Source organism: Scleropages formosus, chromosome 25 (genome assembly GCF_900964775.1).
Source record: "Scleropages formosus chromosome 25, fSclFor1.1, whole genome shotgun sequence".
Classification (NCBI taxonomy): domain Eukaryota; kingdom Metazoa; phylum Chordata; class Actinopteri; order Osteoglossiformes; family Osteoglossidae; genus Scleropages; species Scleropages formosus.
Window position 1 is genome coordinate 1,444,454 of NC_041830.1, and position 72,089 is coordinate 1,516,542.

The 72,089-nt window shown below is 44.4% G+C and overlaps 1 protein-coding gene across 2 annotated transcripts; it reads right to left on the reverse strand.

Moving 5' to 3' along the window:
* Positions 1-13,266: 13,266 nt before the first annotated feature.
* Positions 13,267-44,675, reverse strand: cttnbp2nlb (CTTNBP2 N-terminal like b). 2 transcript variants are annotated; one of them, XM_018742156.2, is made up of 5 exons: positions 44,604-44,675; positions 39,450-39,557; positions 20,627-20,875; positions 17,114-17,221; positions 13,267-15,540 (listed from the first exon to the last, which is right to left on the reverse strand). In XM_018742156.2, exons 2-5 carry the CDS (start codon positions 39,546-39,548, stop codon positions 14,440-14,442), a joined length of 1,557 nt encoding a protein of 518 aa, XP_018597672.2. In that variant the 5' UTR covers positions 39,549-39,557; positions 44,604-44,675; the 3' UTR covers positions 13,267-14,439. The 2 variants fall into 2 exon arrangements, with proteins under 2 accessions (XP_018597672.2, XP_029105214.1); XM_029249381.1 differs by lacking the exon at positions 44,604-44,675 and adding an exon at positions 44,355-44,400.
* Positions 44,676-72,089: the final 27,414 nt, after the last annotated feature.

Below are 72,089 nucleotides of genomic sequence, written 5' to 3' on the forward strand. Positions count from 1 at the left end.
CCTCTCAGGTTTATCACACAGCCTCCTCTAGTGTCTCTGCAGCCTCATTGCACAGCAAACTGAGTCTTTCCTCAACTCTTTATACTGTTTTACTGCTGGTTAGAGTAACATCACTTTATGTGCACTGAACACACTGGAATCATGTTTCACTGATTCCACACGAACTGCATTCACTGAGCACATCTCTCAGAAGTCATGTTCCAAGCTCAAAGTCGCACCTAAGAAATGCTCTGTGTGTCTGCAGCCCACTTTGCACCTGTTTACACACTCCTGTCCAAACGGTGCGATTCACATTTATTTATTCAACTGATACTTTTCTCCAAATTAACTGACAGTATTTCACTATTTACCCATTTATACTCTGGGTAACTTTACTGGAGCAAGACTGAGTCATTACCGTGTTCAAGGCTACTACAGCCAGACAGGGGAATTGAACCTGCGACCTTTCAGCAGCACTAACCAACTGCACTGACAGTTGTGTAACCTAAACCCTTCAAACAGAATGTAACACAAAACTAAATTAGACATCAATTTACCACATACCTACAGTAATACCTCATTGAAATGTGTGTAAAATGTAAAGAAAGCAAAGGACGGAAGTGGTGCTGCTTCCCAGTGTAGAGGAACTCGTCTCCAGAGTTTCTCTTCTCAGCCTCATCACTGTCTACAAAATGGGGAATCGTTGCAGTTGTGTTCCATGTAAACAAGGAGGCAGGCAGGGACAGAGGGGTGGTGGACAGAGCAAGAGACACCAGGGCAGGGAGAGGGACATGAACAGGCAGAGGGACGGGGAGAGGTACAGAGATGGGGATAGGCTTGGATACAAAAAACTCGAAAATTGGCCTAAATATATTTCCAGAAATTCCCGAAAAAATTTCTAAATATCTTGAAAAAAATTCTCTAAATATCCCGTAAACTTTTATAAACATCCTCAAAAATTCCTAACTATCTATATACAAATGCACATTATTTGAAAGATAATGTGTTGTCTGTGAAAGAATGTGACTGACAAATAAATGCGTGAAAACAGTTTTTTTACGTATTTGAAACGACTTGAATCTCAGAACTTTCATGCCTGATTCAGATTCCAGTGTTCTAGTGGGTTGGTAGAAAAGTTATTAAAGTGTGTTGATTCCAAAACAACAAAGAACATGTTTACAGAAGCTGGCTATTGTTGGATTTATACACTAAGGATCAGCATTGGACCAATCATTATTGATAGCCCAATAATCATTACAACAGCAGTCAATGTAAATGCTTAGTGGACAACTAAATTGAGTCCGGTTCTAATGACTGTTAACTTGTAGCATCAATGCCACCTCAGAGTAATCTTCTGAAGTCTCATGCTGTTGATCGCCAAACAAGGTGGCCAGTAATGAGAAGACCCTCTCAAAAACCCTGGAGCTTTGAGACAATCTAAAAGGGACACCACTTCGTTTTCCCTCACTGCTGTACGAGTATTGGAAGTTTGAGCTTTGGGGGTTTGACTGTCATCACGATCTGTATCCTCCATGTTGGATTGCACCAGGCATTATGGGTACATTATGAAATAGTAAAGCTGCTGGATGATTACCTTACCGTCTCAGTAAAACTGACAGAAATGCAGAGAAACCCTCAAAGTAGACTTAGAACTATGCTTCATTTTTCTAAATATCCCAGGATATCAGTTTTTTTCTAAATGTCTTGAAAAATTCTAAATATCTCAGAAACTTCTAAATATCTCCAAAAATATCCGGATATTTGTATCTAAGCCTAGATGGGGATAGGGATGGGGATGAACAAGGCAGGAGCTGTAGTCACTGAAGACGGAAGAACTACTGCTGTTATGCTGCAACTGGTCATGTTGTACACAATACCTGTAAAGTACATTAATGTTACTGTTCTGGAATTCAGAATTCTTTGGATTTTATGCTGAATGAACTTTGATGGAACAAGTTACACAGCGGTATGTGTGTGTGTGTGTGTGTGTGTGTGTGTGTGTGTGTGTGTGTGCAATCCTGTTCTGTAATGCAACATTTGTGGAAAAAAAGGCTACACACACATAGAACAATAAAAAATGCGCACGCACACACACTGACTGAAACTGCTTGTCCCAAGCAGGGTCGCAGCCAGTCAGAGCTTAACCCAGCAACACAGGCCACAAGGCTGGAGGGGGAGGGGACACATCCAGGACAGGACACCAGTCCATCACAAGGTACCCAAAGCGGGACTGAAACACCGAGACCTAGCAGAGAGCAGGACCTGGCCAAACCCCGCTGTGCCACCGCAATGAAGAGGAAGCGGAGAGCACACAACTATTTGCTACAAGGGAACTATTTTACGCCTCATGTCAAACAAAGCATGCAGGTGCTGAAACGTTTACCGTGTTTCAGTCCCTTGTGCTCCGAAAGACCTTTTTCTTGCAAGAAAGAAACAGTGCTGGTGTTTTGGTGATTTTATTTATTTTTTTATTCTGAGACAAGTTTGCAGCTTTTTGAGATCTTTAGCAAAGAAAGAAAAACAATGAGAAAAACCCAACTTACCCCCCCAAAATCTTTCAGCCACTGTGTGATTTACAGGTACCAGGTGGAGACCTTCTACTACTGCCCATCATCTACAGCAGCACCACCAAAAGTAAAACAAGGAATTATAAGCAGAAAGTTAGACCCCCAATTGAGTTAAAAATGCACAATAATGTTAAAAACAAAAAGAGAAAGGGAAAGAAAATGAATTGCTGTGCACTGTCCAAATGCGAAATCTTCCTCTATTTGATTAAACAAAACTTCTGTATAAAATGAAGACAAATTGTTACATTTTTTTAATGTCTGAAGGTTTTCCAATAGATTGACAAATCAATTTTCTCACAGCTGTGACCGTATTTATTACAATAAGTGAAACATATGAAGTTCAGCATAAACACATTTTGCACATTCTACATGATGTTACACATATTTTTTCTGTATTCTCAGCAAAATCTTCAGTATTCTTAACATATTTTTGCTAGATTATGGAATATTAAAATGGATGTTCAGATATTTGTATTCTTAAACAATGTGATATTATCTTTTTCTTCCATCTTGATGTTAACCAATTTTGTAATTTCTCACTCACATTAATAAATAGTATTGTAATGACCCATGTTACTGTTTTAGGAGGGAAACTTTCAAATGTAAATAGTTGCATCGTGGGGAATAATGTGAAATGTGGGTGTGCAACCACTGGGGGCACTTCTGGAGAAAATGATGGGAGTGACTGTGTCTACTAGTATGTTAGAGAGAGCCTGGGATAGTGGGCTGTAGGTGCAAGTCCTAGGCTAGAGAGCATTATTTCTCTGGTTCAAATAAATTTTTTGTGATGAGCACTGTTTCTGTGTTCTTTTTTTTGTCCTATTTAAGCCCACAGCACTGCGTGCCACATTAATGTCAGAAGGGGGATGGAGCAGGATGATAAGACGCTGGATCAGAAAGCAGCTGAGTATCAAAAAAGGGGAAATCGGTGTGGTGCCAGAAAAATGGTGTCTGGTGGAAATCGAGGCAGAGGAGCTGTGGTGGAGCACGGATGTCCGGGGGGGACCCTGGGGAAGCGCATGCTGTGATGAGGAAGGCGGAGAAGGGTTGCAAGGTGCTGCTGAAGATGGGCGAGCAGGTCGAGTGGGGTCTCCCTGCGCCCATGGTGTTCAAATAAATCATTTGTGATAAACGCTGCTTCTGCGTCCTTCTTCATCCCATCCAATCCCACGGCGCTGAGCGCCACAGTATTGTAATGACCCTCATAACCATAAGTTTGAGCAGGAAATGGGTCTATTGCAAATAGTTGCATTATGGGAAACGTGAATAAAGTGTTCAACCACCGGGGGACTTACAGGCAAGATAAAGAGGTGACCCTGTTTAAGAGCAAGAAGTTCAAAAAAAAAAAAGTCTTATGGTGTTGAGCAGCATGTGAAGGTTGTCTTCAGACTGACAACATTATTTCTCTGAATGCTGGTATTACAATGAAAACATTCACTGTAAAAACTTTGTATGATGTGTGTTGGAGTATTATATTCTTGTCTTGTTTGTTTTTCAATTTTATTTTTAAAAATGCAGCCCATTCAAGAAGGGTCCCATTTCGCCCAAGATCTCTCCAGCTCATGTATGGTGTAAATGTATTCATTTAGTTCATGGATCGTAACTTCATGAGCATCCCCAGATAAGCGTTTATTCAGCCGCTACTCCGGCATTGTAGGTGACTGTTTGTGTATCTTATATTATTTAAAAAAAAATGGTAGGAGGATTCATCTGTCCTGCATTTTATGCACCTACTCAAGCGATGAACATTGGTGGAAGTTAACAAACTAGGTTTTCTTAAAGAGTCACATGTCTGCAGTTACTGCATGTCTCTTTCTCTTAATGTGATGCACAAACTGTATTTTTGCTGAGATGTACTTCGCTTTGGACAAAAACATCTGCTAAATGAATACATGTAAATGCACTTGATAAAGATAAACACATGTTACTGGTTTATGTATTTATTATACTGTAACGGCGCTGAGGGAAGTTATACTAGCTTAGTGTAAATAGTTGATGTTAATGTTCATGTGTGTACATAGTTGTGTGTGTCTTGTGCTGATTGGTTGTCATTCGATTTATGTTCACTGTTTGAGAGGGGAATTCTGGGGAGTTCCAGGGGTAGCCCCTTAACTGTGGCGCACAGTAGGGGAGTTGGGAGTGACCCAGGGGGATTCTCCAGCATTCTATATTCTTGTACTGTCCTTGTTAAGACTGCTAGTAAAAGACATATATGTATCTAATAAAGAGCATGTTCTTTTTTATCATAACTCCTGAGCCATTTCTAGCAGCTCCATGCTACAGTGATGTCAGAAGTGGGATAGCAGCTTGTAGTTCTGCATGAATTATCAGTGCCTAAATGCAGTGACCAAGCAGGACTCTTACTCCCTGCTATGCATTGACAATCTGCTGGACTGCATTGTGGGGTTGCAGTGGTTCAGCTCTCTAGACCTGCAGAGCAACTACTGGCAGATCGCTTTGGTGCTGGAGGCCCGCGACAAAATAGCGTACACCCTGGGGCAGGGCCTCTGGCACTTTACGGTCATGCCTTTTGGTCTTTGTAACACGGTGTTTGTTGCTGTCCGTGCCTCCGGGCTGAAGCTGCACCCTGCGAAGTGCAACCTCCTCCAGCAGCAGGTGAAATTCCTAGGCCGTGTCGTGGACGCGGACGGAGTATCTACGGACCCTGACAAGGTGTGGTGGGTGCGAGACTGGCTCACTCCAGAGGACGTGTCAGAATTGCAGAGCTTCCTGGGGCTGGCGTCATACTATCGCCGCTTCGTATGCAGCTTCACCAACATCGCAGCACCATTGTATCACCTCACCGCTAAAGGGACCACATTCGAGTGGACCTCTGAGTGTGCGGCCGCTTATCATCGCCTGAGGGAGGCTCTGGCGTCTGCCCCCATCCTGGCTCTCCCGATGCGGGGAGGGCTTTCATTGTGGACACAGACACCAGTGACTGGGGCATTGGAGCTGTGCTGTCGCAGGCAGGAAATGGGGCGAGAGAGCGGTCGCATTCTACAGCCACCGGCTGAGTCGCCCGGAGAGGAACTACTGCGTCACATGGTGAGAGCTTCTAGTCGTAGTGGCAGGGATTAAACATTTCCGCCCCTGCCTTTAAGGGACCAGGTTCCTGCTGTGGACCAACCACGTCTCACTCAGATGGCTCCTAAATTTCAAGGAGCCGGAGGGGCAGTTAGCGCAGTGGCTGGAACTGCTGCAGGGGTATGACTTAGAGGTACAGCACCGACCAGGACGCCTACACGCTAACGCCGACGCACTTTCTTGACGCCCCTGCAGCACAGACTTGTGCAGACATTGCGATCGGCTGGAGGAGCAGAGGGGGACCGCAGACGAGACCTGTGCTACGCTGGCGGCGGACGTGGCGAGTGATGGGGGGTCCGCTGACAACACGGAGCTGTTCCGCCAGGGCCAGGAAGTCGATCCAGAGCTGGCAGTGGTGCGGGACTTCCTACAGTCGGGGCAACGCCCGCCCTGGATTGCGCTAACCCTGCATGGACTCACCGTCAAGTCGTACTGCTCACAGTGGGACAGCCTCACCTTGAGGGGGGGTCGTTGTATCGGCGTTGGGAGGGGCCAGTGCGCGGCCAAGTCCTGTGGCAGCTCCTTGTCCCCTGTAGCCTCAGGGAAGACATGAAAACGCTGCACCGGCTGCGCCACCGGTTTCACTGGGCAGGGTGCCACCAAGACGTAGAGCTGTTTGTGCACTGCTGCGATACCTGCACGGCGAGTAAGGGCCCCAGCGACCAGTCGCATGTCCCCCTGCAACGGCTTTAGTCGGGCACCCCAATGGAGCACGTGGGCATGGACATGCTGGGACCCTTTCCCCGCACTGATCGGGGGAACCGCTATGTGCTTGTGGACTATTTTATCAAGTGGCCCGAGATGTACGCGGTACCGGACCAGAGTTTTGCGACCATGGCAGAGCGGTTGGTAGAGGAGATGTTCTGCCATTTCGGTGCACCAGAGAAGCTGCACAGTGACTAAGGCAGGAACTTCGAGTCACAGGTCATGAAAGAGGTGTGTTACCGGCTGGGGGTTGCAGAAGATGCGCACCACACCCCTTCACCCGCAGAGCGACAGGCTGGTGGAGCGTTTCAACCGGACGCTCACCACACAGCTCTCTGTGCTCACCTCCCAACATCAGCGCGACTTGGACAGACACCTGCCCCTGGTCCTGTGGGCATGCCACTCTGCTGTCCAGGAGTCCACCAACTGCACCCCCACCCTGCTCATGTTCGGACGCGAGCTGAGGACTCCGGTGGACTTAGCTTTCGGTAGCCTGCTGGAGCCCAAGGTGAGTGGGGAACCGGGTCTGGAGTACCTGCAGCAACGCTTGGAGTCCACGCACGCTTTTGTGAGGCACCATCTGACGGAGGCGGGGGGTTGACAGAAGCATGTGTACAACACGCAATGTCGTGGGCGTCCTCTGGACCCAGGGGATTGAGTGTGGGTCTACAGCCTGCAAAGGAAACGCGGGCTCTGCCCCAAGCTCTCAGACAGCTGGGTGGGTCCCTGCGTCATCCTGGACCGGCTGTCCGACGTGGTGTACAGGGTGCGGTGGGACTCGGACATTGCCCAGTGGTGCTACACCACAACAGGCTCGCCCCTTACGTCCCAAGGACCCCGCACAGGAGCCCCCTGTCGCAAGCCTGCCAGGTCCAGCAGATTCACCGCTGATGACCAGACCCAAGAGGGAGCGCAGGTTGCCTCCGCAACTGCGGGACATTGTGTTGGCGGGTTCGACAGTTGCCGGGATGGACAACTGCTGAAGGGGAGGCAATGTAACGGCGCTGAGGGAAGTTATACCAGCTTAGTGTAAATACCTGATGTTAGTGTTTTTGTGTTACATAGTTGTGTGTGTCTTGTGCTGATTGGTTGTAATTCGATTTATGTTCACTGTTTGAGAGGGGAATTCTGGGGAGTTCTGGGGGTAGCCCCTTAACCGTGGGGCGCAGTGGGGGGGGGGTTGGAAGTGACCTGGGGGGGATTTGCCAGTGTTTTGTATGTCTTGTACTATCTGAAGTGTTTTTCTTGGGGGACAGTCCTTTTTGCAGGTATGTTGGTGTGGGGAAGACATGGGTCAGTTATATTTTTTGAAGCCAGAAAGGGGACTGTTATGGGAAACACTTTGTTTTGACAATGTATTTTATGTAATGGTTGTTTAGTAATTTTGTTGATCCACTGTAGGAAAATGGTGTTGGGTTTGTTTGATTGTGGATTTTTAATGTATTGTTTTGGTTGTGTGTATTATTGATAACTTTATTAAATAAAGTTTGATTTAAAAAAAAAAAAAAAGACTGTTAAGGAATGACATGTACACATCTAGTAAAGTGTGCCTTCCTTTTACCCTGATTTCTGAGCTGGTTTTTAGTAGCTTTATAGAGGAAGGTTGTAATACTACTGTACTTTTTATACTTAGAAAAAAGTTTACTGTAAAACAGTATGCTGTTACACCAGCAGCAGTCAAAAATCTTCTTTACCGTGTCTCTTGCATTAAGGCTATACCGTAGTGCGTCCACTGTAAGTACACTCTATGATGTTCGCGCAATGATACATTTCTCAGAACGTATCCCCGTTGTTAAGCGACGCATGTCTGTATCCTTCCCACTTTGCACCATAATACAAAACAGTGCTATTCCTATCCATGTAAAAGATACTTTGAAAGGGAACTGCTTTGTTCACAGTCTCACTCTGTGTGAGCAGCAGTTGCAGCTCAAGTGAAAACTGCACGTCATACCAACGTCTGACCACAGTGTCGCTATAAACAATGAATACAATGCATTGCACCTTTTATTTTATATTATATTATGTTTATTTGTTTAGCAGACGCTTTTATCCAAAGCGACTTCCACTGAACTCTATGTATCAGCCCACACACCTTATTCACTGCGGTGACTTACAGTGATAGTACACTACTTATAAGGGGTCACTCATCCATACATCAGTAAAACACACTCTGTGTCACTCACATGCTATGGGGGAACCTGAACAGCATGTCTTTGGACTGTGAGAGGAAACCCACGCAGACACGAGGAGAACATGCAAACTCCACACAGACTGAACAGGGATCAAACCCATGTCCTCTCACACCACCCAGGTGCTGTGAGACAGCAGCGCTACTTGCTGTGCCGCTGTGCCACTGTGCCACCCCAGAACAACACTTTCATAGTGATATTTGTCTAGGTAGTTCTGCTGTACAAAATGTGTGAAAAGTGCAAAGTTGCACTTTCTCTTGTACGAAAACAACAGCAGCTGAAAGTCTCCCTGCAAGAACCACCAGAGACGTATAGAAAACCACAAGGACAGATCCTGGCGCTGTGCTACCAGAGGATGTCCTCTGTTTGCTTGGCCCGTATTAAAACGAGGGCCACAAGACAACAGGCAACAGACAACCGAAAAAAAAAAACCACCAAGTAAAAAATCTACGTACATCTGATTTGCTCCAATCACACCTCATTAACGGCAAGAACATCCTCTAGCGGAAACCACCTTTCCTCTGACGAATATAATCTAGCGCCATGACTGCAGTTATTTATTCTAACTGACACTTTTTGCAAATGAATTCAGTTTTACTCACTCTACACTGATTGCATTTGCTGAAGCACTTTCTGTTCCTGTTTCATATGTTCAGAATTATGTCTGTCTGTTTATTCATTCTTTTTTAAATTTTTATTTGCAACAGCAATAAATCTGGTTACAGCAACATAATGTCAAGAATGGAAAATGAAATAAATATCTTATCAACACCTTCCGTATCATGTTTATACAGAAGGGACAGCATTCCCTTTAAAGGATTCCTACCTGTGCATGTAACATCTCATTACGGGTTAGTGCACTCAATGGGCAACCCCTGGGGACCGGTGTTGTGGAGTCCTGTATGGAGTGGCTAACCCTCCAGGTGGGGGTATGTCACACAAAACGTCTCCCCTTTTTCTTACATTTACATTCACATTTATTCATTTAGCAGATGCTTTTGTCCAAAGCGACGTACATCTCAGCAAAAGTACAGTCTATGCATTACATTAAGATAAAGAGACATAGCTGCAGACATGTGACTCTCATGTGACTAGTTTGTTACCTACCACTAGCTGTACCGAAGTTCATTGTTCAAGTAGGTGCATAAAACACAGGATAGACAAATCCTGATACCCTCCTACCATTTTTTTTTTTTTTTTTTTTTTTTTAATATTATGAGATACACAAACAAGCAAATTCAATGTTGGAGTAGTGACTGAATAAAGGCTGTATCTGGGGGTGCTCATGAAGTTACGGTGCATGAACATTTACACCATACACAAGCTGGAGAGATCTTGGGCAAAATGGGTCCGGATAAGATGAGTTTTCGGACCCTTCTTGAATGTAGACAGAGTTTCCACAGTCCTGAGTGACAGGGGAAGGTCATTCCACCACAACGGAGCCAGAACCGAGAACCTCAGTGCTTTACCTTTCGGTGTTATGGAGCCCACAGTATATGTCATCCTGTTTGTCACTCCCTTCTAGGGTAACCTCTATTGAAATCCCCAAGGCAGCACTACCCCTAGAGGTGCCTGAGGTTTATCAGGACCCCATAGAAGTCTTTAATAAGACCAGGGCATCCGCTATCCCCCTCACCACTTCTGTGACAGTGCAATCGATCTAGTGCCAGGAGCTAGGCCACCGCATGGCAGAATCTACCACTTGTCCCTACCTGAACATAAGGCCATGGAGGACTATGTGACCAAAGAACTGGCCTCCGGCCTCATCAGGCTGTCAGCCTTGCCCACTTTGGCAAGGTTTTTTTTTTCTAATGGAGAAGAAGGATGGGGGGTTGGGTCCCTGCATTAATTATCGCGCTTTTAACGAGGTCACCATAAAATACCCACACCCTTGACTCTCATCTCGGCCGCATTAGAACGGGTTCATGGAGCTGAGATTTTCACCAAATTAGATCTCAATAGCGCCTATAATCTGATTCGCATCCAAGAGGGAGATGAGTGGAAGACCGCGTTTAGCACCACCCTCCAACACTATGAGTATTTGGTAATGCCTTTTGACCTGACAAACATCCCTTCTGTCTTCCAGGTGTTTGTAAACCGTTTTTTTTTTTTTTTTGGAGATCTGGTCAATTAGTGTGTCCTAGTGTACCTAGATGGTGATTGCAAGGTCATTGTCCGAACATGTAGAGCATGTACGTTGGGTACTAAATCGGCTTCTGGAAAACAACCTCTTTGTTAAGGGGGGAAGTACCTTTTACATCAGGAGCAAATATGTTTTCTGCGGTTCATCCTTGGCCCTGATGGGATAGCAATGGCAATGGATCCCTCGAAGGTCCAGGCAGTTTTAAATTGGCCATGTCCGACTTTGATTAAGACCCTGTCCCCAACCACGAGTACCTGTCTGATTCTTCTGTTCCGGAAAAAATCCTGCACTTAGTTCCAGCACCTTCACTGTGACAGCAGTATATTAATACTTACTAAGAAAAAAAAAAAAAAAAAGAAAAACGGACATTTTACGTTTTGTCAAACAAAACCAGAGTGAGGACAAGACAATTCATCATGGGCAGTGGCTCCAGGGGTCATTTTGTTTTTTTTGTTTTTTTGTACTGAGTTTAGTGGTGTTTTTGTTTTTATGAAAAATTTTTGGTTCTTGTGCGAATTGTTTTTCTGAATAGCTGTTGTTTAAGGAACAAATAGCTGCGATGTAGGTGTAAATGTTCATGCACCATAACTTTAAGAACATGCCAGGATAAGGCTTCACGCAGCTATTTCTGTAATTTATGTAATGTAATGTGTGTATCTCAAAAAAAAAAAATAGTAGGAAGGTGATCGGGATCGTCGATATCCGATCATATTCTGATTTTCTGTCTTGTTTTTAATCATTTCAAAAAGAAACTTGAGGTTTCCTCCTTTTTCCGAGAAAACAAGACAGAAAAAACATCCCTATGTGTCATCTGCATAACATTATTAATTATATGTATTATTAATTACGCCTCATTCATATATATTTAATAAAGTGATAGAATGTTAAACTATATATGATACAATATACTATATAATAGATATATACTTTTAAGAGCCTCCCTTTTTCACTTCCGTTTCAGCAATACACTGACCCAACAAATACTATTCACATAGTCCCAACACAATTGGATTAAGGAAGCGTAGCTGGATTGTACACAGTGAAGTTAAGTTGAGACAAAATGCAAAAGAATTGTGTTGCATCAACTAAGTTTAATTAAGTAAATTGAACAAGCAGTAAAAATCACGTTGAATGAACACCGTCTGTTAGAAGTCTAAATAGAAGATTGGAACATTATTGCAGCGTGATCATATCACTTTTTGACAACTGTTGAATTTCACCTGGACTTCATGCAATATAATTACGTTCTCATCTCAAACATACATGTATTAAGTTGATTGTAAACGTATTGTTTTAGTATTTTCAGTAGAGCTACTTTCCACCTTTTTTCATCCGCAGCTACCTGTCTTTCTAAGGTAATGCACAAATTGTGTTTTCTATGAGATGATGTACGTTGCTTTGGAGAAAAATGTCTGCTAAATGAATACATTTAAATGTAAACCAAGTAGGTAACTAGAGTCAGGGGTGTAAATCATAGTCATTTATTAATTTTATAAGTTTATTTTAATATACTAATGATCATGTCTATGCAGTTCACCACTTACTTTCAAACAGAGTTGCAGCTCATTCCATTTTGTGCCACAAGCCAATTTTATTTGCTCTGGTTTCATCAGTCTCAAGTTTTTGTTTTCAGTCTCTTACTTCTTCATGACATTTATTCTTTTACCTGACACTCTTTTCAAATAGAACTTACTATTACTTACCCACTTATTCAGCTGGGAAATTTTAGTGGAGCAATTTAGATAAGTACCTTGTTCAGGGATACTACAGCCAGCGGTGGGATTCATACCTGCGACCTCAAGGCAGCAGCTGTAACCACAACTACTACTACCAGCTGTCCCAGTATCCTTACGGTCATCATTAAGTACATGATTTTCACTCTAGTATCTCTTGCATGCGTAGGAGTATGTGTTCACTGATTTAACTGTTTGCTTCGTCCACGTGACTTTAGCTGCGCTTATGACTTGGACACATGTGTGGTGCCAACCTGTGTTACTCTGTCATGTGCTTTATGTGTACCATTGTGAACGCTCCTCTATTGTCTTCACGACAGAGCGCTAAGCACAACGAACTGTGTGCTGTGCTGTTTCGACGTCACTGGTGCAGAGTCCCTGGCTGAGCTTGAAAAAAACAAAGCCCTGGACTCTGGCCTGGACATGTGACCCGTGTGATGATGCACTTCCCGGGCGTCAGTAATGCACCGACAGACGTGTCATGTGTTGTGCTCATTTTCACCACAATGGGCATTTATGCCACTCTTACTGGATTGAGATGAGCTGGGCTGGGCCTTCCCATGCTTCCGTGTTGCCGCGTATCTCAGTACCATGAGCTCTTCTTTTTCTTGTTTTTCTTCCATTCAGTGATCACTTTTGAGTTCCACTTCATATTTCAGTTCAACTTTGCTCTTCAACACAAAGAAATCATTACATTTTGTGGAGTTTCAGGATTTTTCTTTAATTAAATAAGAACTACAATTCTGGTATGTGCTATTAATTGCTTTCAAAATTTAAAAAAAAAAAAAAAAAAAAAAAACATGTACAACCCCTTGAAATAACCCATATCATCATCTCATGTACTACTAAAAAAAAAATAGCGTCAAGGAATTTGCTCCTAAATATTAAAAAGGTTAATATCAAACTAGAATTAACAGTAGTTCACGGTGCCTTTATCATAAAAAATGTTTGTATTTCTATTAAATATGAAGTATGCTTTCAATAAAACAGTGCAGGTGCTCATGACCAAAACCACATTACAGAGGGTAACAAAGACAAAACCAGAGAAGTAAAGCAGTGGATCTGTTCTGGCAGAACTTGTTTCCTTGTTAGGAAACTGTATCCTTGTTGGTTCCACCCTAGTGACTAATCTCATAGCAAATAATACAGCCCTCATACATACATTTTTTTTAAATATCGTTCATATTCATGTCAAGAAACATCTTCTTATGGATAGATAAAAATGCATTATTGTTAACTCTCAAGACACCAAACCACAAGGTGACATCATTCACCCTTGTTCGTGTTCAGCCTCAGCTTCAGCTTCAATAGAAGAGATGTTCAGTATAAAGTGTTCCGTTTCCCTTTGCCATTTGGTCGCCTGCATTAATACACTGGAAATAAAGAAATTGCCGGTGACATGGTGTGACCGATCCAACACCGGGCACAAAAAATGACCTGGGAACAAACGGTGGGCAGAACTCTGAGAGAGCTGTTAACAGCAAGGGGGAGATGGACAGATGAGATGGAGGCACTCGATGGATGGACACTGGTCACTCACTCTGTCCATAACAGTGGGGCTTTACCGCCTATGGACTCAGGTGGGGATTTAGCTGCTGTTCACGCCGAGGAGATCTCAAGTATCACATGGGGACTTGCCGAGCGCTCAACAGGCACTGGTAGATCTTGCGAGCAGAGCTCTAGACGGCGTCCACTGGCCGGATTAGGGGGGCCGAAGATGAACATCAGTGTGCGAAGGATGGAAAATAAGACAAAGGAGAAAGAGAACTGCAACAACAACGATGCTGAGCTGAGGCATCCAGCGAAAAAGCAAACCCTGGTGCCACATGTGCTGTGTCAGCCACCCGCCCTGAGTGCTGCTCTTATTGCGTTCAAGGTTGTCATTTGCGCACAAAATAAAGGTGGTGCGTGAGCAACGTCTGAGACCTCCGTTGAGATGCTGTCCAAAATTTAAATAACACAGGACGCGCCTGAGAGCCCCAAGCCTGCTAATGTGCCATAGGATGTGGGTTTCAGCCTGCAGGAGGCGCCGGTGGCTAGCTGGAGGAGGAGACAACCATGTCGAGCTCTTTGCAGCCTTCCTGAGTGCTTGTGAGCCCACAGCCACCCGACAGCTCCGGGAAGTGGCTGCTTCGGGTGGGCGTGCCAGGTGAGGCGGGTGACTGGCTGGCACTGAGCTTCTTTGGGGGGATGGGTGGTGGGTGGGTGCCCCGGGAAACGGTGGAGGATTTGCCCCCAGGCGAAAGCGGGCTCGAGGGCTTAGCGCTCGGAGAGAGGCACGCCAGACTGCGGTAGTCCGTGCCGAAAGGTGAGCTGTTTGGGGTGGGGGACTTGGCCGCCCCCTGCTGGCCGGTGAAGCGTGAGAGCACGTGGGTGACGGTGTTACGCGCCAGCTGCTTGGCCGAGTCGGCAGCAGCCGTCGTGGGCGACAAGTCATGGGGGGACGCGGGCCCGCACATCTGATCTTGCTCCGCCTGTGTCTGGAACTTATGACGGGCTGCTTGGAAGCGCTGGGTGACACTCGACTGGTAGGAGGACTGGTAGCTGGGGCTGAGCGCGCCGGAACCCCCGAGGCGCTTGGCCAGCACGGGCGAGGAACAGGGTGATGAGGTGAGGGAGGAGGAGGCTGTGCTGCTGGGGGATAGGCTGGCATGGGGGTGGACTGGGGATTGCACACCGCCATTCTCCTGATTGTGCTCTGGGCTGGGCCGCTCTGGTGCCACCGTCATTGCCGCCTCGCCCTCCTTCAGGCCGTGATGGATGCCATTCACCTTGGAGCGGGCTGGCAGCCTCTCACCGGGCTCCGTCTGGGTCGCGGCCGACACGGACGGTGCTGCCACTTTCTCAGCCAGGTCCTTGCGCACGTCCTCCAGCTGTGCCCGCAGTTCCCGGCAGTGGCCCTGCTCCAGTCGGAGGCGCTCCTCGGCGCGTGATGCCCGTGTCTGCTCCGCCTCGAGCTGCGCCTGCAGGGCCGCCATGCACCGCCCCTCCTCTTGGGCCTGAGCGGCAGCCCGCTGGCACTCTTGGGCCAGGCTGGAGGACAGCTGCTCGTTCTGAGCCTGAGCCTCCTCCACCTGGGCAGCCAGCTTCTTGTGCTCCTTCTCCAGGCGCTTCACCTGTGCCTTTTCAAAGTCCAGCTGCGTGGGCACACACACACATACATTTACATTTATTAATTTAGCAGACAATTTTCTCCAAAGCGACTTCCAATGAACTCTATTTAGTGTTACTAGCCCACACACCTTATTCACCAAGGTGACTTTCACTGCTAGATACACTACTTACACTGGGTCATTCATCCATACATCGGTGGAACACACACACACTCTGTGTCACTCACACACTATGGGTGAACCTGACCAGCATGTCTTTGAACTGTGGGAGGAAACCATCTCTATCTCTCTCTCACACACACACAGGTGAACAGCAGCTTCAGAATCGACTGAGTCTCTAACATGTGCACTCTCTCTTCCTCTCACACCCACAGGGACAGTTATCGCGTTACACTCGGGTTACAGCCACATGTTAAACACTGAGCCATGGCCAATGCGGTCAGCATAGACTGGTGCATTGTGGCACAACCTCTGCTGCCTTGAATCTGGCTCAGGCTGTATGGAGTTTGCATGTCCTCTCTCTGTTCCTTTGGGTTTCCCTAGGGTCTCTGGTTTCCACCCTCAGCCCAAAGATATGTCTTTCAGGTGAACTGTTGACCCTACACAGCCCGTAGTGTGTTTGTGTGTGTGTGAGAGAAAGTAAATGAGTATGTGATTGCCCTGTGACAGACTGGCATATGATATGATTTGGGTGAACTTTAAAAAGAATAAATAAGAATAAGGAATAAAAAATAAATTTAATCAGAAAAAAGAATAAATGAGCACATGAATAAGTAAAAAATGACAGTGCTACAACACTCTAAACATACGACAGCAAGACAACACAGCCAGTGTGTACCCATTCTCATTCCCCGTGCATCCTGGATAGGCTCCAGACCACCATGTCCCTGATAAGGACAAGCTGTTATTAAAAGTGACAGAGTGAGAGTGTGTGTGTGTGTGTGTGTGTATGTGTGTAACAGTGCAGCCTTTCAATTTTAGCCAGTGCAAAGCTGGGACAGTAAAAATTTAATACCTTGATAAAACTTGGTGAATGCTGCACCCAACAGAAGTGCTTATCTATGTAGCGCGAATTGCTGCTCTGAGAAACAGGAGTAAAAGGAGATCTTGACCATGAAGATGAGACAACACAGGTACCGGCGCTCAGCGCCACACTGCGAGTGGAGCGTTCAACACGGGAAGAGCAGGAGGAAAGCGCTCTTACAACATGCCACTGCTAGTTGAGGTCCCTCCTAGCAGCTGTTTCCTATCTCAAGAACCTCCACTTCCTCATCTGTCCACAATGGGACGGTGGGGGGTGGGGCAGCCCGGCACCCCCCATTGTGGTACACAATAGACCAAAAGAAGCCATTGCCCCTCCCATATCAGCAGTGGCTCAATGTTTCTCAGGCCAAGTCTAACCAGGATCTAAAGGGCCTGTGAGCGATTTTGCATCCTAGTGGCCTGTGTGCTTCCTGTCTCAGGAGTGTGTTGGGTCGTGTGGGACATCGGTCTATCTAGCTGTCCATCTGTCCCCCTGCCCACCCACCAGTTCTATCCAGCAATCCCACGCTAGGAACCCTTCAGATATGGCAGAGAAGCAGAGAGGAAGCACCACCTGCTGCAGCAGCCGCTCCCGCTCTTTCTCCAGCATGTACGTGACGTCATCCCCTTCTGCTGTGTCCTGCGCGTGGCGCCGCTTCTCCTCCTCTAGGTCTGCAATCACCTGCCACAAACAGGAGACACAGTCAATAGGGGTCGCTCCACTGCAGGGGACCAGAGGCCGGAATGAGTTAAGTGACAGCGACACCTAGCAACTTGACAGTTCGGGTTCTGAGGGTTCCACCTTGCGGGCAGTTTCATTTAGTCCCACGACTTTGGGTTACAGGGGTTATCGCTGCATTTACGACAACGCACGCAACTCTGACATCAAGAGTCTCCCGAGTGCTGAGCAGAACGAGACCAGAACCACCATGTGCTCCTGTTCCCGGTTACAGTCTGTCTCGTAAGTTCTCCACCTCCATCAACCCTGTTCATGAGTTACACCTGTTGTGGTCTCAGTGACCATGTCCCAATTTGGACTGTCCAAACCGTGTCCTCATGTCCACTGACTGTCAGTTCATTTTCATTGATTCCTCTAGTCCTCATTGTTCTCATTTGGTTTTTACAGTGAACGCTGAATAAACACCAACTATAACATGTACGCTTGCTTGCTCTGTGGACATTTGTTAAATAAATGGTACATACTAACCACAAAAGAGCTGAAAAGTACATAACAGTAGATAGTAATTAATGAAAGAAAACTCCTTTCTTAAGTTGTTTTGATAACTAATATTAATATTTTAATATCCAACCACCTACTACTGTAGTACCACTGAGCACGTTTCCTAAATTGATACAGTAAAAAAAGAAAAAAAAAAAATGCAGCCAGATGGTAAAAAATTTGTAAAAATATAATTAGTTAAAAAAAAGAGTCAGATTAGAGAAGAAACTTCTGATGAACTCTATGTAATGTTATCAGCCCACACACCTTATTCACCAAGGTGACTTACACTACTAGATACACTACTTACACTGGGTCACTCAACCATACATCACTGCAACACACTCTCTCTGTCATTCACACACTATGGTGGAACCTGAACAGCATGTCTTCGTACTACGGGAGGAAACCAGAACACCCGGAGGAAACTCACACAGACACGGGGAGAACATGCAAACTCCACAGAGATTGAGAAGGGATTGAACCCACACCCTCTCGCACCACCCAGGTGCTGTGAGACAGCAGCACTACTTGCTGTGCCACCATGCTGCCCATCCTCTTTCAGAATGGGCTTTTTCACTGGAGAAGCACTTCTGAGTTCCAAAGCAAGTTCACTTTACCAGTTACCAGAAATCACCACCTGCCATGAACAGGCACCCCTGCACACCCCCATCCCACCATCCAGGGCCCACCCTTCCTCCGACCCCCTTTCACATTTTATTCTGTTAAGCGAAGCCTCGGAACACAAAGAGCAGCTGGAACAATGTGGGACAGGAGGGGGGTGCAGGGGGCGGAGGGGTCAGTGTTTTGGCACACACACATGCACACACACTGCCTTATTCAAACAGGCTGCACTGAGTGAGGCATAGGAAACACCCCAAATCAGGAAACCATGTGGCATCTCTTCCCTTCGACAAAAAAAGAGTGTGACAGATGCACAGGAGGGCTGAGAAGCTGCGAGTCACAACGGGCTCCCTGCTGCTGCTGCTCTTGTTGACACTGGACATGTGCCGGTCTGGCATGGCTTCCATTCTCCTTTGATCGTTGCACTCAACTCAATGAGCCGCTCATGTATGTTGTTTTTAAAGGGATACATGTGTTTCAGAACATATCTGCGATGTTGAATACTAGCCAAAATAAAATGGTAGCAATGGGGGTGTGACCAGAGGAAAAATCTGCACGGCTTGTTTCACTGTAGGGGCAGCAGGGGGCGCAGTGCTTAGAGCAGCTGCCTTGCATTGGGGACCCAGATATGAATCTCGCCTTCTGCTCTAAAACCCTTGAGCAAGGTACCTACACTTAATTAACACTGCATAAATGGGTGAATCACTGCGAGTAGCCTAACGTTATAAGAATCGCGGGAGAAAAGTGTCTACTAAAAAAATTTATAACAAGAAATAATACTAATACAGTATAATAATAATAAAGGTGCTGAATGTGCTGTTTCCTTTGTGATACTGGAGTTACCTTATTGATTTCCACTGGTTGAGATAGTCAACATCATGGGAAGCAGGACTCTGTTCTCCCATGTTTGTTTCGCTAAGCAAAATTAAGTTTCTGTATGTGGTCAAAATAAATAGCTGTGTCCTGCAACTTTATGAAACTGTTCCATGATCATTTATTGCGCACTGTGGGCTGTGCTGCTGACCGACTGCTCCAAACCCATAACCAGGAAGTTTAGCACAGAATAGTAGTATCCCAAACCTGTTGGTTTTCTAAGTGAAAAGACAACCTCTGCAGAGAACAAACCCCATCACTCTCTTTTCGTTTTGGGACTTTTACCATTTAATGTTTTAATTAATTAAAATTAATTAATTAATTAAAAATGATCCAGTTATTATTAATGCAGACCTGGAATTCCCACTTGCCTCTTAACGCCTTTACATTCTGCTTTGTTATATGTCTATGTATTTTTCTTGTTACATTTCTCTTCATGCCCTTTTTTAAGTTTTTACTAATTTTATTTGCTTGTTTACTTGCTTCCTTCTATAATTTTTTTCTGAATGTCTTTATTGGAGGGCTGGGGATTGTTTTTGTATAAAATGGTGTTATGCATTTTGCTTTCTGTACTGAACAAGGTATGCATTTAACCCACTGTTAAACCTTAAAATAAATTCAATACAACCTATATGTGTTCACTGTCAGCTGACTTCATTTGTTGATTTCATTCGGTAAGTTCACTACCAGTGACCAATTACAATTTAGTTCTGACCAATCAGAGCCCGAGTTACGTTTCATCCCGCCTTTGCTAACAATCGAGTTCATTCCTCCGAAGAAGTGAGCTGAAATACATTTAATATGTGAAGAATGTGCCTTTTTTCTGTATAATGAGAACTGCAGACATCCCCAAAACCTCCTCCAATTGTCATAAGGGATCCATAATCACCTGGAAAGTTTGTCTGCTGGCAAGTCCCTACCCCCATGTTCCAAAATCATGATAAATATATGTTTAAATATATAGCTGTGACAACTTTCAGCAAGGACACCTCTTGAAAGTTGGGATGTCTGGAATTGAACAGAATAAAAACAGGTTATTCTGTGAGTCACTGCTATTTGTTCAATTAAGCGTATGGACTAAGAAATTCTTTTGTATTAATCGTTGTAAACATTCACTGAAAGTTAAATGTCTGAAAAGAACCATAAAACAGCACACTGGCTAAAAAATAAGCAATTTTATTTAAAATCACATTATTGTAGATCTGAAGCATCTTCTTTTTTTTAATAGCTGTACACGTTATGTTAAACTTGTGACATGTTTATTACAGCTGTTTTGGGTAGAACACTTGCGAACACTGGCAGGAGTTTTACATGTTTGCAAAGGAGAGGATGGTGACACGACGGGGCATCCAACCATCTCTATGGCCCTACCTTTCTGTGTCGCTTCTCTGCTGCTGCCAGCTGTGCCATGGTCTTCTGCTGCATCTTCTTGCAGTGGGCCACCACGAGCTGAAGCACCGTCAGGGGGCTGGGCGCAAGGCAGGAGGCAGAGCCGGGGGGAGTCCCGTCCCCCTTGGAGAGTCCCCGGGCCACCTCGCCGTCCCGCTGCAGCGCCAGAAAAGGGTCGCTGAGGCGGTACCTCCCGTAGCGCTCCTGCACGAAGGTGTCCCGCTGCTGGGCCTATGTGACACAGAGGATGGGGTCAAAGGTCAGGAAGCAGACCTCCACAGCCGTGGCTGTTTCCTTTTCTTTCACACTTTGCTAATGCTGAACGTGCTTTTATGTGCACTCACAAATGCAGCCAACACTGTAAAAGCCACCATTATGCTGAAAAATTGGTAAGATGGTGCCTGAGGGGGCAGCTACCGAGGCTTCCCAGTACCCATTTTGTTTGTTTTGGTTGTTGCTTTTGTCTGTTTGCGCTGATACAAACAGAATGAGCTTAATAAGAGAAACATCCGTTTTGAACTAAACAGTCAAAAAAAATTCCAACTTCTTAAATTTCTGTAGGAGAGCATTTCATTTTAAGACTGTTTACCAAACTTTCAAATAAACTTTTAATCTTCAACGTGACATGCCTGCGTTTGACTACACTGCACACTGACGCCTTGGCAAGAACCTCAATGTGAACAACGCACACGACACACACATTACTTTTTGTAGCTTTTGTTTTTATTGGGGGGGGGGCGCGGTGGTGCAGTGGGTTGGACCGGGTCCTGCTCTCTGGTGGGTCTAGGGTTTGAGTCCTGCTTGGGGTGCCTTGCGACGGACTGGCGTCCCGTCCTGGGTGTGTCTCCTCCCCCTCCGGCCTTGCGCCATGTGTTGCCGGGTAGGCTCCGGCTCCCCGCGACCCCATATGGGACAAGCGGTTCAGAAAATGTGTGTGTGTGTGTGTGTGTTTTTATTAGGTACAGCCTGTCACCTTTGTCACAGCAGTTAGAAAATGATCTATAAAAATGTGTACATCTGTGAGACAAAATAAACACAAAGTGCAACATAAAATATAAACTAAAGAGTTTTTAATGATGTGAAATTCCTCAACAAGTTTAGTACTGCTAAAATCGATTAAATAAATAGCAGCTACAACAAGGAAAATAGTAATATATTAACTGCTGTCAACTTCAGGCATCGTGCATGTATCTGAATATCATCAGAGTTTGGAAGTAAATTTAACTAGAGATTTTCGTTATAATGGTGGCCATTTCTGTGACTGACCGGCCACACAAGTGAAAGGCATTTGCCTCTAGACAAATTTTAAAATGATTAATTAGTTAGTCCAATAACTTTTAGTCTTTACTCTTCGGTAGAAGAGAGCAAGTAGATGAGCTGTTAATTTGTTTGTTGATAATCTTTCACTGTAGCTCTCTATTAACCAGCAATTTATTGTGCTCAGAAATTCTCTTAAGTGCTCCCATGAGCGTTTACTCCATCTTTACACTGTTGTTCCTGCTGTGTTGAATGGCTGTTCTGAACCCATACCCCAGGAGCTGGACGGAGAGAGGGCCCATCTAACGGCCATGCCTATTTCTGGCCAGTGAAAGAGGAGCGCCTCCGAGTCCCAGCTGGCTTGGGTCCCCCAGAAGAAGGGTTGGCCACACCCCCCTTGAAACAACCGTGCAAAGAGGGGGCAGCTGTGTGAGGGTCCCAGGGGAGTGGAGGAGACAGTGAGCCGGATTAACGAAAGAAGCACGACAGCGGCGTCACCCTCAAAATCGCCCCGGTGCCACTACAGAGAAGAGTATCTAGTGCTTCTGGAGGAGGGGCCGTGACAAACGGGCTGACATGGGTGCGGTACTTCAGGGGACGGTGGTGTCCTCAGGGGTGGGCTGTAGAGATTGTGGGAGGCACTTGCTGTGACCCAAATGGCGCCTTAATTTTGATTTTGGCTCCCATAACAAAAACACAACGCAGGCACCTTTTTGTACCATCATAACAATGTAAAGGGTAATAAAGTATACACTATTTATATAAAATATTGTAACAATGTAAAACGTATGCAAATACCCTGGTGTATCATATTCTGAAGTGGGGGAACGCTCTAATGAAATGTAGGGAAGTATTGTAGTAAAATGTTAAATGCAATTTGAAACAAGAATGAAGTGCCTTCACAAAGAATTTACCGGCTTGTACATTTTGCACATTGCGTTCTCACCCCTTAAATTTTAATCTTTTGAATCTAAAATTTGAGGAGAATGTTATTCTAGTAGCTACCAATTTAAGTGTACATACATAAAAATAACACATAAAAATTAACATAACAACAGAGAAAGACTGAAATGACAAAGATTTCAGGAGGGCAGGAAGAAACAGATGTGAGATGTGATTTCCCTCCCTTCTACAACACTAGGAGGGATTCAGCAGTTTTACATTTTGGACCCTTTGTTACCCTACTTCAGTAACAGAAAAAATTCAGGTTGTCAATGATGCAAACGTCTTTATTCAGTACTGCTTTTTCATTTGCTCCTGAGATGGGTGTTGTCAGACGCCGTACCACAGAGGGCACAGACGGGACATAGCGTAAATAATAAAGGGGGGGGAAATCCTTAGCATGTGGCACCGACGTAGAACTGACTGGAAACCCTGATCCACCCACTCCCACACACACAGGCTCCTCTCCCTTCTGCCCCATCACACACCACTGGCTCCTTTGAAAAGCACACAAAGGATAATATTTAATTATGCATTTATTCACAACAGCTCACGACTTTGATGTACATTGCATTTTTACGAGCGCTAAGCAGTGTTTACGCTGCATGGCCAAGTTATGGACTTTCACACAAAAATGAAGGCTGATTACCCTGTAGATGCACTCATAGGAAATATTAAAACACTGTGCCCTCATATAATTGGCTCCTTACAACAAAAGCTACAATGTCTTATAAAAATATACTCATGTTTTTGGGTGAATCGGGGTTCAAGAAAATCAGCATTCAAACTGGCCAAATGTTGATCGAACATTATAAAATCACCCCTATTTTTGCCGTTTGACCCGTTTTTTGCACATTTACTTTCTGGCAAGTATATTACCTTTGAATTAAGGAATTCCGCAAATTACTGGTTGTTGTTACAGTATAAATTAAAACACTAATTTTTCTTAAATCTTTTTAATTAAACAACAAAAAGATTCAACAAAAAGTACTTTGGGCTTAAAACCACATGTTTACATTCACGCAAGTTATAAAAATTCATTTTGCTCTCATTCTACTCAGAGCGAGTTTGATAAAAACATTCAAGAATACATGTACTGTATGTATAAACACTACTAACTACAGTGGCGTATCAGTAATCATCATTTACAGTTTATTTTTTAAAAACGTGATCGTGTGTTTCTTGTTTGAACATAGCATATCGGTGGGTGAGAGTGAAATCTAGAATGCTTCTGGAGTTGGAGGATTTTTATGTGGTCCACATCTTGGGTCTCTAGCCAACGGAGGCCAAGTGGCCTTTCAGGATTTCTAACCCACTCGTGCTGTAAGAGTTTGCCAAGTCTGTAAACTTTGCCAACTTTTAAACTTTTCAATGTAGTTTCTCACCTTCTGGAAATAGAAAAGAAAATGGTCCAATGACTCATTGCGTTATATCCGAATTGGCGGTAAATCCAGGCGTGTTAAATTGGGGTTTTACTGTACTTCCTTTTCTATCCTTTGTGTAAGAATGCAAGCTGCTTTTGCTCTGTACTATTTCAATCAATAGCAGGAACCAACACAGTTTTCTGTGCAACGCAGCTTTCAGACTAATTTACAGACTGGTGGGGGGGAAAAAAAAAAAAAAAGAATCCAATGAGAGAAACAATCTAAAATTGCAAGCAATAAAAAAAACTCCATGGGCAGTACAGTCATCTGCAGACATACAAAGTCACCAAAATAAAAAGTATATATATGGGGGGGAAAAAAACAATTAACATATTTTACATTATTTAAATAAATTAATCAAATCTTTACTGAGAAGGAAATTGCATGAGCTTGTGACAAAAAATTGTAGCTTGTCCTTTAATGTTAAGCTTTTATTCACTTGTTTTTATTCAACTGCTTTTCCAATGGTTTGGCTATTTGATTCACAAAAGAAGCACTTTGCTCAGTGTTTTTCACATTTTGAATCAAAAACACGGTGCTAGAGAAAGGGAGGGGGCACAGTGGTGCAGCGGGTTTGACCGGGTCCTGTTCTCTGGCAGGTCTGGGGTTCGAGTCCCGCTTGGGGTGCCCTGTGACAGACTGGCATCCCATCCTGGGTGTGTCCCCTCCTCCTTCAGCCTTACGCCCTGTGCTGCAGGGTTAGGCTCCGGTTTGCCGCGACCCCGTTTGGGATAAGCAGTTTCAACTAATGTGTGTGTGTGTGCGTGCTACTGAAAGGTCCCTTTCTGAAACAGGTGTGGAGCGCAGTGTGTTTTATGTCATTTTTAAACATTCCCTTTTACACATTTTAAACCGACGCTACTGGAGACAAGTGTGGCAGTGCTGGCGGTGGTGAACTAGTAGCAGTACTGCGAACACACTCACGAGGGGAAATACACAGAGGCACCAAAAGTGGGAACCATTTCTTGTTTTTTAAATCTGAAATATGACCCTGGCACAGTGGGAATTTGTGGAATAAATGGATCAAATTAAACCGATGAGGTAAGGAATGCGTGTATGGTCTTAAAAATACACTAAATGGTAAGGAGCCTGCTGAAAAATATTGCGTTGGAATATACTAGAGTGTTTTAGGTCAGGTTTCGGTTCATTACTACTACCAACAAAATAAGACAATGCAAGTTATGTTATTCCTAGCCAAGCATTGGATCGAAGCTCACAAGACAGCATGAGTATATGGTCTGGTGTCCCTAAACTCCAGGTCAAACGAGGTTCCACCTTCAAGCTCAGGTTGCAAGATGTCTACTTATGAAAGCCACAATAATCCAAAAAAACTATGAGACTCACTGGATTATGGTAAGTGCTTTCACCCAAGAGATACAATGCATTTGCGTTCCAGGTCCCTGTACTTCCTTGTGCACTTCTATTGAAGCTGACAAGGATTCTGCAAAACCACATGGCACATCCTCATTCCAAACAATGCAGAAGCAGAGAGAGAGAGAGAGAGAGAGAGAGAGACTGTGCTCAATTTCCCTAATTGTCGCCCCTGTGGGCAGATCAGAGCGCTTTCGGCAGTTGGCGAAGTCGCCTGGGCGTTCCAGCAGCCCTTGTTTCCTTTTACATGAGTTTATAGGGGCCGGGCTTCTCCCTGTGGGGCTTGTGAAAACGCCTGCGTACATTAAGAGGAAATACCCGCGGAAAGCGGCTCGACTGCAGCCACAGCCACAGATGTCCATAGAGGAGCCCCATCAAGAAATCTCTAAGTCTGCCGTTCTGTACTCGGGCGTAAAAATAAAAGAAATACATGTGAAGAATACATGCTCCCACCAGCCTGCAGCTGTACTGAGCTCAATACCTGCCAGCATGCAATGCTGCGGCAAACTTTGCAGTTTAACACGGTTCAAGTCGTAAAGTGCTTTGGACAGAGGTGTTGCCCAAAAGAAAGAAGTGATGATAATGAAAGTCAAGAACAACTAAACCCAAATAATCAACCAGGTTCTTTGAGGTCTTACTAAAGCGGGCAGATGCAGGTGTAGTGCTGGGGGGTGAGGTGTCTGTAAGCCATTCCCGTGAGCTTGGAGCCGACGGACGAGCCGACATGCTTTCAAGCTGCAGCCAGATTCCTTGGGTTACGGTTGAATGCTCTTTAAATTGAACAGTAACTCAGTGAGGCCTGCATTCCATGTTCCTCTGAAAGGTGGAGAAATAAAGATGGAGAAGATGCCGATTAGCACTTGGAGTTCCGCAACACTGGGCTTTGCGTGGATACAAACCTAAACACAAAAAAGCGGGGAGGCAAAGAAGTGCTTTCCAAATCACTCTGAACAGCAGGAACGATGCAAAGTGCAAATGATGCTTCACAGGTCACTCTGACTGCAGCCTTGATCACGACACTTGACGGTTTTCAAATAGCCGTTTCCTTTAGCCGTTTTGCAGACACGTTGCCCCAAACAGCTCCCATGGAGTAGTCCACCAACTATACCCAGTTTTACAGCAGGGCAACAAATCACTATAACAACTTCTTCAAGGACTTGAACATGTCACTTTGCGGGTCATAAGTTTATGTCCATAACGCAAGTGCTAAACTCGTGTCAAAGCTCATCTCTTAGGCTCTTGGTGTAGCGGCGTAGGCCTCCCACCCAGTGCCATGTGCAGGAGCGCCACTCAAAATGAACGGAATGTCCCAAAATTGCCACTTCCACTCTGCTCCCCACTCCCACCCAACTGTCAGTTTTTTCTTGAGCTCCTTGGTGACAGCAATTGTGTAGAGTGTGCAAGGACCGAGGAAGCAGACCCCGGAACGCCGAGAGCTTCGGGCTCCATTTAACAGGAGGAATGACGATTGCTGTCAATCCGCAGCTACACTGCCTGCTATATATAGCCTGCGCTGCCCAGAGGCCAGAGGGCCAGTCCACCAAGCTCCGAATGGTGTGCACATTGTGCCATAGCAATGTGGACACTCTTTCAATGGTGTGTCAACTAAAATATAAGTCAATGTGGTGGGAGGAGCATTTAACATATGATTTTTTTTCTTTTATTGTTTTATTTATTGATCCCTGTTGTTCTACTTAGTGCATGTAGATGTGTGTAAAAAAAAAAAAAAAAATTAATAAAAACAATTATACAAAATGTTATAATGTGTGTTTACAATTCTGTTACCAAGCAAATTATTTTACTCAAAGCAAATGAGAACTTCACCCCCTTACAAGGCGGGGAATGTTTAACTGAAACAATTTCTGTTTGTACCTTGAAGTGAATATAACCTGTTAAGGCCACCTGCTGTCTTTTTGCGTATCGTGATTTATAGAGAAATTGCTCCCTCCTCTACTTCTCTATCTTTCACATAAACATTAAATAAGTATTGAAAAAGCTTCAAGCTGTTGAACAGGGAATTTTGACAAGTCTTTTTTTCGGGCAATGTTTACATTTTACATACATTTTGTTAAACAGATAACAGATACTTTTCTCCAAAGCAACTTACAATGGATACTATATAGTGTTATCAGCCCACACACCTTATTGACCAAGGTGACTTACACTGCTAGATACACTACTTACAATGGGTCACTCATCCATACATCAGTGGAACACACTCTCTCTGTCACACTCTATGGATAAACCTGAACAGTAGGTCTTTGGACTGTGAGAGGAAACCAGAGCACCCAGGACACCTGCACAGACAGAGGGAAAACATGCAAACTCCACACAGACCCACATCCTCTTGCACCACCCAGAAGCTGTGAGACAGCAGCGCTAGACACTGTACCACCGCTCCATGTTGCAATTTAGACGACAACAAGTCCTGGACACTGTAATTTTATTGCACTTGCCTTATGGGGAATGGAATAAGAAGTGTTTCTTCAAATAACTGCAATTGTACTGTGTTACTATTACAGAGTAGTGTTCGATCAATTCTGTGTATCCTTCTACAAAGTGTTCAAATGGTCAGATACAGAGAAAAGACTGACGTGTTCAACATTCCTTAAGGAAAAAGCAAACAAAAAAAAAACCAACAATAAAACTATCGATAAAATTCTTTTCTGTTCAGTATGTGTCAGTAAGTCTCAGAGTACAATAATATTTCTTGGTTTTGAAAACAAGCAGTTTCCTTTAGTGTGTAATTTTTTTATTTTCCCCCTAGCCCTCCCTTGTTTTTTTTTTTTTTTTTTTTTTTTAACAGCACACACATTACTTCACTTGCTTGAGCTTGTTCTCCTGGCTACATCCCAACTTTCTGTTTTAGTACAAGTCCTGATTTGGTGACTCTTGTAATGATCATTCCCACAGAGTTTGGGTGGTTATTCTCATAAGAAAGAGAGAGAGAGAGAAAAAAAAAAAGTCAACCTGTTACCTCATCCAAATGCATAAATCAATTTGCTTCGCTTATATTCTTAATGGAAACAATTGATAAATACACAACTGCAAACTCTTGCACACTTACAGTGTTGCATATCTATTTGATGCATATTACATATGTGTTTCCATGGATATTGCAGAGTGATGACCAAGCTGAGAGTGGAAACACCCCGCAGTGAGTGGTAAATGACAGCGATCCCCTTCCCTTTTCACCATGCCCTGCAGCATACTGTGCGAGCAGAAACCCAATGACGGGGGTGCACTGCCAGGACTCCCAAACTGGACAAGCTCCCTGGACAGCGAGGACAAGCCAGGCCAGCTGGACATTGGCAGGGAAGGGAGGAGGGCTTTACGGAGATTAGAACCTGGATTATTCTGCCTACAAGTGCTGCATCGAAGCGATAAGCCCAAATGTGTCCATTCCCTCCTCAATTTGTGGCACAAATCCTCCTTCTTCACATCGGCCTCATATACTCACAGTATTTCTCAGTCTTCCTGGAGCTCTCGTCCCCCTTGTTTCCTTTCCCGTCACTGTCCTTCACCCGTCCTTCCTCGAGTACCTTCCTTTTTTGTCCGGCAGCCGTCCTTCAGTCTCCTTCCTTTTCCCGTTCGCCGTGCCCCCCCCCAACTCTAACTCCACGCTTTTGTATCCCCACTGTACCCTTAATGAAGGAGCGGATTCCACCGACTGCACAAACATCAGCATTCTCCACGAGCTTCACACATTTTATCCTTTTCTCATGGCTCCTACACAGGGCATGTGAAAATCACACTATTCACTTCGCCCCCTTCCATACCTACACTCGACCCTGATATAACAGGGTCTAGCACTGCAAAATCCTCCGCAGCAGCTTATGAAAATATGTAGTATAACTAGAGTGCTGTTAGAAAGTATGTGAACCCCTTGTGTCCCTCCGAATTAGTCTTTCTCAACTAACAAAAGAGGCATAATAATAATAATGAGCTTCTCACACAATAGGTGTGTAATGACCAATTCTGTATGCTTCTGTAGAGAAAATCCTGTGTGTAGTAGAAACATACAAGTAGTGTAAAGGTGTGAAAATAAGTGAAGCTCAACCCCCATCCCTGGTGGTCCAGAGAAGGAAGAGGCAACATAAGAGAACTAATTCCTTGTCTCCATTACGCTGACAATCTCAGCCAATCATAACTCCTGAATACATTTAATATTCCAACTGAAATCGCACATTCAATACTTCTATGCATTTAGCGGACACTTACACATACCTTCAAAACGACTTACAGTGTTAATCTACCTACAATTATGTACCCATTTATACAGTGGAGCAATTTAGGGTGAGTACCTTGCTCAAGGGTACTACAGCTGGAGGTGGGGATCTGATTTTTTACGGTACACAGGGTCTCTAACAGTCTCCGTCGAGGCTTCACTCTGCCTCTCTCCCCCTGCCTGGGAGTGCTTCTGGGACAGACTGTGGAACATCGCAGCGCTGCTTTGAACAAGTAGTAACTGATAGTGAATGGATGGATGAATAAATGCAAGTAAAACATTAAAAGACAAGGTCCAAATAACTTGATTCAAATATCAAAAAATATGCTGGTGCCATCCCTGGTGGTATTTTAATTCATTTTTGGTGACATAAAACCCTTTTTCCATAAGAAACAAAAGGGGTGCAGTGATTGAAGAGGACAGAGTGAGTGTGTGAGGTGAGCAGTGGGAGTACACAGCGAGCACCACTGTACTAGAGCTCAGCCCCAACATGTGCTCCTGCACTAGGGATCCTCAGTTCTCTAATGCCAATGGAATCCCCTCTGCACTGCGTAGCGGCACCAAGTACAACAGCGTTACTTACGATTTGGGGGGGTTTCCATTCTCTCCCTGCTTCCTGCCTTTAGCATCTGTGAAACCAGAGACACTCAAAGCAGCTTAAATAAAAGCGCAAGCAGCCACCTGCTGTGACTTCGAAGCAAGAAAAGAGACATTTTACGGCTCACGCTATTCGTGTTTCGGTGCATTTTGTACCCGGGGGCAAGGTGGGACTCCAAAGCTTCACTGAAAGCCTGTTCCGCCTCCTTGGAGCGAGAATCCCGACCGAACCGCACCGAGCGGGACTGACAGGGAAGGAGGGGCTGGAGATTCGCAACCACATCTTGGTAACGCTGGGATGTGACCTGCAGTGCACTCTGCAGACACGAGGGACCGACAGGCAGGGATTAATGATGGGTACTGCTCAGGAAGACCCTGAGTGGCCCTGAACACGTTCTACTGTACATGTCAAAGTCTCTACAATGGTAGCTTGACATTTTACGAGCGGGAAAACTTAGGCGTGAATATCAGGATTTGACTCCTACCTACGCGTTTCACTGCTATGACTGCCCACACAGTGCTGACTGTCACACTGGCACTGATTTCCCCCCCCCCCCTTTTTCATTTTTCAGGGTGGGGATAGGGGACATTTTTTTTTATCCTTTGATTCCCTCCCTGTTCATGCCACTGCAGCAGGGGTTTTTGTGTGTGTGTGAGAGAGAGAGTGAGAGAGGTAGGCTGCTTCCACTCTGAGAGCAGGATGTTGAAGCCCAGTTTCCCACAGCAACCCTCACTGATGGAAGGCTCTCTCACACACGGGACAGCGCAGGCTAAAGTCAGGTAAGAACCTTTGGTCGTTGTCAAATGGGAGAAGAAAAAAAAATTAAAAAAAGACAAGGACAATCAAACTGCACAGAACACTTGTTAATTATTGCTAAGGTGGATGGAGCACAATCCCATAAACTCCATTCCAATCACTGAACAGCACCAGCCTGTCTCCAAAACAAAGAAGGCAACAACAAACGCAGACTGTTTTGCCCATTTATATCGCATGCGGTCAAAAACAGCATTTATCATCTGGTCAGAAGGAGAAAGGCAGACAAATTCCAGCCGCTCTAATGGCCCATTCATTTACAGTCTGCCTTTGTAACAAGCACTGTACGAAATTGCACGAAAATCAGAAAAACATCCTTTGAGCAGACAAAAGGAGTCATTCAGTCAACCGTAAAAAAGAAGAGCGATCAAAGAGCGACACACTGCCACGGTACGAGATATATGACACAGGGCCAACTGGTAGCGTACCGTTTGGCACCGCAGCCTTTGGATACAAGGGTTGCAGGTTTGAATCTCACCTACAGTTTTAGTAGCCTTGAGCGAAGAACTAACCATAAATTGCTGCGCTGATATCCTCCCAGCTGTACAAATGGATAAATAATTGTACACAGCTTACAGTTATGCTGCTGTGGAGAAAAGCTAAATATATATACGCTGTAGTGTGCTGGGGCAGCAGGATGAAAGCAGCCGATGCTAATAGACTCAATAAGCTCATCAGGAATCTGGCACTGTCCTGGGGGTGGAATTGGAATCTTTGGTGGAGGTGTTAGAGAGGAGGATACTGAGGAAACTACTCAGTATTATGGATAATGCCTCTCATCCCCTGCATGCCACGTTGGAAGCACAGCGGAGCAGCTTCAGCCGTAGATTAAGACCATCGAGGTGTACCACCGAACACCATAGGAGGTCTTTTATACCAGTGGCCATCAATTTGTATAACTCTTCCCCCTTCTGTAGGGAGTAAAGTGGTGACATCGAGTATAACTGTATAATTATTATGTGCAATATCATTACTTCTTCAACATTACTAGCAATATAACCATTTAATATCATGTGCAATTGTTTTAAATTGTTTTTAAATTTTAATATAATGAGGTAATATAAGGTGTAATATCATGTGTTGTGTTACTTTCTACCTTTCACTTTGCTTTCTTACTGTGTGTCAACTTTTTTTTTTTTTTTTTTACTTTTACTTATATTTAATTGTTGTGGTTAATCTGTTTGAGCAATCTCTGGCACAAGAATTTCCTTTGGGATGAATAAAGTTTTACCTTATCTTAAATATCAAAGATTAGTACGAGTTTGAGAACAAAGTGTCTTTAAATTGTGTTATTCACAGTTTCTCACAATTCAAGTAAGTTGCTTCAGAACAATATCCACCAGGACATATGTTTAAGTGCCTTGTTCAATGGTAGAACACGGATAAGGCATCTCTTAGCTTATGGAGCAGCAAGATGATAATAATAATAATAATAATAATAATAATAATAATAATAATAATGATAAAATTTAAAAAATCCTGGCACCAAACAAAGCAGCAGCACATCCTTTCCCAGCAGAAGATCTCTGGTCCTTTGTAGGCATAAACACGGTCCTGTACGCAATGTTCCTGTGTTTAGAAACAGTTCTGTGTGCCCATGGGAAAATGTGTCCAGAACCAGGGACCCATATTTGAAGCTGGAGGCTGTTCCCATCCACTCGCCACTCTCTGGGGGGTAGGAGCACATAGCTGAAGGACAACAATGATGGCATTCCTTTGGACAGAAGAGCAGCAAATTACTATGCTACTCTTGACTGCTCATGGCATGAAAGAAGGTATGGAAGCCATTCCCTGTATCCCACTTAATCTCTTAATTTTCAATGGCAAAGCAAAGGGGTGGATTGTGAAAACACAGTAAACTCATTTTCTGAAGGTGGTTCATTCAGGAAACCAAAACTATCTAAAGGTGTGATGAACAGTTTAGCAGAGACCACCCATCATTTAGATGGTTTTATTTGAGTCAACTCATCTCAGCTACAATGTGCAGCGGACTGAAAGTACTGAAAAAAACTAAAGGATAATAACAGAATAAAATAACTTTGAGGAGCCCTTTTCCTCAAACCAGCCTTCCCCGCCCACTCAGTGCCCCTCAGGCTTTTCTTGTCCCTCACACTGCCCAACCGATCCCCCCCCCCCCCCTTATATTCCCCATGAGCCCTTACAGTGGTTGAACACTTAATTCAATTTTACCCACAATTCTCAGCTACAAACTGAAACATGACAATCCACAATGATGCGGCTCATTACAAAATGCAGTGTTTTCTGGTTAATGGATTATTTTGTAAATTGAGGGAAAATGTAGTTTTGGCACAGGGGCACAGTGGCGCAGTGGGTTGAGCTGGGTCCTGCTCTCTGGTGGGTCTGGGGTTCGAGTCCTGCTTGGGGTGCCTTGTGATGGACTGGCGTCCTGTCCTGCGTGTGTCCCCTCTAGCCTTGCGCCCTGTGCTGCTGGGTTAGGCTCTGGCTCGCCACGACTCTGCTTAGGACAAACGGTTTCAGCGTGTGTGTGTGTGTGTGTGTGTGTGTGTATAAGAACTGATTTGTCAATGAATAAACGAAACAGATTTAATAAGGTAAGACGATTCAAGGGGAACACTGCACAGGTATGGCAGCGCATAGCAAACAATTATGCAAATTACTGAAAAATTTGCAGCTGCTGCAATCAAACAACAAGCTTCTTACAGAGGGATTTCACTGGGGATTTCTCTTTGGGCACATGGAGAAAAACGACATGAAAGCACAGAGAGAGTTTTTGCATTTCAGGCATTTCACACTGAGTGAAACAAAGAGAACACTGCTGTCCATCGGTGACGAATAAATGCGAGGCTACACGATAACAGGCCTGCTGGGTCAAGAAAGAGACTGGGTTCCTGTCCTCGGCTCCCATCTGTGTGTGGTGATTGGCCTCTTCCTAAAGAGTGTTCTCGTGAAGGCAAATGGAGCAGATAAGACTATGTGGGAGGTTTCGCTATACAGGACACGCACCGCCGACTATTGTGCAAGGATTTGTTTTGAATTGTTATCAGGTCTCTGCCTTCCGCCAGCATTTTGTAGCATGAGAATAGGTAACCTTTAGACCTTGGACACACCCCAGTATGGAAGAGCAGCACCTTTCTGAGCAGGCAGGCTTATGCAGAAATGTGTGTTTGTCTGCATTCAAATCTCTCATGACCACATGGGCACTTCCATATATATCCTTTTACAGTGAGTTACCATGTTGCAACACGGGTCAAGAACAAGTTCTGAAAACATTTTTCACAGGCTTTAAATATTTTTTCCCGTATCTTTTCAGCAGCTGTGACTTTCCATCACCTGCAAACCTTATTCCTTTGTTGAGACGCAATGAAAATATTTCCTGCTCACTGCAGTCCAATGTGTTTTACAATGTCTCCATTAACTTATTATATACAGTAAACAGTGTGTGTGAGCGTGTACACACATACACATGCACTAATGAGTGTATGTGTGTGTGTGCATACACATACACACACCACATTTATACGTGATTCATACTTGAAAATCCGGATCATATAAATTGATAGTCAAATGGTGGACTTCAAACTGCAGTAATGGCTCCTTGGATACATGGAGTTCAATAGAATGAGTCAAGGCTGAAATCAGCACACCCAGTGGCCCTCGAGGGCTGAGATAAACATATATGAGGATTACAGGTTGTAAGCAAATTAACTTAACCTTTTCTGTGCATATCCCGTCACACGCAAGCATGCGTACACAGGAATCACCGATGGCTCTGTCCACCACCCTTCTCACGATTCTTTCTTGTAAGCTTTCCACACACTTCCTTCCTCGTGCAATTTCTGCAAACTCTGATTGCAAGACAAGAAGGAGACCACCAGGAAGGACACACAAGGATGAACAGAGAAGGGGTTCCATGGGGAGAAGATCAGGAAGGCAGGACAGAGACCTCAGGGACAGGGTCATGGACGGATAAGAGAGAGACTACAGGGATACATTCATGGAGGTTACAAGAAGAAAGTCATTCAAAGCCTAGAGGGAGACTACACAGATGAAGTCTATAAAAGACAAGAAGGAGCTTCCAGGGATTAAGTTCCAGACAGACAGAAGTGAGGTCACCAAGATGGAGTTTTTGACATATCAAAGAGAAGCATGAATTCTCTGATTAACTTTTAATTCCGTGAGGTGTCCTTCTTTGTAAAAAGTGTGGTAAGAAACAGTGAACACATCCTGCTACAGGATGAAAGTTCCACTGAGGGTCAATGACAAAGAGTGGACAGGAAGTTTTGGATGAGATGTCAGGATCTCAAAATGACAAAGCTGGCAGCCAACAGTCCCTCATAGGAAAAGCAGTGGAGGAGAATTTCAGCATTCAGCTGTTTCAACCATTGCGATAAATACACGTTTTAACCTTCTAATATGTGTATCTGCAGGAGCCAAACATCAAAAAAAGAAAAATAATGCAACCCTGGATGTACCGGATCAACTGGTACCCTTTTTTTTTTTTTTCCCTTTTTCTTTTGTTAAGAATGATCTTATAAATAAACAAATGTAATTTAAGCATAATGCTCTGGTCAATAAACAGATAATGTAAATCCTATGGTTTTGGAAAGAGAGCAAGTCTTCATGAGGCACTGAGGGCTGGAGCTAAGAGGTGCTGTGATTCCACTAGGTCCTTCACTCAGGTATGGAAGGAAATGTAAGCAGTTTCCTTTAACACACACACACACACACACACACACACACACACACACACACACACACACACACACACACACACACACACACACACACACACAGAGTATCAGTGACAGACAACAGAGGGCCCTGCTCCACCCTGTGTGCTTACCAAAACCTGCCGCACCCATCTCTTACTATAGGAACACAGTACTTTGCACATAAGCTTATACAGATAATAAAGCCCAATCTACATTTGCATGTTGTCCTCAAACCAAAGATTCAAAAGCTTCATCAGCTATGGACGCTGATGAAAAATCATGCTATTTACACTTATTCCATTAGAATAATACAAAACTACGTAGTAAATCCATCCACTCATTTTCATTAACTGCTAGTCCTGATCAGGGTTGTGGGGGTATGGGGCCTGTCTCAGAATAACTGGATGCAAGACACAGGGGGACACAACCTGGATAGGATGGAAATCCAGGTAGACATATGGTATGTGGTATATAGTATAGTAACAAACAGTAAGCGGTACGTAGAAGAGATAATATGTAGCATAAGCTATAGAGAACCGATTTCTATAGCGCACTACAGCAAGATGCCATACTGTAGCTGAGAGGGAAGAGCTGTTCGTATGCTGTACAATGGCCAAGGAGTAGCTGGCATTTCCTGCTCTCTCTCCTGTCTTTGTCCCTTCCCCTTCCTGCGGCACCCGTTCTGCTCAGTCATCGCACTGCCCCGGGACGGCGCCTCGCTGCATGTTACAACAACATGAGTTAAGAGAAGGATGACTTCATTGCTTTGACTTCCCAGGGCCCTAGGACTGGGGGAGGGGAAGACGCCGCCGAGACAAAGGGTGAGGTCATGGGCATCCTGCTGAACCCTGCTGAGCCCCAGCGGCCCTTCACGATGGCTTAGATGGCAGAGAGCTGCCACCGTGCATTCGTCTGAACTGAGCGTCAACGAGGCTAAAAGCCCACAGTGACACAGCACTCTGGTAACGGGTCACGGAGCAGGGATTCGGCAATGACACCAAGAGACACGAGAGCTCGTCATTCGAGAGCCTCGACGTTGTGTCGGGGGACTTGTAACTGTTACTATTCACCAGGAGGTCACTTCAGGGTAAAAAGTGGTAATTTTGGTGAGAAGGTCAAGAGTTCAAGGTGAGGGAAGGCTGGATAGGTTTGGAAATGGAAAAGGCTGGATCATTTTATAAAAAGCAGACCTGTAACCCTGTAAATGTTAGTTTTCTCCTCCCCTCCTTTGTTTGGGTAAGCAAGGTACTTACCCTCAATTGTTCCAGTAAAAATTACCTGGTTGTATAAATTGGTGAAACATTGTAGGTAGCTTAGCAGAGCTACTTTGGAGAAATGATTAAACGGTAATGTGTCAAATGAGTGAACGTAATAAAATGCACAGCCTTGTTAAAAGCCAGCGCACAAAAATAAACATGTGACAATCTGACAGTATAATATCAGGTAAACAGGGAGACATGGTCGGGTGAACTTCTCAAAACAAACAAACAAACAAACAAAAAAAAAAAAACACAAAACACTGGAAAAATTGTGATGAGCTCCAAAGTAGAAAAAAGTGGAAAAGAAAGCAGAACATTGTTTACAAAATACATGTAAAGTGTACATGGATACTGGGCTGCGAGAAACTCTTAGCCATGCCAGAGGTGGCATGATCTCATGTAAACCTGGGCACTACAAATGACACAGCTCCAAAGTGAATACTTTTCCAATGTACTCCGTTTCCAAATAAATGAATATATAAATAGCTGTGGTAAAGAGGAAAAGTGAGAGATATTAGGTAATAATACACACAGATTATTATGCAGTTGGCCAGCTCCTCAGTTTCCCCTCCAAAAACAGCAATGCAGGACACACTAGGACCTTGGACTTGATGCATACAGCAGTATGCACATCATTTTACATACTTCTCAAGGGGACAAACAAAATGCAGCTTGGGTATGAAATTTATTTCCTCTGAAAGCTGTGATCCATGACAGGATTAAGCTGAAGCCAGAAATAGCAAACAAAATCGAAGCAATTTTAAAGACTCCAGAAGTTATGGCCGAATGCAAGAATATGGTTTATAATGTAATACATTCAAAACATTAATGATGTGTTACAGACTAGTGGAACTGTGAGGTAATTAAACTGCATGCATTTTGGTTTTGCATCTGTTTATGATGTTCATATTGGAAAATCAACAGCTGTGCTCAAACAGCCAGGTGCAAGCTCTTTAGTGGATTCCAAGACAAATTTTCAAAGTACATACACCAAGTAGCCCCTTTCTCAGCAACAGTGAAATACTCTACAAAAAAAAAAAAAAAAAAAAAAAAAGTCCCCTCTTTCCCGCAGAACTGCTGAACCTCCTTCGGCATTCAAGAAGGGTCTCAAGACCAGTCTCTTTCAGAACCAGTTCTGTCTTAATCCTGTAACTTCCCCATGAATTTGCACTACATTATCTGTCACAACCCCCTTTGAATTTCCTATGAATTCTTGCAGCTATTCAGACAATGTGTGCCAGCAAAAACTGTGGCACTGAACATGCTGACTGTAGCTTGACAATATCATGTCTGCATCTAAAATTTTGTCTATTGTTAATACACTTTTGTTTACTTTTAAGTGTATATTCCGTTTGACAGATTTTAAATGAATGAAACAAAAATAAATAGAAAAGTAAAATAAATTTCTAGAAATATAGACAGATGCATGAAGACAGAGTCCCTGTTACTGAGTTAAAAAAAAAAAAAAAAAAAAAAATCCTACACAGACCACATTTTTATCCTTTAAAAATGTACTACAAAAGTGCAAAATATGTACTGTACTGGACTTTGTAAAGAACAACACTTTATTGGAAAGAGCCAAACTACCAAACTAATAGAGCACTGAAATCCATATACTGCATGACACAGTAAAGATGGCTTGTCTCCATAAGTACTCTTCTACAGTGTTTGAGGGTATCTTATGTTTACCACAAAGGCAAACTCTGCCATCTTTCAGATGCCTTTACTCGGTTCTGCACATTTCAAATTAATGCCCTACGATCTAGCAGCAGCTCCGCAATTTTGGAGTAAGACCCCGAACTTCAAGGTGGAACTCAACTACATCTTTCATTATGAAAAAACATGTTGGCACATGTCTGTTTGTAGATGTCTGCAGTCCAGCTTGGACAGCCAGAGCATTTGATGGGAGCTTACATGAGCTGAATCCTGACACCACCTGCACTACCTTGAAAAGCTTCTGCTTCTACACTACAGCATGTGTATACAGCGTGCACTTTACAATGGCGCAAACACCACTTTGTTGTCCCCTCTTCGAATACCAAAGAAAGCTGAATGTATTTAAGAATCTGGAAGGAGGCATCAGCAAACAACCATCTTTAGCCTTCCAAGAAGTAATCCACCTTCACCAAACAAACTGACTGAACATAGGAATTTTACTAACAATTTTACTTTTGTACGCTGATGTTACCAAAGTATCAAAGTATAACGTTAACTCTTACCCTGAGGGCCTCAATAACCAGGTCCCGGGCCTCCAGCTCCCCCTCCAACACACTGAAGAGCGTCAGCAGCTCCGCCTTGCTCAGGTTCTCCACATCCATCCTGGAATCCTGGAAGGAACGCCAAGAGTGTGAAGCTGTGGCACTGAGGAGCTGAGACAGATGAACCCACACAGAAGAATCGCCTTTTATGGCTCTCTTCTTCCCGTGCAAGAAAATATTTCTTAAGCAAAACTGATTTTTTTCTTTGCTCAACTGATGACTGCCACACTGATGATGAAAGTGATGTCATCAACAATGGCTGCCATTGGTTTTGTGAACATCTGAGCCAAAAGCTGATAACACTGTTGATCTTGTCTGGGTATGTGAACAACAATGACATCAGTAGCACAAACATGATCTCAACGCTGTAGCCAGGGTCTATGATGTGCTGTAAGTGACAGGCTGTTTGCCTTTCAGCCATTCATTAGTGCAGGTGGAGAAAGCCTTTACTGAGAGACCTAAACATCAGACTGTGAAAACATGTGGAAGAGCTACTTCTGGTGGGGTTTTATTATAACGGCACCAAGTCTGTCATCAGAATTTGCAGCCTGAACACAAAACCATGTCATAACACAGTACATGTATACAAGCCCCTGGAAACACACGGTTTAGACGAAACTAATTAAAAACAAATGCCAAGATGGCACTGTGCTCAGCCCTGGTAGCAGAGCCTGCTCCTCCTGGCTCCTGGGAAGACTCCAAAAAACATCAAGGGTGTTTTCGCTCTGAAAGTCACACATCTGTAAGCAGAATCACAGCCTGAGTCCAGCAAAGTTCACTGCGCTTCCCACACCACTGTGTACTGTTACCCAAAACACCAAGAAACGTGCCAAAGCTCCATCTCGCCATATTCCTTCACCCGTTCCTGAGAAAACTGCCCCAGTTACAGTTCCTTGTAGAAAATTCACTGCACCTTTTCAGTTCAGAGAGAGCAATCAGTGTCATTGGTCACCATGACTGGTTCAGGATCTCACTAGTCAAATGTGAAGGAGCTCTCACACTGTACACTTCAGTATCCACTGTGAAAACGGGGTTAAAAAAAAAAAAAAAAACACTGTGCAGGACCGACTGTTACAGAACATGAATGACCCAGGTGAACCAAATCCTGTGGGAGGAGTTCAATGTTAGTCAAAGTTCAGGTCTTAAGAAAGAAAATACTGCAGAAATGGCAGAGCAGCTCTGGGGTAAGTTTCCAAGCAGTTCAGCTCAGTGAGTCTTTAGAAGAACTCAGGCTGGCAGTATACATTCAACCGACACTCAGTAAATAGAACGTCAAAAAACAACACAGGCTACATAAATTATTCTGCTGTCTCTTTGTATTTTCTGCTGATCTTAGACTTTCAGGTTTGCTTTCTATGATGCCTCAAGATAAATTATTCATGGTAACTTAGGTCCTCCCTCCCTTGGTGGGTTAGCAAAAAGTAAGATCCTGGAAAATCAAGATTTAACTCTGCACTCTGAAGGGCTTGGTTAACAGGTGAGAATTTTAAATAACAAAATACAAAACTGCCCACAGCGGACAGTGTGGGGCAAATTTATCTGGCTGTTAGGAAATTTGAAGAGCAGAGAGTATGAAAAAGATGCCTTCTGAGACCTTTCTTGAATGCTGAGACGGTTTCAGCAGTTCTGAGGGACAGGGGGAGCTCAATACACCACAGCAGAGTCAAAATGAGAACATACAGACTTCTGGTGGAGGAGCACAGCACAATGTCCTTTCCAGCGATGACCACATCTTACATAAGACGGACATTGAAGACTTCTGAAGGAGCCCTGATCCACTCTTGCTAAAAACCAAGTAGCCAACAACATGGTACGAGACCACTGAGAAAGAGGTTTGGTGCAAAAGGCGCAGATGAAAACAAACAGAAATGAGCCCATGCAAGGCAAATGCTTTGTGCTGTGCTCAGAAGCAGGAGGCTGAGCTATTGTTCAGTGCTCCCAGGGGGTCTTCACAAGGGGACAAAAGAAGACCCCTGTGCTCAGTGGAAACCCACAGAAGACTCTCAATGCCACATTCCGACCCCTTCTCAGGCGGTCATACCTTTAGTGGCAGCCTGGAAGGCAATGAGAAAAAGACACTGATCGTAGGCTCAAATTGTGGGTTAGCCCCCCGAAGTTGTGTTGACATTGTAGTGGCTCACCGTTCAATAAGAGTGTGGCCATTTCCGAAGACGACATTCCGCAAACCCACTAAACAGCCAATGGAGGAGAGGAGTTCAATGATTGCTTTTGATGGGTTTACAAACACATGACAAGCTCATCGTCCCTCCTCGATCATGTTGCCATTAGTAAAAATGCAACTTAGAGGAAAATGACCACTGCCACGGGGGGGGGGGGCGAGGCCGCCATCACACATTCACTCATATACCGTTGCTACTGTTTTTATGTGCAAACAGAAAGACAGAGGCTTTCTTTGTGGTCATGTTGCTCTCCTTTCCACAGTTTTATTCATGTTTTCTTCAGATGTGCCATGTGCCACTACCCAAAGTTTCCCAGCATGCACCTGGGCACCTAAGCAGTGGTGCGAGGTTGAAGCACAGAGCGCTAATGGCGACAGCGGCCGTTGCGCCTCCAAGCTGTCAGCAAGGTGTTTAACAGGACTGCTCATGTCGCCAAAATCCCTCATGTTGAGACCAATATTCTCAAAGGCTTTTCTTTCTTGTCTTCTTGTTTTTACTTGCTTATCCGAGCGCAACGGGTACACGTGTTTGCTGAAGAAGAACCCTACAGTTGACCTGCTTCAAATGCAATGCAGGTCCCACTCTGCTTCCATGGGGGAGAAGAAGGACAAGAGGAGCCAGTGGGTAGCTGGCTGTAAGGTGTGCGCTTCACTGAGTGGCTGTTATCCACACTGGTCCCGGTGTGGCCAATGACCACAGCAAATGGAATAATACACCTATGGATCACTCACTCACACTCACACTCACACACACACACACACACACACACACACACACACACACACACAGTTTCTGAAACTACTTGTCCCATGCAGGGTCCCAGGGAGCCAGAGCCTAACCCAGCAACACAGGGCGTAAGGCTGGAAGTGGAGGGGACACACCCAGGACGGGACACCAGCTCATCAAAGGGCACCCCAAGCGGGACTCGAACCCCAGACCCACCGGAGAGCAGGACTGTGGTCCAACCCACTGCACCACCGCGCCCCCTCCTCCATAAACATTCAGTGATGTCAAGTATGTTTACATCTGAAGTGGACATATTTTTATAGGAAGTATGGTCTAGTCCCAGGAGAAGCTTTACTGCTGTAACCAGAGTTTGAATTGCTTGAGTAAAAAAACTCAGCTTTCGGAGAATGCCATGAATATAAAGGCATGATCTGAAATAAAACAACAACAACAACAACAACAACAACAATAAATATATGAATACTTAATCCTAGCAAGGTTTAAGGGGCAAATGTGCCATTTAAAAAAAAGTGTCAAAGAATAAGAAGTGTGAGAGAATTACTTGAGAGACCCCACACGTCAGGGTCGCTGAACTATACCTGAATGAAACATATAAGAGGGGCTCCTCTGCAAAACTGCAGTGGGCTCATGCTTTACATATAACACTACACATTACTTCCATTGTGAATCGTAAATGTGCTGATGCTTTGCTAGGCAGAGAGAAGAAACATCAAATTTTAAGGCTGAAAAAATTAAAGGTTAAAATTTCCTGAAGACACTGTAAAACATAACATTCCTATTTACTGAAAAATATAATTGCCCTGTTATTTGTTACTATAAAATTGCTACAATTGCTACATACATCCAACACAGATGACAAGCGGATGCCATATGGGAGAAATTCGGGTACCTTACACTGAACAACGCACCTACAACAAACAGGCAGAAACTGAACTAAATCTGGTTTCATACGACAACGGACACACAGAATTATCATGGCAACGACAGAAAAACAAAATGTATCCAGACAGAAAGCAAAGCGATGGGCAAGTTGACATTACTGTTATTTACTGAACTATAAAGTAAAATTATAAACGAAATGTAAAGAAAGAGTGTGACAGAGGAGACACGGAAATGCCAAAGACAATTGGTACTAGTTAGTTTGTACAGTTTAGTTAGTGCAGGCCCTGGAGCTACACTCGTCTCTGCTCTCCCCACCTGGGGCGGACGAGGACATGTCATCACACTTGGGACAGATGTGATCCAGGGTGACACGAGTGAGTTCAGTCACTACTAATACAGTACAGTCACTGCGCTGACAGACACTACAGTACAAGAGCAGGTACTGTACTGCAGAGCTCAGAGCGCATGTCTTCCGAAGGTCCAAGGTTCGAACCATTATTGAGCAAGGCTCTTATCCTCAGTTGATACAGTCAGAATACCCTCTTATGCAAAATGGGTAAATCAGTGTAAACTTCATTTATGTAACACCAACTCGACTAGGAGTCCAAAAGGGTTGTAATAATAATAATAATAATAATAATAATAATAATGATAATAATAGATATAATAATAAAACGAATGCGTCACAGACGGGATGGCAAACAGAAATGAGAAGCTTTTTAACAACATAACAATAATAATATTATTATTAATAAGATTTAGAGGACTCTGGATACACTGGGCTCCGAGTCCGTCACGTGTCCACCTGCTCGGGTTGCAGTGTTCAGCGCAGCGAGGTCTCTGGCTTTTCCCAAGCAGGAATAACTGGAATTAATAAAGAGGAATAAAACTTGTTCGCTGTGTCCGTCCCCACGAGGAGGCGAGGCGGGTGCCGTTCTACGCCGCAGCCTTTGGCTACAAGCCTAAGAGTCCAACTATAAGTAGCAGACAAAAGAGAAAAAAACAACACTACTGTCAATGCTTTACTCGATCAAAATGACAAGAGCGCTTAACTTACTGCCACCTGCGCCAACACTCGCGAGCTCCGAAAGAAGGTCCTTCCACCGTTTATTTAACGACTTAATTGCACGCGTCGCGATTACGCGTCTTCTGGAACGTACGCTACGTACGGTACGCGCGCGGCACATCCGTGATTGAATTTGGCACCTGGAGAAAGGAAAGGCAGTGTCTGGCAGTGTCTAGCAGTGCTGGAGTGGAATCACTGCTCGCGGTGGAGACGGAGAAAAAGGGAAGAAAAATCACAGACCTTCACGCGCCGTTCCCGCCACCGCCGCCGCCTCTCCTCTTTTCCCCATTCAAATGTGTTCCCGCAGCGAGAACGGCCCGCACCCCGAGCGCAGCGGAAAACATGGGCGTTTCCGTGGCAGCGCATGCAGCCAATAGACAGGGAGTGTTTCCGCGCCTCAGCCTATAGGCGTACGCGATCCGCGGGGAGGGGGCGGGGCCTGCTGCTGTCGCACGAGGTCTGCACGGATTTCTTTGTTTAGACTCCGCCGCCGTCCGCCGGTGCGCTCGCGCTGCACTAATTTATGAAGTCATTTCCTGCATATTTCTCATGGATACCTTGACGCTTTCGCATGACATAGCAGTGTACTGTACCCTAATCATCGTACAATTGTACAGTATTGCCATTTCATACACGATTCTGTCCTAATTGTCAAGCAAGGTGTATTATATTCCTTCTCAAAATTTTAATATAAAGCGTTACTGTCATTCTGAACTAATGAGAAAAATGACAAAGCAAAAGCTAACAAATACGCACACAACCTCAATCACATGGAGTAAGCAAAATAAAGATATGAATATTGAAGCGCAATGTAAATGTTATTTAAAGGTGAACAATAAAGACTTTCTAAATTTTAAACTATGTAAAAAAATACTGCTGCTGGTGACTGTAACATTTCTTTTTTTTCAACGAATGTGGTAATTTAAAATCAGCCACAATATTCGTGATCGTGTGTGAAATGATTAAGAAACGTGCCTGCCTGCCTTCCCTGCCAACTCAAATCCACTTGAAACAACTATGAGGAAGGAGAGCGCGGCTAAACGAGAAAAAAATAAGGAACTCGATGACGTCACTCCTTGACGCGATTATTAATTGATAATTGTACTTGAATTTGAATTGAAATTGTACTTCTGTAAAAGGTAAATGATTACATCGCCCCCTGGTGGTGAAGTGAAAAACATCTGGACGGCTGTTGCAACACTAGTTCTTTTCACCGACCCGGGCGAGTGAAGTCAGCGCAGCGGTCATGGGTTCAAATCCCCAGTCCGCCACTAAGACCCATGAGCAGGTCTTTGCTCTGAATTCATATCGTAAACATGATCAAAGTTTGCATTGGCAATAAAGGCATCAGTTAAAGGTGCAGAAATAATGCACTTATTATAAAGTCCCTTCCAAACATTGTTGAAAATACAGAACTGTGTAGTTTGATAAGATGTTCTTTTGGTACGTGCCACAACAACAATGGTGTTAAACAGAGGCACACTCAGAGGGGATTTTATCCAAGATACATATATGCAGTTTGCAGATGCAGTTTTCTGTGCCCACCACCATCTGTCAGTGGATCACCAACTACCTGACAAAGAGACAGCAACTGGTGAGGCTGGGAAATTCACTTCCAGCACCTGCACAATCAGCACTGGCGCTCCTCAGGGATGTGTGCTTTCCCCACTACTGTTCTCCCTGTACAAAAATGACTGTACCTCCAAAGACCACTCTGTGAAACTCCTGAAGTTTGCGGACGACATCACAATTATTGGCCTCATCCAGAACGATGATGAGTCTGCATACAGGAGCGAGGTTGAACAGCTGGCTGGGTGGTGCAGTCGAAACAACCTGGAGCTGAATATGCTCAAACCAGTGGAGATGACTGCAGACTTCTGGAGGAATCACCCTGCACCTCCCCCTCACCATTCTCAACAGCACCATGTCAGCTGTGGAGTCCTTCTGGTTCCTGGGTCCTACAATCTCCCAGGACCTGAAGCTGGATGCCTATATTACCTCCCCAGATATAACCTTTATTCAGCCACTATTCCAGCATTGTATTTGCTTGTTTGTGTATCTTATAATATTAAAAAAAAAAAAACAAATTGGTGGGAGGGTATCAGGATTTGTCTATCCTGTGTTTTATGCACCTACTTGAATGATGAACCTCGGTGCAGCAAGTGGTAGGTAACAAACTAGGTTTACTTGAGACTTACATGTCTGCCGCTATGTTTCTTTCTCTTAATGTAATGCATAAATTGTACTTTTGCTGAGATGTATGTCACTTTGGACAAAAGCGTCTGCTAAATGAATAAATGTAAATGTATATTGACTCCATCATGAAAAAGGCCCAACAGCGGATGTACTTCCTTCGCCACCTGAGGAAGTTCAACCTGCCACAGGACCTGTTGATCTGGTTCTACTCAGCTGTCATTGGGTCTGTGCTGTGCACTGCTACTACTGTCTGCTTTGGCTCGGTTACCAAATCTGTCAGAAATAGGCTACAAGGGACAGTCAAAGCAGCTGAGAGGATCATTGGTGCACCCCTGTCTACCCTTCAGGACCTGTACAAGTCCAGAATGAGGAAGTGGGCAAGCAAAATCATCACTGATGCCACACACCCCGGGCACAAACTCTTCACACTTCTTCCTTCTGGCAGGCGTTACAGAGCACTGTCCACCAGAATGACCAGTTACAAGAACAGTTTTTTTTCCCCTCAGGTCATCACCCTCATAAACAATCAATACTCCCCAATAGGTCTGATGTCAGTGCAACATTATCCAACCACTTTTGTAATTTACTTCATCTTATTTACTTTTTTGTAATACTACTGTTTATACTCTCGTGTTGGTATACTCTGTAAATATGTTATTGTTTATTTATTTATTCTGTAATTCTATGTCAGCTGTATGTTTGTTTGTAAATACCGGAGGCACCTAGAACCACAGCAAATTCCTTGTGTGCGTCGGCACACTTGGCCAATAAAACTCATTCTCATTCTCATTTTGATATATATGTATTTTACATATTTGATATATATCAAAGAGGTTCTGGAGAACCATCCGGCGGCTCAAAAGGGGCCGGAGAAGCTTCACTCAAGCTGTGCTCAGTGGAGTGGAGAAACTTTAATCTCTAATGAGGACATTGTTGGGAGGTGGAAGGAGCACTTTGAGGAACTCTTAAACCCGACAGATATGCCTCCCTTGCAGGAGTCAGGGCCAGAAGCTTCCGGGCTGTCAGAGTCCATTTCCCTGGTGGAGGTCACTGAGGTAGTTGGTAAGCTCCATGGTGGCAAAGCACCGGGAGTGGATGAGATTTGCCCGGAACTGCTTAAGGCCCTGGATGTTGTAGGGCTGTCATGGCTGACATGTCTCTGCAACGTTGCATGGACCTCGGGGACAGTGGCTTTGGATTGACAAACTAGGGTGGTGGTCCCTATCTTCAAGAGGGGACCGGAGAGTGTGTGCCAACTATTGGGGTATCACACTTGTCAGCCTCCCTGGGAAAGTCTATGCCAAGGTGCTGGAAAGGAGGCTCCGGCCAATAGTTGAACCTTGGATTGAAGAGGAACAATGCGGATTCTGTCCTGGCCATGGAACAGTGGACCAGCTTTTTCACAGATAATTGAGGGGGCATGAGAATCTGCTAATCCAGTCTAGATGTGTTTTGTGGACTTGGAGAAGGCCTATGACCGTATTCCCCGAGAAAATCTGTGGGAGGTGCTTAGGGATTATGGGGTACCAGGGCCACTACTATGGGCCATTCGGTCTCTGTACATATGGAGCGAGAGTTGTGGTCGCATACTTGGCATTAAGTCAAGCCCATTCAATGTGGGTGTTGGACTCCGCCAAGGTTGTGCTTTGTCTCCACTCCTGTTTGTAGTTTTCATGGACAGGATATCAAGGCGCAGTCAAAGTCAGGAGGGCATTCTATGTGGGAGTTGGAAGGTGATGTCTCTGCTTTTTGCGGATGATGTTGCCCTTTTGGCACTGTCACATGGTTGCCTCCAACATGCACTGGAATGGTTTGCAGCTGAGTGTGAAGCGGTTGGGATGAGGTTCAGCACCTCAAAGTCTGAGTCCATGGTTCTCTTACGGAAAAGGATGGCATGCCCCCTCCAGGTAAGGGGAGAGAATTTGCCCCACGTGGAGGAATTTAAGCATCTTGGGGTCTTGTTCATGAGTGAGGAGAGAAGGGAGCGTGAGATCGGCCGCAAACTGGGAGCAGCAACAGCAGTTGCTGTACCAGACTGTAGTGGTGAAGGGGGAGCTGAGCCATAAGGCAAAGCTCAACATTTACCGGTCATTCTACATCGCCACCCTCACCTACGGTCATGAACTCTGGGTAATGACGAAAAGAATAAGATCGCGGATACAAGTGGCTGAAATGAGTTTTCTCCGCAGGGAGTTTGGACATCCGAGAGGAACTCAGAGTAGAGCTGCTACTCCTCCACATTGAGAGGAGCCAGTTGGTGTGGTTCGGGCATCTGATACGGATGCCCCCTGGGCGCCTCCCTTTGGAGGTATACCAGGCATGGCCAACAAGGTTGGCCCAGGAGCCGCTGGAGGCATTATATCTCACAGTTGGCCTGGGAACGGCTGAGGACCCCCCGGGCTGAGCTGGAGGAAGTTGCGAGAATGTGCCAAAGGAAATCTTCTGATGTTACTGAATGCTTGGCTTTCATGGTCTTCAAGTGCCCCCATAAATGTTCAGTGGGCTTGAGGTCCGGTGACTGTCACCGAGGACACACCCGTGGTGGGTCTCATCAGCAAGAACGACGAGTCAGAATACAGATAGGAGGTGCAGCAGCTAACAGACTGGTGCAGAGCCAACAACCTGTCCCTGAACATGAACAAAAGAAAAGAGATGGTTGGTGACTTCAGGAGAGCAAGGCGTAACCACTCTGAACATTGACAGCTCCTCCATGGAGATCGTCAAGAGCACCAAATTTCTAGGTGTTCACCTGACGGAGAATCTCACCTGGTCCCTCAACACCAGCTCCATAGCCAAGAAAGTCCAGCAGCATCTCTGCTTTCTATGAAGGTTGAGGGAAGCCCATCTCCCACCCCGATCCTCACCACATTCTACAGATGGACTATTGAGAGCATCCTGAGCAGCTGTATCACTGCCTGGTTTAGAAATTGCACTGTTTTAGATCGCAAGACCCTGCAGCGGATAGTGAGGACAGCTGAAAAGATCATCAGAGTCTCCTCTTCCCTCCATCGTAGACATTTACATCACACACTGCATCCGTAAAGCTACCAGCATTGTGGATGACCCTACAAACCTCTCACACAAACTCTTCACCCTCCTGCCGTCTGGAAAAAGGTACCAAAGCATTTGGGCCTCATGGCCAGACTGTGTAACAGCTTTCTTCCCCCAATGACTGGACTGACACCAACTCACACACACATACATGCATGCAACCACACACCCATAATCCACTGAACACCAATCCACTCCCTTGGCAATTTTTTGCACTCTTCTTTTTTAAATTGCTGCTAAATCCTTACTAGTGTCACGCGGAACACAGGGAGCCGGGATGGCTGAAACCAAGTACAGCGTTGTTTGTCCGGAGATGAGGGATGAGGCAAGTTTCCGGTGTCGGGGACAGGCGAAGGGTTGGTCGATCGGCGGTCAGGGTCAGGGCAAAGATCCATTCTTGTTTATTGTGCAGGTAGCTCTGAGTTGTTTCTATGTAGCAGCATGGTCCTGGAGAAACATTGTTTCATTTCATTGTATACTGTACCAGTGGTATATGGTTGAAATGACAATAAAGCCACTTTGACTGTGGAGGAAAATCCATGGCATTTACTTTTTGCAAAGCTTGGAAGTATGTTTGGGGTCTTTATCCAGCTGCAGTGTGAATCCTTTTCCACTATGATCCAAACCACAAACATCCAAATCACGCTTGCCACTCCACTTGAGCCCATGTCTTCATACTCCAGCATGTCCACAGTGTTACACATATTGAATTGATATCTTAGTAGAAGGAAGGGAGCTTGAACTGTACTTAATACAACCATGTGTAATTACCAAGAACTCAAATAAACTGTTTTTTTCCACTTTTTAAAGAAAGTATTTAAAGATTTCACATCATTATTTTTTATATTGATGTTGAGATAGCATTTCTGTTCTCTTCTGAAGCAATTGCTCCAGAGAATATGAGTGGTGCATTGGGTGACACGTTCTAGCTGAATGAATAGCTGTTCATTGTTAGGTTGTCTTTTGGAAATTGCTGCTCAGGATGCCGGGGGGTCGAAAAATGAGACTTAATATTACTAGAGGAATAAAAGAGGCAATTAAAACTTGGCATTTTTAAATATATTTACGATAATCATTGCATTTTAAATAGTTTGAAGTGTTTTCACTCATGAGCGGAAAGCGTATGATTGCTGTGGTAATGACTTATAAAACACTTAAAATAGACTGCATCATAAATATATTTTTTAAAATGAGTCTTTAATGATCTTTATCATGTTTCCCAGAAGCCAAACCCCAGTGGAGAGTAAATGTTCAGTTTCAGTTAGTTATTGGATGTCCTGCTTCACTGACAATTCATGGCTTCAGTGTTTCAGACACAGTTGCTGTCCAGCTACAGCATCTTCCTCTTGATAAGTGCAATATACCCCATTTACAAACACTTCTCATTGGAGCTGTATGTCTCACCATTTCACTTGCAACACGTTTGGACTGTTGGAGGTAACCCACACAAACTGCACACAGACTGAATTGAGTTCAAACTCACATGGAAACACACAAAGCAGAAGTTGAGACACACTTGTGCAATCCACTGTGCTGCCTTGCCACTCCATGGACACCCCTCCAAATGAACAAATGATCAAATTAACTAAGTAGAATTGTCTTTTTTTAGTTTAGTTTCCTTTAAATTAGACAGAGAGAGATTTTATTTGGAAATTCGACAAGGCTACAGCAGCAGAGGGTTCAGGTAATTTTTTCAATATCATTTTCTACAGAATTGAAATGGAGATGTTGAGTTAGAGCAATGTTTGAGAAAGTCACCTGAACCAATGATTTTTTTTTTTTAAAAGTCTTTTTTTTAATATGGAATTTGTAAATTTTTTGTGTCACACCTGGACTGACTGGTTCTGAAATCCTGTTGCTCACCTTGGGCTGAGGAATACAAAGCTGTGGCATGTCTGTGCCGGTGGAGAGGGGGGAGGTGAGAGGGAGCAACTCCTCACACTTGAGGCTAACAACCGACCCTATTTCACTCCATTTCCCCAACAGTGACGGAAGCCCACAGCTGAGATGGACCTGAGGGAGACTGCAACGATCGCACAGCACAGGACACTACAACACCACACTACACAGAATGCCGGATGAGAGCACCTTCTTCTGCAGTGTTCCCCACCACCCCTTGTCCCTCACGTGGACACGGGTATATAAAGAGAAACCCTTGATTGCTCACTGGACACCTCCTGCGCAATGTGTTACAAGTGCTGCTGAAACCTGGGAGTCTGACGGTGATGGATGTTGAGCAGCTAGAGTGCAGAAGATGCATCTCCAACAACAGGAGTCCATGGATGCACTGCTGATTGCCCAGTCAGTGGAACAGCAGATGTTAAAGGAAGCATTGGCGGTCATTGTGGACTGCTCTGCCCAGCCGCAGGCCGCCCGTTCATCTCCCTAAGATAGCCCCGGTGGACGACCCGGGAACCTTTTTGGAGGTTTTTCAGTGGACTGCCAGGGCCTGCAGGTGGGCTCTAGGTGAGTGGGTCCTGCATCTCACACCAGTGCTTATGGGGTAGGCCGTGCTATTGCTCCAGCAGGTCCTGGCAGCAGCAATGGCAGCTGGCTATGAGTCCCACTGAGAGGCAATAATGGAGCGGGTGGGGTTTAACCCCGAAGGACATTGGTAATGTCTACGCACTCTGTGGTGGGGGAGATGGCCCAGCTGTTTCTTTTTTGGGCAAAGGGTCCTAGAATACACCGGGTGCTGGCTGCAGCCCGATTGCCAGGAGCCAGAGAAAATTGTAGAGTTGCTGGTGTTGGAGCAGTTCATGGCGGTAATGCCACAGGCCACTGCTGACTGGCTGCAGTGCCACCGTCCTGAGTCCCTCACCGAGGCCATTTGACTTGTAGGAAATCACCTGGCCACTACTAGGATTGCTACGACCCCTCCCCCCTTCGGCCATGGCGGCCCCTCCTCGGTCCCTGACTCCTTCCTGGACTACTCCATCCCTCTCCATTCCCTCTTAGAAGTCTCCTCCCTCTTTCCTCTTAGCCCTGAAATTCTCCACCCCCCCAAGACAGCTCCACTAGGTGGGCAGAGGGCAGGGAATGCTGTTGGTGTGGGTAGCATGGCTACTTCACAAGAGTGTGCTGCGATGGATATTGGAGCCATTGGTCCTGCCAAAAACTGCACTCTTGCCCTCGGTCCAGCAGCAAAATACCATGTTCCAGTAAGGTTCCAAGTGGGTTTATGCTGGGCTTTGTTGTATTCTGGGTGTTAACAGACCATGGGCCTACAAAGCCTGGTTTCGTCAGGGTCATTTCATGCTGCATGGTGAAGGTTAGGCGTGTTCGTGGGGATGTGCACCAATTTCTGACCGCAAGGACTGACGTCCTACTTCAGGGCTAAAAGGATAGTGTGGTGGAGGCAGTTAGTCTGTGGCCCCCCTTTCTGCTAATTTTGGGTACTGATCAGGGAGATTTTAACAAATGTCTTACTAATGTTAAAGCAGGATGGACCCTGGTTTGGGGGGGTATCTGCTGTCACCCTGCAGCTGCAAGTCATGATGACGCACCCGGGGATGGCCCCTCAGGTGCGCTAGCTTGAATGCCATGCTTCAAAGAGGTAAAAGACTTTCCACTGATACAGCCTTGGGACCAAACACTTTGTCATGTAGATTGTTAAGATTGATGAGGTGCTCAGGGGAACACCCTGGCCAGTGGATTACCTACCCATATTTTTCTGTAATAAATGATTGGTATTCTGGTATGCTGCAACCCTGATACCGAGGAGGAGACATTTCCAGTTAGTTCTGCAGGGCCATCGGGAATTACTGTTTCAGGCAGCCCATTCTAACCCCATAGAGGGGCACCTTGGACAGGATAAGACACTGTGGTGTTTACAGGCACAGGCACGTTTTTCTTAGCTGGGTATTTGCATGGATGTCGCTGTGCCCACTGGCCTTAATGGAGGTACCCTTTGATCGGGTGAGGATGGACCTTATTGGACCTTTAGAATGCAGTGCGCGGGTGTTTCGAGTTGTGCTGATGATCATGGATTATGCCACATGATATATGGGAGTGGTTCCCCAATGCGATACGTCAGCTGACTTTATTCAAGGTGTTTAAAAGAGTGAGAGTCCCAAAGGAAATTCTCACAGACCAAAGAATTATGCTTATGTCATGGACACTGGCAAACCTCTATGATCTCTTGGGAGTTCAGTTAGTTTGCACCAGTGTCTTACATCCCCAAATAGATGGCCTGGTAGAATGCTTTGAGGTTCCCGCCTCTGCCATGATCACCCCGGTGTTCCTGGTTTCCTACCTCTCAGACTGGTAGCAACTAGGGGGCGTGACAAGTGCAGGAGGACTTTGTGGATGTGTCCTTCCCGCTCCTGGGCTGGATGCTTTTCATTCAGTCCGTATTCAGCCAATTATGGGATAGATCATTCAGAGCTGGTCGTATCACATCCCTGTACACAAACACAAAGTGATTCAGGAAGAAATTGACAAGATGCTGCAAACTGGGATTATGGAGGAATCCTGCAGTGATCGGAGTAGCCAGGTGGGGTTGGTTCCAAAACCAGATAGCTGTGATCGTTTTTGTATGGATTATTGTAAGATTAATGCAGTCTCTAAGTTTTATGCGTGTCCAATACCCCGGGTGGTTGAGCTTCTTGACCGAGTGAGCACTGCCCATTTTTATTTGATACTTGATCTAACCAAGGGCTACTGGTAGATTCCCTTGTCCTGAGTCCAAGGAAATGTCAGCTTTCTTAACTCCTTTTGGTTTGCACCAATTTGTTACATTCCTGTTTGGTCTGCATGGGGCTCTGGTCACCTTCTAGAGACTTATGGACCAGGTCCTTAAGCTCCGGCATGGTTACGCTGTGGCCTAACTGGATGATGTCATCATTCATAGCCCGGACTGGCCGCAGCACCTCGCCCACATTTGGGCGGTCCTACAGTCTCTGTGGAAGGCGAGCCTCAAGGCGAACCTAGCAATGTGTGCAAATGGTAGGAGTGAGGCATGTTATCTGGGGTTCCTCTTGGTGAAAGGGGAGATTTGACCCCAGATCAACGAAATGGCTGCCACCACAGCCCGTCTGCTCCCTAGGACCAAAGAACAGATGAGGTCCTTCTTGGGGGTGGTGAATTACTACTGACAGTTCCTGCTGGGGTTTTCCACTCTTACGGCTCCCTTGTTGGATGTCACTCAGTGAGGGGCCCCAGATCCGGTCCAGTGGACAGAGCAGTGCCAGACTGCTTTTTGGGTTATTAAAGCAACTCTCTTTGGGGGGTTGTCCTGGCTTCTCTCTCCTTTTTCTCCTGCAGACGGATGTGTCAGACCATGATTTGGGGGTGATCCTCTCTCAGGAGATCAGGAGGAGTGTTGTCCCATTCTATGCATCAGTGAGAAATTGGCTCCTCGGGAGCACAAATACAGCAAAATCAAGAAGGAGTGCCTCGCCATTAAATGGGTGGTCCTCTCCCTCTGCTATTACCTCCTGGGACATGAGTTCCATCTCTGGACGCTCTGCTCTGGTGGCTACATTCCATGAAGAACACAAATACGGGCATCACTTGGTGGTACTTGGCCCTGCAGGATTTTAGGGTTCTGGATTACCAACCAGCTGGGGACAGACATGGTCGTCTCCAATTTCCTCTCACGGTCGGAACGGGGCACCCTTACCAGGTGGGGACATTGTACCGGCGGTGGTGGAGCGTAGCACGCCCAAGCTTTGGAAGAGGGGTGAGGTGAAAGGGAAGGACTCATTACAACTGGGGCTAATAACCGACTCTATTTTACCCCATTTTCCCAACACTAAGGGCGAACATGGTGCTGGGAAGGAGGGAGACAGCAATGATTGCACAACACACCTCAGCACAGCACTGCACTACACAGAACATCCAACGAGAACACCTTCTACTGCGTAGTTTCCCCCCTTTTCCCTAACCTGGACATGTGTGAACAAAGAGAAACCCTTCATCACTGACCTGATGCATCCCGCGTGGTGTGTTACAAAAGCACAAGCAAATTATTCTAATGAGGTAAAGCTGCTTTGATCTCCCCTTTACTGATTTTCTCCATCTTTTATTCTCTTCAGAGACATTGTGTCACTCAGTTTGGATCTGCAGGCTTACAGAAGGGCTTATCACACATCCCCACCAGTGCACCTGCTGTGAGTTACCCACTCCTTGACATTTTTTTCTTGAACCCAGACTGTGCTACTTAAACAAAGGAAACTTCAGCATTTATCTGTAAATTGTGAAAAGCAAAAGATCTGGTAAGACATTCCCACAAGTCTCCCCTCATCAACTCTCTCCATTGAGTTCCTGCAGCTACCTCCATCAAGGTTGAGACTCTGCTTCTTATCCACAAAACCATAAATGGATCTGATCCATGATATCTACAAGACCTGAGCACTCCCCACACCCCAACTAGCCTGCTATGCTCTTCCACCTCTGCCAGCTTGGTAGTCCCACACAAAACGAAACATATGAAGCTTCTTGGCCCTGGTTCCTGTGGGGTGGAATGATATCCCTCTCTCACTCAGAACTGTTGAATCTTTCTCTGCATTTAAGAAGGGTCTCAAAAAGCATCTATTTTGGCCTCATTTTTCCCGTGTCCTTGATTAGTATGTACCATGTTAAATGTATTTAAAAAAAAGAAATTATATGCAGCTACTCAAAATGTAGGTTTATACTATGGTATGTGACAAACTGACTGTACTCTAGAAGCAGGTCTCTGTATCCAGACAGCTCCTTCTGTTGATGTACTGCACTGTAATGTATTGTTTTCTGAGATATGTATGTTTCTAGTGTTCTCGTCAAGGTGTAACAACCACAGACTAAACACCAAGCTAAACTCCATTCAAGATAAAGAGACGAGTCATCGTTGTATTTTTTGAGACTTTACTGATGACTCCTTCACCAAGACATGGAGTGAAAACTATAACCAAAATACAAAAAAAAATAAAGAAAATCAATTTACAAAAATAGTCTGTATCACTATTTTACATAACAAAACATTATATACATGTGGCAAACATTAACATAACCATACAGCTTACATGTACATGTTCGTTTGTAAAAACATTCTTAGAACGTAAATTATTCTATATTTTTATAAAATAATTCTTAATATCCTATCTTTAAACTCTAAATAATAAATTCCAGTCACTTACGACATTGATTTCTCAGTCCTTAGCTGAGGATGCAATCAGATCCTTGTGCTTCTGGCCATGTGGCTTCCTTGCTTTTCCTGGTCTGACAACCGGAAGTGATGCGCTCGGAAAAACAGGAAGTGATGTGCTCGGAAAAACAGGAAGTGATGTGCTCAATTTTGAATGAACTTTATCGACAAAGGAAAACGTTCCAAACCCCAAAATGAACTAATAATGTCTTCTAGACATGACACTCCCTGTCTGACCTCAGTGAGGTCACTACCCATATGTATACCACAGGTCAACCTAAACATCTTCAGGGAGAAGTAAAAGAACTTCTGTAATTGGTCTGCAAAATGTCTTCACAGTACCCTGCTCAACTGTTTTAACCTCGACTTGTCTAACATGACCATCGGTTCCAGGAAATGTGGAGCTTATTCTTGCCATAGGCTAACAATTGCGTTCGGCCTGCTTGTCTTTGAGCAGGACCACATCTCCAACTTGCAAGTCTTTGCGATGGGTGGTCCATTTTTGTCTGCGCTGTAAATAAGGCAGGTATTCTCTGCGCCATCGTGTCCAGAATTGGTTTGCCAGTGCTTGTACTTTTTTCCACTGTTTAGTGTACATATCCTTCTCTGAGAAGTCACCAAGTGGTGGTGGAGCACCTGACTTTTGGGTGAGAAGCATGGATGGAGAAAGAACCTGAGGGTTGTCCGGGTCTGTAGAAACCGGTACTAATGGTCGCGCATTCATAATCGCAGCAACTTCCGCCATTAATGTAGAGAGAACTTCGTGGGTGAGGCGAGCATTTAGCAACATAGAGTCCAAGATCCTTCTAGCAACACCTATCATTCTCTCCCAACTGCCGCCCATATGCGAAGCATGAGGAGGATTAAACTCCCAAACACATCCTTTATCGCTGAGGTATCTTTGTATTCCCGAGTCCAGTTGGTTTTTATCCATTCCAAGTTCTTTGCTTGCGCCGATGAAGTTCGTGCCACAGTCGGACCTCAACTGCTTAGCTGGTCCTCTGATGGCGAAAAAGCGCCTAAGTGCATTTATGCAACTTGATGCATCCATAGACTCTATCAGCTCTATGTGTACTGCTCTAGAACTTAAACAGCTGAACATGATTGCCCATCTTTTACTTTCTGCGTGTCCTCCACGGGTCCTCCTATCAGTAACCATCCACGGACCGAAAACATCTAGTCCAACATAGGTGAATGGAGGGCATATTTGGAGACGCTCTGTAGGTAAGTCTGCCATGTATTGTTCCTCAACTTTACCTCTAAGCTTCCTGCACGTCACACAGTTATGAATGACTGTGTTGATGAGCCTTTTGCCACCCAAGATCCAGTACCCTGCTGCTCGTATGGCTCCCTCCGTGAAGTGGCGTCCCTGGTGTTTCACTTGCCCATGGTGATGGCGTGTCAGCAGTAAGGCTACATGGCTGTTCCTAGGCAAAATCACAGGATGCCTTTCATTAGTTTCTAAGTTCGAATGTTGTAGCCGGCCTCCAATGCGAATCAAGCCATCTGTGATGATTGGGCTAAACTTTTGGAGACAGCTATCCTTTGGAATGGGCTTTTTAGCATGTAGAGCCACAAGTTCCTTTTGGAAGGCAGATCTTTGTGCAGCTTGGAGGATAACATTCATAGCTTGGTCAAGTTCCTCGGGTGAACGTGGTTGTTTACACCAGTGCCATCCTTTGCACGCCCTAACTTTGCCCGATTGTTTGCAGGATTTAGCTATGTGAGTCAGGCATGCAACAGCTCTAAGAAGTGAATGAAGACTAGAGAAGCGCTGGAAGTGATCTGGACTGAGTGTGTTCTCCATCAGGTGTGTACTGTAAGTTTTTATTTCTGGCCTGATTTCAATGTCCTTTTCCAGTTGTATTAAGTCAAATCTTTCACATGTGTGCTTGCTTTCTCCAGGGGTATTTCGTAGGAATGATGGTCCAAAGAACCAGGTTGTTTGCGCTAGACAAGAGGCGGGCAGGAATCTTGAAATGTGATCCGCGGGATTTTCTTCAGAGGGAACATAGTGCCATTGTTCTGGTTTGGAAGAGTGGCGTATAAGCTGAATCCTGTTGTGCACATAGACGTAGAACCTTTTAGTGGTATTATGGATGTATCCGAGTACTACCTTGCTGTCACCGTAGAAATTAACCTCATTAAACTTTACATCTAGCTCCTCTTGGATGAGGTCCGCCAACTCAACAGCTAAAACAGCCGCACAGAGTTCTAGACGTGGGATGGTAGGTTCGGATTTGGGTGTTAACCGTCCTTTGGCCATGACAAATCCGATCTGTGTGACCATCTGTTTTAACGGTCTTGAGATATGCAATGGCTCCAATCGCCTTTGTCGAGGCGTCTGAGAACACACACACACACACACACATTTTCAGAACCGCTTGTCCCATACGGGGTCACGGGGAACCGGAGCCTACCCGGCAACACAGGGCGTAAGGCCGGAGGGGGAAGGGGACACACCCAGGACGGGACGCCAGTCCGTCGCAAGGCACCCCAAGCGGGACTCGAACCCCAGACCCACCGGACAGCAGGACTGCAGTCCAACCCACTGCGCCACCGCACCCCCTCGTCTGAGAACACACTAAGCTCAATGTGCTCACTGTTGCAAAGTGACATGTCCGTATAGGTTCGTGGTATGTGCATCTGCTTGAGATCGTGAAGCGATTCGCGCCATGAATCCCACTTATCATGTTTTTCTTCTGGGAGAGGAGTGTCCCAATCGGAGAGGTCAGCAGTAAGCTCTCTAAGAAGGGCTCTCCCACAGACAGTGACAGGGGCCAGTAGACCTAGAGGGTCAAAAATGCTGTGTACAGTGGATAACACACCACGACGAGTGAAGGGCTTTGGATCTGTTGATACAGAAAAGGTAAAGGTGTCTGTTGATATCTCCCACAGGAGGCCCAAACTGCGCTGGATGGATTGTGTCTCTCCTGCTGAGGTCTAAGTCCTTGACAGTTGTTGCACAGTCTTCTGGGGATAAGGCCTTTAAGACGTTTTGACTGTTTGTGGTGAACTTGTGAAGGCGAAGGTTTGATTCCGCTAGAGAGGCCTGTGTCCTTTTAAGCAGGTCAATTGCTTCGTGATCAGTTGGTACAGATATGAGACCATCATCGACATAGAAATGTCTTTCCACAAACTGAACAGTATCATCGCCATAATGTGGTGCACCTTCTCTAATGGCTCTTCTCAGCCCGTAGATGGCGACGGCAGGCGAAGGACTATTGCCGAAAACCTGAACTTTCATTTGATAGTCAATGATGTTTTTGTTGATATCATTTTCTTCGTACAACAGGAATCTAAGAAAGTTTTGATGGTTCTCGCTTACCTCAAAACAGTAGAACATTTGCTGGATTGTCTGCCAACACGGCTACTTTCTCCTTGCGGAAGCGGAGCAGAACACCGATCAACGTGTTGTTTAAATCTGGGCCAGTCAGTAATACATCATTTAGGGAGATTCCTTGGTATTGTGAGCTTGAATCAAACACCACCCTAATCTGGTTGGGCTTCCGAGGATGATATACTCCAAATGTAGGAAGGAACCAGCATTCCTCATTGTCCCTTAGTGGTGGTGCTACTTCAGCATGTCCATTTTAAAAGATTTTGTCCATGAATGCAAAGTACTGTTTCTGCATTACTGGGTTCCGTTTGAGCATTTTCTGCAGTGACATGAATCTCTTAACAGCCTGCTCTTTATTCTTAGGAAGGTGCGGTCGTGGCTCCTTAAACGGAAGTGGTGCTACCCAGGTATTCTTACTGTTTCGGTAGACTTCAGTATCCATCTTTTCCATAAACATTGCATCTTCGATTGATGGAGCAGGTCTGTTGTCTTGATCAGTTCTGTTGAACACTGTTTTTCCTAGTGTTTCCTCTGTTATCTTAGGGGCTTGGTTGAGGTTGGGTAATGATTCCTTTATCTGCATGTAACCTGTGCATGGCCGGAAGATGGAGTGACGGCCACTTTCCAGCACGGTGGTCTTGAAGTTGCTGATGATTGGCTTATGAATGTTTCCTAGGCACACTTCTCCTATTACTACCCAGCCAAGGTCCAAACATTGTGCAAACGGTGCTTACTTTGTGTAGTCTTAATACATCTCTACCCATAAGAAGTAAGATCTCTGAATTCGAGTCAAATTCTGGGAGATGTTTAGCAATATGTTGTAGATGGGGCTGATGAATCACAGCATTTGGAGTTGGAATCTCTGTGCGATTATTTGGGATGTCACTACACTCAATAAGTGGTGGAAGAGGAATTGCCACTTTGCCATCTATTGATTCGATCATGAATCCTTCAGCGCGTCTTCCAGCTGTTACAGCTAAACCTGCACAGGTTCTCAGTTGATATGAAGAAGGCTGACTTTTTATACCGAACAGGCTGAAGAACTCTGGTCTGGCCAATGAGCGGTTGCTCTGGTCATCTATTATCACATATGCATTTACCACTTTGTGGACAGCATCCTGTGGGTATATTTTTGCAAGGCATATTTTTGCACGAGCGGCTGAATTGTCCCTTGCCACATACCTCCGTGCAGCTTGAACTTATGACAGCTGTGTCTGCATTAGTGGTTTCAGCCTCCCCGCCGTCCACCTTTGGTGCTCGAGGGGCCTTTGATGATTGACTCAATGTGTCTGGATGCATGGCTGTGACGTGGTAGGTGGTGTCACACTCCAGACACCTTACAGATGCCTTACAGTCCTTGGCCAGATGCGAAGTCGAAGCACAGCATTTAAAACATATGCCATTTTTTTTGAGAAAGGCTTTTCTTTCCTCTATAAGTTTGTTCCGGAATGCTCTACAACTTTGTAGTGAGTGCGGTTTGTTGTGCAAAGGGCAGGTTTTTGTGAGATCGACATTTGTTGCTTTGTTAAATTGTGGTGAAGAAACATCTGTTTTCTGTACTGAGAAAATTGTCGTTTTTTCTTGAAGTTGGCCTGTCTTGTTTTGAGGAGACAGTGCCACTCCCTTGGTTCAGGAAGCTGGGATCATTTCGCTTTTTTGCTTCATAACACACAAATGCACAGAAATACTGAAAAGGAGGAAAATGTCCATTATTGTCCTCTTTGTATTGTGATCCAGCAGAAAGCCATTTTTCTTGAAGGCCAAAGGGTAGCTTGCTTACAATTGGTGAAATGCCACGTGAGGTATCCAAATAAGATAAACCGGTAAGATAGCCGTCTTCTTGGGCACCAATTATTTCTGTCAACAAGTCTCCAAGCTCACGGCGCTTGACGTGATCTCTTGTGCTGAGCTTTGGAAAATTCTCAAGACGCTCAAAAAGTGACTTCTCTATTATCTCTGGAGCAGCATAACACTCCCCCAGCCGTTCCCATGCTTTGTTTAGTGCCTCGGATGGATTGCCGACATAAACTGCCCGTATGCGTTTGACATATTCACGGGATTTTTTCCCAAGCCACTTGATCATGAGGTCGAGTTGCTGAACTACACTTAGTTGAATGTCACTGGTTATACTAGTAAATGATACGTACCATGCACGATCGTTCTCAGGTTTGTCATCAAACTGGTACAGGCCCGAGTTTGAGATCTCGTCTGGCTAAGTACTGTGCTAAAGGGTCTGTTGCAGGTGTTGGTAAGACTGCAGGATCCTTACTTGGGAAAAAAAGGCTGAGCATGCACATTGAACTGTCTTGGAGAGTATGGTTGGAAGTTTTGATTTATGGTTCCTTCTTGTTTAATATCTGTCCCTTTAATAATCTTCTTCACTTTCATTATTAATGGTAAGTACATGTTGTCCCTTTCTTCGAAATCTCTTGTAATGCTGCCTCGTGAAGGCTTTCCAGCGTCATCCGCCAATGTCTGATGGGTTAAAAAGCTTTTCTCCTGGTCTTTGTACGATTGGCTTTCAACAGGTAAATGTGGCGGAGAAGCGCTTTCTTTAAGAGCGTTTTGTGAATGAACATATTCACTTGTAAGTTCCCTTTTATCTTGAAGCTCTGTTGCCACTGCTTCATCCACAATTTGTAAATCCTCAGCCATTTCCAAAACCTGCGCCTCCCGGGCTGTTGCTTCAATTTCACATTGTAGACTGTAACGATCCGGCTAAGCTAATGAGTTAGCCCAGATCCTCACGTGGATTCCAGAAAGGCGTAAAATTATATAAATCCAGATGGACACGGACAAAAGGACGCTCTTCTTTTTAATATCTTGTGGGAAACTATGGATAACATATTTCACACAGCTGTCCTTACAATAAAATAACCAACATTAAAGCAATCTCCAAAACGTGCGGGGCACAAAAGGTGTACACGGCCACGTATATCAGCCTGCGCGCCCGGGAGCCAGCATCGAGGGGGCGGAGCAACCCCTTAGTCTCCACCATGATACGTCATCATTACAAGACGCAAGGCTTCGAGTTCTGCTTGTAGTTTCGTCCTTTCAAATTGGATTTCTGCATCTCTTTTAGTTGCCTCTAAATCCCTGTTAGCCGCTGCCAGCTTTAGCTCCAGTTGTTTAGTTGCATATTCTGCTCTTACCTTAGCTGCTTCAGCGTTTGCTCGTGCACGTCCTGCAGTACTGGCGAAAGAGGTTGAAGATTTTGCACTCGAGGCTACCCTTTGAGATTTTCCACTTGCAGCTGAATTTGAACTTTTGGAAGCCATCCTGATAATTACTGATCCGTTCCTGTCTTTTCACTCTAGTGTTCTCGTCAAGGTGTAACAACCACAGACTAAACACCAAGCTAAACTCCATTCAAGATAAAGAGACGAGTCATCGTTGTATTTTTTGAGACTTTACGGATGACTCCTTCACCAAGACATGAAGTGAAAACTATAACCAAAATACAAAAAAAAATAAAGAAAATCAATTTACAAAAATAGTCTGTATCATTATTTTACACAACAAAACATTATATACATGTGGCAAACATTAACATAACCATACAGCTTACATGTACATGTTCGTTTGTAAAAACATTCTTAGAACGTAAATTATTCTATATTTTTATAAAATAATTCTTAATATCCTATCTTTAAAGTTTAACTCTAAATAATAAATTCCAGTCACTTACGACATTGATTTCTCAGTCCTTAGCTGTGGATGCAATCAGATCCTTGTGCTTCTGGCCATGTGGCTTCCTTGCTTTTCCTGGTCTGACAACCGGAAGTGATGCGCTCGGAAAAACAGGAAGTGATGTGCTCAATTTTGAATGAACTTTATCGACAAAGGAAAATGTTCCAAACCCCAAAATGAACTAATAATTTCTTCTAGACATGACAATGTTACTTTGGGCAATAGCATCTGCTACATGAGCAAAAGTAAATTTAAACTCAGTTGGTTATGTTGTTTGATAATATTTAAAACATTGAGCATGTCATAAAAAGCCACACATAAAATATACCGACTAAATATTATAATGGAAACAGGCACCATGGTGGCACAGCAAATAGCACTGCGACCTCACAATGGCTGGCTAATGAGAGATGATGTGGGTTCAATCCCCATTCAGTCTGTGTGGAGTCTGTATGTTCTCCCCATGGGTTTCCCCTGGCTGTTCTGGTTTCCCCTCACAGTCAAAGACAAGCAGTTTGGTGACGATAAAGAAGAGTGCAGTTCAGTTAACTTCATCAGGCCATCATCTACACTAGCAAGCAGTCAAAGAGGGGAGATGGGGTGTTTCTCACAGAACTCCTGTGGACATCAGAAATAGAGCTGCAGCTGGTTCCTGCTCTGGACCTTGTATGTGTACAAGTTCTACATTCACACATTCACTGAACCAACCATACCCTACAATGCATCACAAGGTGTCAGCCTCCCCTCTTCTCATGGTCTTCTGGGTTGTGCGATCTTCTGCAGGGATCATGGACCTGAAGTTAGGAACTCCTGCCTTAAAGCAATGAACAAGATGGTGCTGCTCTGTGACTGGCTCTGTGTTTCCATTTGCTCACACTTTATTACAGAGAAGCATGGGACAAATGAGACAGCTTCTTGGAGTTTGAAACACTGCTGAAAACTAAATCTGGATTAAAATTATGGCTTGAAATATAGATGATGTCTTGTAATGCCAGTTTTTGGTTATGGAGACTTTTCTTAAATCATTTTCTCCATCATCTAAAAAACTTTATTATTTTCTCAGTGCTGATGTCTTTTGCTATGTACATAATTTTGTAGGATTTAGGAGTTGTTTTGAACTACAGTTGCTTTCTTGGGGGATACAGCTACTCTTTTGCTGTTCTCATACTATCTTAAATTTATTGAGGTAACAATTAATAACAATGAGTAAATGTACTGGGGGGGGGCGGGCCCTGCTCTCCAGTGGGTCTGGGGTTCGAGTCCCGCTTGGGGTGCCTTGCAATGGACTGGCATCCCGTCCTGGGTGTGTCCCCTCCCCCTCCGGCCCTACGCCCTGTGTTGCTGGGTAGGCTCCGGTTCCCCATGACCCCGTATGGGACAAGTGGTTCAGAAAATGTGTGTGTGTGTGCATGTGTGTAAATGTACTGGTGGCAGGTCATCAGTCACCTGTAACATTAATTCCTGTAAACTCCACAGTATGTTCTCAGTATGGAGGAACGATATCTCAGCTCCTCAACTAACACAAAACTATGCAATGCACAAATAATTATGTGCTAAAATAAACTGTGAATGATAGTTTCAGGCTCACAGCTCCCAATTAAGAATACTAAGGAATGAAGATAAGGTTGTTGATGACCTTTTTTAACATTTAAATGTTGAAATTTGTTTCGTTGAGTCTGATGTAACAAGTAAAAGTGAGCATTTTTTGTTTTGCTCTTAAAGACTGCACCTAATGCTGGAAATGGCTTTAGTGACTGACTAACGTGTCAAGAAACTGAACCTCTTTGATTATGTTTGTTAAATACATTATAATTCAATTTGATTTTATTTTTAGAGAGCTCTTCTCCCACAGAGTGCTGAACAAAGGATCAGAGGCATAATATAAAAAAACGTTGGCTATACATAAAATTACTACAATAACTGTGATTATTAAAGCTGAAAGAAAGCCCACTGGCCACAGAGGAAAGAAACAAAAGAAAACTCCCAGCCAAAAGGCAAGGGAGGGAAAAAAAAACCTCTGGGGGTTCAAGTCCCCCCCCCAGGTATTCTAGTTAGAAAAAGTTTGTCCAGGCCATGGTGACATCCCATCTAGATTACTGTAACTCTCTCTTGTGTGGCTTTCCCGCTGCTGCCATCAGACCTCTGTCGCTGATACAGAACCCTGCTGCCTGAGTTGTGTCTGACTTGCCAAAGTGTTCCCATGTATCTCCTCTACTTGTTTCCCTGCAAGGGGGCGTGGTGGTGCAGTGGGTTGGACTGGGTCCTGCTCTCCAGTGGGTCTAGGGTTCGAGTCCCGCTTGGGGTGCCTTGCGACTGGCGTCCTGTCCTGGGTGTGTCCTCTCCCCCTCCGGCCTTACACCCTGTGTTGCCGGGTAGGCTCCGGTTCCCTGCGACCCCATATGGGACTAGCAGTTCAGAAAGTGTGTGTGTGTGTCTGTGTTTCTCTGCACTGGCTTCCTATAGCTGCCCAGATCAAATTTAAGACCCTGGTTATTGCCTTCAAATGCATCAATAGAAATGCTCCCAGCTATTTCAAGACTTGATCAACTGCTATTTTTGCTTGCCTCGTGGTACTGCAAACGAAAGGTAAAGAATGGAGGTTCGCAGTTCTAGCTCCGTTGTGGTGGAATGACCTCCCCCTCTCAGTCAGAACTGCAGAAACTCTGTCTTCATTGAAGAAGGGCCTGAAAACTCACCTTTTCCTGACTCACTTCGCCCATGAGCTATCAAGCTTGTGTATGGTGTAAATGTTCATGCACCATGACTTTATGATCATCCCCAGAAAAGCCTTTACACAGCTGCTACTCCTGTATTGTATGTAAATGTTTGTGTACCCTTTAAAAAAAAATTCTGCGAAGGCGATGAGGCTTAGTCTGTCCTGGGTTTTGTGCACCTACTTGTGCGACGAACATCAGTGCATAAAGTGGAAAGAAACAAACAAGATTTACTTAAGAATCACATTTCTGCAACTATGTCTCTCTTTCTCCTAATGTAATGCACAAATTGTATTTTCTCTGTTTGATGTATGGATGAGTGACCCATTGTATGTAGTGTCTCTAGCAGTGTAAGTCACCTTGGTGAATAAGGTGTGTGGGCTAGTAACATTTCGTAGTATCCATGATTGTAAGTCGCTTTGGAGAAAAGCATCTGCTAAGTGAATAAATGTAAATGAATAAATGTAAATGTACATCACTTTAGAGAAAAGCATCTGCTAAATGAATAAATGTAAATGAAAAATGTAAAAAGACTTTCAAGTCAATATACAGTTATTTAGAGCATTAGATAACATTAGGTGCTTAATAAGTTATAATGATGTACCAGAAGTGTACCAAAGATATTACTAGTCCTCCTGCCTTGAAAAGCCATGATGAAATTGTGTCAGCTGTCAGCCAGTGGGCTATGAGTTCAAGGTCCTGACAAGACCACTTTTTGTCTTTACTCCATTAAAAAAAGCTTCTGACATCTGGGATGTGAGTGCAAGTCTTAGACTGTTCTGGCTTCTGTAAAACACTAATGGAATAAACTAACTACTAAAAATACTTAGTGTGCCATGCCCATCACATACACCTCCAGGAGGTGAGCCCAACACACATGAAGAAGATTAAGATCTAGCATAAATAGGAGGGATCCACCATTGGGAAACTGCGGAACCTCACTTGAGCTTATACACATTATCCCATATTTTGCTGCTCAATAATCCCACGACCTAGATACTGACCCAGTTTTGTCCTTCATCACGGTTTTACGGTCCTAGAGTACTCCTGTCCCGGCTCTGACCCTGCTTGACCCTGCTAATCCAACTGAAACACATGCCCTTGGACTATGGAAAGAAACCAGAACACCTGGAGGATACCACGCAAACATAGGGTGAACTTACAAACTCCTCACAGAATGGAGAGGGATTGAAAGAGAGATCTGCTGCATATCCCAGGTTCTGTGAGGCCCCCATACCATATACTGTGCCACCATGCTGAGCCAACAGTGATTAAAGGTTTTGATAAAAGTTAGCTGTGTCAGTTTTAATAGATATAACAGCATTAAATGAGATCATTTTGAAAAAGCAGAAACCACACGAATCCTCCAAAAGTTAATGTAGCAGTGCTAATTAACTGCGACAGGGTTTCTAAGCTCCCTGAATCTTATAAATTGTGCCCCTGTGTTTTATGGACAAAGGGCCTGTTCAACAAACAGCACCATGGCAACAAGGCAAAGGACTACTCATCGTTTATTACCATAATTCATTTTTAAAGCAGATCAGTCACAAAGGATGTCATAAAAATCTTCATTCAGAGTGGCAAAGGCAGCAATAATATAAGTGAAGTAAGTAAAACAGGCACATTTGGCATACAACTCTGTCTCAGGTGATCAACTGTATTGCATCAGCACTGCGATTTGTAACAGGAAATAGTAAAAAAGTATGAAAATGTAATACTAACAAAGTCTTCCATTTATTTTCCTCCATGGAAACATAGCTATTCTTCAGCACTACATCCAAGCTGTCACAGGTCACACTTTTCTTTAAAACAAATGTGGACAATCAGTGCCCTAGGGAGACAATTATGCTTGGAGTCTGGTAAACTGTGAGTAATGGCTGACTCGCCTGATGACTGAGTGTGTTTTAATCATCCCTAAATAGGCTGCCAACCTCCTGGTCCTGTCCCTCCTTAGTGTTTCTGTTGACTAAACTGCTTTATTCCAATAATGCAATCTCTTAGCCAGGAAGAGACAGTGTCACATGGGCAATAAGACATCCTTGCAGAATTCTATCTGTTTGCTACCCTCTGTTAAATGGATTACATCAAAAAGCAGAATACAGCAATCCTTTGATTTATGAGATTTAATCAATTGAAAATGGTATGGATTCCAAAAATGTTGATTATTGAAAGCCTCTTTCCCATTATTTTAAATGGATAAAATTAATAATGTTTTTCCAGCACATCTGAAAAAAATAAACAAACCAAATTTTCCAAAAAATCACTAGAACACTATAAAATACCAATATAGCTATCAACCCGTGAACAACCTAAAAAATTTAGGTTTGAATTTACATTTATTCATTTAGCTTTTCTCCAAAGTAATGCTCAATTCAATTTATTTTTATAGAGTGCTCGTCTCACGCAGTGACACAGAGAGCTTTAACACAGGCATAAGGCAAGAAAAACAAATACATCAGATAAGAAACAATAAAGACAGTTGACTAATGACTAGCATAATATACTACTTTTATAGCGCTATAAGTATGCCTACTGGCCACGGAGGAAAGGAATAAAAACTCTCAATTGAAAGTTGAGGGAGAAAAAACCTCTGGGGGTCCAAGGGCCAGTGGTTGCCCACCCCTCCTGGGCATTCTAGATTAAGTAACAATTCTAAGCCAGTTAACAAGTAATAATGATATTGTTGCTATATGGTATCTTGAATCCCCAGCTCAGCATGGAACGTCTTGTCCATCATGGTAGTTGGTCATCATCTTCAGTCAGCAAGGGATTCGTCTGTCACCACTGGCTGGCCTCCTCAGATCTTATGTAGCGAGGCAGTGCTCGACAAGAAGAAAGAATAGAGTTGGTAATTTGTAACTTGTCAATTTAATATGCATTTGTATAGTGGTGGTAAAAACAACCAAGGCAAGTGGAATTACATTTTGAGGTGGAATGCCTGAGTGAACACGTAAGTCTTTAGTCTGGATTTGAAAACAGAAACAGGCAGGGCATTTCTGACAGTGACTGGCAAAGTATTCCACAGTTTAGGTGCTCTATAACTAAAGGCGCGACCTCCTACTGAGGTCTTATTGATCACAGGTACTTTAAGGTAACCTGCATCCAATGAACGAAGATATCGCCCAGGGATATAAGAATCAATAATCTCACAAAGGTAAGCCGGAGCAAAGCCACGTACTGCCTTATAGGTCAAAAGAAGGATTTTAAAATCAACTCTAAATGCGACCGGGAGCCAATGTAAAGATTTAAGTACCAATGTTACGTGGTCGTACTTCCTAGTTCTAGTGACAATTCTCGCAGTGGAATTTTGTGCCAACTGTAGCATGGATACTGTCTGGTATGGACAACCAGACAATAAAGCATTACAGTAATCCAGCCTGCTGGAAACAAAAGCATGGACCAGTTTCTCAGAATCTCGTCTATAAAGGAATCGCTACATTTTAGCTGTGCTTCTTCACTGAAGGAAGCACGACTTAGTCAAAGCATTTACATGCGATACAAATGACAGCTTTCCATCCAGCAGGACACCCAGATCCTTGACACAATCCGGACGCTTGAAGCTAACACCATTTGTTGTAAAGATTGGCGTGATTATGTCGAGAGTTTTTGCATCACCGCCCACCACAAGTACCTCTGTTTTACTGGCATTTAGAGATAAAAAATTATTGCTCATCCATAATTTTATACTGGTAAAACAATTACCTAACGACACCACATGTGATGGATCATCAGGCTTAAACGATACATAAAGCTGTGTGTCATCGGCATACGAATGGAAATTCACGTTCTGTTTGCGAATAATGCATTACAATTGTCCAGCCTGCTTGAAGCAAAAGCATGAACCAGTTTCTCAGCATACCATCTACATAGGAATCACCGCAATTTAGCTATGTATCTTAACTGAAGGAAGCACGACTTAGTCAAAGCATTTACATATGATACATTTCAGAAAGTAATACGAAAGTGCATGACATCAGCAGACAGAGAGGTCTGCATGCAGACACGTGAATCACTTCAGGATTATCAAAAACTTAATGGGTATGTATGGGAAACTAGTTGTGTTTTCTTTATATCCTGTAGATAGCAACAAAAATTCTATATGAATGTAATATATAATTTGAATTAAGTAAAAGTGCAGTCAACAGTTTGAAATAAATAAACAATAAGGAGATTTGGCAGTCATTCTTGCAGTGCTGCTGCACAAACATGTCAAAGCAAAGCAAATAAGAGACAGGAAACCAACAGGACATAGCTGATGGTACACTAGTACTAACTTCAGTACATTACTGCACTTCCGCTTCACGTGTGACTTTCATATTTTTGAACGTGCTCCAGATAAATTTTGTTATATTAATTTTTTGTTCCAGAAATCGAAAATTACGTATGAAAAGCCAGTCGATGTTCAGTGGTGCTTCAGCGTACAACTCTATTTCCAGTAAAGCCTAGGATAGAAAGCATTGTGATTGGGCCATTAGGTGACTTTTTAATTGTGCTGAGCTGAAACGGTAAATACAGGGGGTGCGGTGGCGCAGTGGGTTGGGCCACAGTCCTGCTGTCCGGTGGGTCTGGGGTTCGAGTCCCGCTTGGGGTACCTTGCGATGGTCTGGCGTCCTGTCCTGGGTGTGTCCCCTCCCCCTCTGGCCTTACGCCCTGTGTTGCCGGGTAGGCTCCGGTTCCCCGTGACCCCGTATGGGACAAGCGGTTCTGGAAATGTGTGTGTGTGTGTGTGTGTGTGAAACGGTAAATGAAGCATTCATCAAATAGAAACATTTCCAGTGAACAGGCTACTCTTGGAAATTATTTGCATAAAAACTGACTTATTTGATGCTTTTTCTCTAAAGTGACTTGCAATATTTGCCTTGTGCACAAAGCTACTTAGACATATTTACCCATTTTTACAGCTGGTTAATTTTAATGGAGCAATTCAGGGTAAGTACATTTACATTTACATTAACATACATTTATTCATTTAGCAGACGCTTTCTCCAAAGTGACATACATCTCAGAGAAATACAATTTCTGCATTACATTAGGCAAAAGGGAGACATAGTTGCAGAACTGTGATTCTTAAGTAAAGTTAGTTTGTTTCTTTAAACTATATGCACTGATGTTCATCGTACAAGTGCATAAAACTCAGAATAGATGATTCCTAATCACCTTCCTAGAATTTTTTTGTGTACCTTAAACATTTATTTACAATACAGGAGTAGTGGCTGTAATGGGGGTGCGGTGGCGGCGGTTCAGAAAATGTGTGTGTGTGTGTGTGTGTGTGTGTGTGTGAGTAGTGGCTGTGTAAAGCCTTATCTGGGCATGATCACAAAGTTATGATGCATGAACATTTACACCTTAAATGAGCTTAAGAGATTATGGGTGAAGTGAATCCAGAAAATGTGAGTTTTCAGACCCTTCTTAAATGTGGACAGAGTTTCAGCAGTTCCGAGTGAGAGGTCATTCCACCACAACGGAGCTAGAACTGAGAACCTCCATGCTTTACCTTTCGTGCGTGGGACCACCAAGTGGGCAAAAGTAGAAGAGCTGAAGCGGTCTGGTTGGGGTGTAGTGGTTGAACAAGTCTTGTAAATAGCTGGGAGCAGTTCTATTGATGCATT

Excerpts from the sequence above, each read along its gene's own strand:
- cttnbp2nlb (XM_018742156.2), bottom strand. The coding sequence starts at position 39,548 with ATGGATGTGGAGAACCTGAGCAAGGCGGAGCTGCTGACGCTCTTCAGT. Across the intron at positions 20,876-39,449 it reads TGGTTATTGAGGCCCTCAGG|GCCCAGCAGCGGGACACCTT; the intron begins GTAAGAGTTAAC and ends TGTGTCACATAG. Across the intron at positions 15,541-17,113 it reads GGGAGCGGCTGCTGCAGCAG|CTGGACTTTGAAAAGGCACA; the intron begins GTGGTGCTTCCT and ends GTGCCCACGCAG.